The sequence below is a fragment of the Hesperophylax consimilis genome, chromosome 16 (assembly GCF_061612785.1).
Source record: "Hesperophylax consimilis isolate HC1 chromosome 16, BYU_Hcon_1.0, whole genome shotgun sequence".
NCBI lineage: Eukaryota > Metazoa > Arthropoda > Insecta > Trichoptera > Limnephilidae > Hesperophylax > Hesperophylax consimilis.
Window position 1 is genome coordinate 10,888,703 of NC_142851.1, and position 72,089 is coordinate 10,960,791.

The following is a 72,089-nucleotide window of genomic DNA, read 5'->3' on the forward strand; positions in this document are numbered from 1 at the left end:
TAAAAGATAAAAATAAAAGATTCAGTCGCATATAGGAAAGGAACCCATCACCTCTTCTTTTGAAATCAACTGACGTATTTTGTTTTACTCAACCATACCCTAGACTGAGAACTACCAACATTATTTTCATTTTATTAACGCATATTTTTTATCCGCTATCTTTGTGTGTGATTGCGAGAGTCAACCCAAACTTTGCAATCTAGGTAGCGTCTTGGATAAATATTTTTTTACTTTAGATTGCGACATGTATTGACTTTTCTACTTGTCTAGGATGAATGCTTTTGGTTTAAAGATTATTTTCTTAGCTCTCAGTCGAAGTATGTTTAAGTTAAAAACGACGTGAATTAATATGGTCTTATTAGCTCAGTGGTCACAGCACTTCGCCGGCAAGGAAGTGGTCCCGGGATCGATTCCTAAATGCGACTGAATTTTGTCATCATCAGTCGCTTAAGAGTTATTAAAATTGTCTTCAATAATGAAATATTAAAATTTGAAGTTTCCAGTATAAAAACATATATATGAGTTTGGCATATTTTAATATACAATAGTGTATTTTCGGGAGTCTAACGTTGCAGTTCGATAGCAACAAACAACAAAACTAATCATCTGTTTTGTTTAAAACCAGATATTTTATAAGGTACATATATTAATGTTGAATTTCAAAACCGGTATTGCACATAATAATGTATGCATTTGTATTAATAAGTTGGACACTGAACAGACAATGCCTAGTAAGATCTGTACTGATTTGAAAGTAATCTGATGTCGTCAAGTTACATTCGTTCAAGTAATAAACTGTATCATGAATCTGAAGTTGGATATGAACTGTATTGTGAATCAAGTCCAAGCAAGAAAATTTCGATAGGTAAGTAGCTAAGGACCACAAACAAGTTTTTTTCTGCAATACAATGTCTTTTAAAACTTTAAAAAAGATGGTTTGATTGAGGATTGAACTTTCCTACCAAGAAACTAGAGTCTAGTAACTATACCAACCGAGCCAAATCCTGATTGGATAAGACCGACATTTATTACATATATTAACCACTGTGGGAACCACACAGGGAAGTGTATATATGACCACGCCTGTGTGCTTAATTGGGTTCATGGTAACTCAACACAGTGACAATTCAACACACTTTTAAAAAGTGATATAAAGTCATTAGAAACGATGAAAAATTTTTTTTTTTAACCTAACCTAACCTACTTAACCCAGTTAATAAAGTTTTTATTTTATCACTTTTCATGACTTTATATAACTTTTTAAAGATGTGATGAATTATAATTATAATTATAATTATTGTGATGATTTATCTATAACGAGTCTACCTGCAAAGTTTCAGCTCGATTGGAGGTCGGGAAGTGTATTAAATTTCCCATTTCAAGATTTGCGTTCATTCATAAAAACAAAAGTGAAATTCAAGTACATGTATTTGAAATCGGACAGATACATCCAACAATCCAACACAACACCTCATCTCTTTGCAGAATTTGGGTAATAAACTATTAGATATAGCAAGTCTATGAAAGAATTTCAATATAATAAAATATTTCACCTTGGAAAAATTGGGCTTACTTTGGCAACAGTAGACAACATACTTCTGTCGGATCAGTTATTCAGTGAAGTTGGGTAATAAAGTGGTTTAGTGTATTCAAGTTCAAGAGAGAATGTCGATATTTCATCACCATAAATACATTGTCATTGAAATTAAATTTAACTGAATTTACCATCAAAATGATTACATTGTGTTGTGTTTATTAAATTAAAGATAAATGGGAAAACCTGCAGATAAGATGCCTTGCGACAGCTTTGCGTCACAAATTTTTTGTTATTTTTAAAATCAGTATTTTAAAATAAAAATAATAAAGAAATGAAATATAATAAGCAACATTGCTCGCTTATAATATGAGTTTTTGAATATTATCAAGTTATTCGGAAGACGGAGATGTTTATTAATCTATCATTGAAGATGAATATAATACTTATAAATCTAAACGAAACATGAAACAGAACAAGACACAGAAAAATGAAAAGATAATGGTCACAAATGGGAATTTTCAGAACCTCTTGTTTTACCGGGACAGGCGTCTTAACCAACTTGACGATTGGGACATTTTTACTAAAAGTCCTATTTGTCGATCTCATATTTCAAATTCGGAATTTACAATATCATCTTTCAACTATTTTTCCCATATTTTTGGTATCTAACTTTTAAAATGAAAACAAAGTTTCGAATGAAATTGGTTTGTAACCTAGATAGTGTTTCAGATAAACATATCCGATTTTTATATATATGGGAAAAATTAGTTTCAAGATGATGTTAATTCTGAATTTGAAATATGAGATCGACGAATGTGACGTAAAAAGCAAAAGTTGTTTATTAATTTATTTTTAAAAATAAAATGAAATCGAAGAAGTGAGGATTTTTTCCTTTTTTCAACAAACGGTCAAGTCCATACCACACTTATCTCGGTTTACATCTACAGTGAAGTTGGTCTAATAAACAGTTTCTGAATCAAGTCACAAGAGTTGGTTTTGAAGAGGACTCCAGAAACGTGCTGGCCTCAAGTTTACCGAGAAGATATTCAGTAACTTTATAATAACAGAATACGAGTAAATCTCGCTGACCTTTCGTGATAACTTGTGATAAGTTATTAATATTTTTCCTCGTCTGCCAGGGTTGTCACAAGAAGTCAATAGCTTACTTTGATAACCTATAGATTTATGAAACATCTCCCAACCACAAAGTATTTATGTATTGTATTGGCATCTTATGAACTTAATTACAAGAATATTACTGTAATATTATTAAACAATTTTATATTCACAAATTATTATTATTATTATTATTAATTAAAAAATTCAGTTATTTATCTTTTTGTATGTTTTTTATATGGACCTTTTTAACTTATTTCGATTACATTGAGGACACTTTACAATACATCTAAAACTTATTCTTTATCGTATTTAGGCATAACCCACGAAAAGCAGCAAGGCTTTTAGCTTCTTTAAAATCTGTCGGTAATTCATTAAAATCTTAAATCCTTTAAAATAGCGATTATTTTGGGTTCCCGACAAATTTGTTTTTGGAAGTATAAAATCTCCACAGTTTCTCGTAGGGTAACCCGAAATTAAAAATGTATTCCGAAATTAAAATTAACATTCTTAAATTTGTGTTTGGGAAGCATCTGATTTTTTAACTTAAATATAAATATTAGGGTATTGTAAATTATTCCCTGTCTCACACTCTACTTTCCAGACACACAATATTTTTTTAAACGTTTGATTAAAGAATTTAATTTTTTTTTTAAATTACAGTAGCAAACATGTTTTTTTTTAATTCGCAAGACAGAATCCTAATTATTTTTCTAGGAGTAGTTAATATTTAATTTTAAAATGTTAGTTTTTCAATATTGTGTAATCTCTGTGAAATTTAACTTTTATATTTATTAGACCAAAGTCAATTTTTTCAGCCAAATTAAGCATTCAATTTAATTTCTCCTTTGGTTTTGATATTGAGAACAATTAAGTGAGAAAAAACATATTTTCATAAAGCTTTAGAAAAATATTGAATATTAAGAAACGTCAGTAGGTAATTGGGAGAATTTATCTCCATGCATAGAATTATTATTTTTTAATGCCAATTGTATTTTTAAATATATTGATGATAATCAAATAAATTGTTTATCAAAATTTCACGGATAATTAAAAAAATCCCGTGGGCCCTACTTAGGAACCCAAATCGGAAACGAAAGAAGTACTGAAGAATTGTTGAGAAAGTAAAAAAAGGCCCACAGCATACACGGAGAAAATTTTCTGGTATAAAATATTGCTGATTTATTAAAAATATTTAAAACGGGACTGCAGGCCTTTAACGATTAAATTGAGAGATTTCCAAATGAATTTTAAGTGAAAAATTCTAATATTTTCGCATTTCGTCATTATACAATTACAAGATATACGCAGTTGCATGAATACGTGTTCATGTTATCGGAATATATTACGAAAGTACTAATAGTTTTTCAGAAAATGGCATGCTGTCACGTTTTTAACAGAGTTTTAGTAAATCATCAATATTCAAATTTCGCCGTTTATTTTACATTACAAAATATGTATTTACACGTGATTATAAATACACTCTACAAAGCTTTATTTCATATTTAATAGCAATGACATTAAAAACCGTTTACAATAAACTTATCTTTTGTAAGGATTAAGTTTATTTCAAAAGCTTAAATTTTTAAAAGAAGTGAATTTAATAAACATATCTGTTTTAGAGTTGTTTAAATTTTATTTAAAATATTTGTTTTGAATCCCTGCTTTAGATGACCAATTGAATAAACGACAAACTGGTTTTGCTCCTTGGCCAAGTGCAATGACACGATCTTGCAGGGAAGAAGTAGTTCTGCTCCTGTTTTAAAAATAGCCTTGAATTCAGGGTGGCATAACTGGCTTTAATATACAGATCTTATTAAAATATACAGAATTATCGATGGCAAAATTACATTAAAAAACACTTGTTTTATATTTGATATAAGCATACCTGCGTGAGATTGATGTCTTTTAAGATTTTTTTTAATAATATTGGTAACATTTATGATGTTTTCAAATGTATACTAATTTAGTTTCTTGTTATTGGAATAATCCTCAAATAAGAAATATAATATTTTAAGAATTTTTATTTTTTTATTTAACCTTGTGTATTATGTGCCTACGTGACTAGTGTATAATAATTATAACAACATAATTCGTAGCCTAACTCAACTTGCTTCCTCTAAATAATGTATAAAATTTCGTTCCATTGCAACTCATGATAGTGGCAACTCAACATACTTTGGACAAGTGATGTAAAGTAACCTATTAAACCTTTTTTTACCACTTCACTAAAGTGCGTTATAATGTGTTTAAATGCCACGGTCCCAAGTTACTACAAAATGGTTCCACGGTAACTCAGGGCAGTGACAATTCAACACAATTTTGAAAAGTGATATAAAGTCATTAACAGTGATGAAAAAGGGCAAATAAAAATAACATACCAAAACATATTTAACCTTGTTTTTTCATCACTTCACAAGAGTGTGTTAAAATGTGTTCAAATGCCGCTGTCCTGAGTTGCACGCTACTTCAAAATGATTCCATGGCAACTCAGGGCAGTGTGAACACATTTTTGAAAAGTATTATAAAGTCATTAAAAGTGATAAAAAGGCCTGTACACATAACCTAACTAAACCCATTTAACCATGTTTTTTTTCATATTTTCAGAAGAGTGTGTTTAAATGTGTTCTAATGCCAATATCCCGAGTTGCCTGGCTACCACAAAATAGTTCCATGGCAACTCAGGGCAATGAAATTTAACACATTTTTGAAAAGTGATATAAGTCATGAAAGAAAAATGACCTATAAACCTGACAGTTCAAGTGATATAAAGTCATGAAAAGTGATGAAACAATAACTTGGTTAAACAGATTACGTACACGGAGAAAAATAACTGATTAAAAATACTCAAAAAATTTATTAAAAATTTGGTCAAATTATTCGTTTTCCTGTTGAAAACGGGACTGCAGGCCTATAACTAATAAATAAAACAGAATTCCTAACAAAGTATCAGTTAAAAGCGAGTGTTTTATGTGGACGGCGGAAGAGGTGTCACAAACACAAATACTGAATTGAAATACTGAAATTTTTGCATTCTTTAATGAAATTTATTAGGAAAAGAAAACGTGCTGTCGATATATTTTGATTAAAATGTTATCAGAAAATGGGAAAGCTATCACTTTTTAACACGATTACTTTTTCTTCGTGTAGATGAGGTTAATTAATTTTTTTCATAAATTTTAATGACTTTATATCACCTTTGAAAGGTGTGTTGAATTGTCGCTGTGTTGATTTATCATGGAACCGATTAATTCACATCATATTCAAACGTTCTCAGTCAGGGTGTTATCATGTTGATCGCACTATTTTATTTTATCGATAATAGTAGCATTAATGATATTTATATTTTGTAAATAATTAATTAAATTTTTAGACGAAAAACCAGCCCTACTAATAAAACGAGTTTTGCAGGCAACAGACGAACGAGAAATTATTAATTTGTCAGTCTGCCACGCAACCCGTTCCCAGTAGCATTTCGGTGTATTAAAAATCGGTGTGTCAAACATTGATAGCTGATGTTTTTATAAATATTAGTGTTATTACGATAAGGTTATTACTGTTGATATCAAAATATCGTCTGCGGCCGGATGGCATATGTGCAATAACTGACTACGGATAGTTTAAAGATCAGTAAAAATGGTTTTAAATTGGGTTTTATTTGCGATTTTAGTGTGTACTGCACTAACATCTGTTTTATCGCGTGAGTTGCTTTATTTTGTAATTTAAAATTTTTTATATTCACTTTCAAACTTTTTTAAATCTCCATGAGGAAACAATATACACATAACACATAACATATGTAAATATTATGCGCATTTTGGATTATGAATGTTGTGATTTGTGAACAGGATTTTTTAATGTGAATATTTATTATTTTGACCGGTCGGTGGCCGAGTTGACATCGCGCTTGGGTCCCACTCGGGCGTAGTGTGTTCAATTCCTCGGCTGGCTATGTCCTCCATCAAAACACACAACCGAATGTTTACTTTTGTATAAACGCATAGCCTGGCATTTTTTTAATATTTAACTGAAGCTTATTACTGGAACAGCTTGTGAAAATTGCAAGGTTATGCAATCGTACACATACCCACCTTAAACAGCTTCATATCGTAGACAATTAAAATATTGAATAATAATAATAATAAATCTAAACGAAACATGTTCTTATCGTGGGTAGATCCCAGTTGAGAATGTTCTTATCATGTGTAGATTCCCAGTTGAGAATGTTCTTATCATGTGTAGATTCCCAGTTGAGAATGTTCTTATCATGTGTAGATTCCCAGTTGAGAATGTTCTTATCGTGGGTAGATCCCAGTTGAGAATGTTCTTATCATGTGTAGATTCCCAGTTGAGAATGTTCTTATCATGTGTAGATTCCCAGTTGAGAATGTTCTTATCGTGTGTAGATTCCCAGTTTAGAATATTCTTATCGTGTGTAGATTCCCAGTTGAGAATGTTGTTATCATGTGTAGATTCCCAGATGAGAATTTTCTTATCATGTGTAGATTCCCAGTTGAGAATGTTTTTTTTTGTTACTTTTCTGTTTCTTTAATGTGAATGTTTATTATTTGGACCGGTCGGTGGCCGAGTTGACATCGCGCTTGGGTCCCACTCGGGCGTAGTGTGTTCAATTCCTCGGCTGGCTATGTCCTCCATCACAACACAAGCAACATTTTCAGCTTACTGTGGTGGTAGTAGGAGATTTTCAAATATTGTCAGGTTCTTCGTAACCCGGGAATGTTTGTCTTTCTTTAAAAAAAAAATCACACAAGAATTCCAGCGCTTTCCACTATCTGGAGCCAGTGGGACTATGTCATCCCCAATAATTGCGGTGTGTTGTGGGGCTAAAGAAAATGGGTAATGGAAGAGGATGGGGCAAAGAAACATTGGTAAGTACCTGGCTATTCAGATCTGCTCACCAAACACTGCTAAAATCATTTCTATCAACGTTTTAAAACGTCTTTTGTGGCTTAACGGTTACTATTCTTGACTATGGTAGATACTGCGGTAAATAATTCTTGCTGTGGTAGATACTGTCAGTATGGCCCTGGTGAAAGACTACCTTTCAAAATCGAAACGGTGCTTAAAATTATGCGTGTTTTGTGACCAGATCTGAATAGCCAGGTACTTCCCCACCTTCCTCTTCTATCTATCTCCTAGCTCCTTCCCCTCCCATCTACCGTCAGCGTACCAATATATTTCAATTTGGGATGTCATACTCTCAGTGACTCCAAGCGTTGGGAGCAGTTGGGATTCTCGTGCGATATTCAATCGATTCTGCATTGTAGTCTTTAAGCAAGGACTATTTTATGATAGGAATAACTTATTTTAACAACCATTCTTTAAATCTAAAAATTATTCAAAATATTCATGTATATCTGCTAAAATTTAAAAATGACCCGTAACCACTATAAGGGTCCATTGATGTTATTATCATTATTTTGTTAAATTTATTGTTTTCGATAAATCTTGAGTTTTTCTTATTATTTTCATCTTATTATGATCAATATATTATTACTTTCTTACCTGATTTTATCATTAAAACTTGAATCTTCTCCAAACAGAACAGCCTTGTCTCTTTATGTTGAGGAAACGCCATTATAATTTGTATTTATAATACTCTGTGAACACGTAAAAGAACACTGAAAATTTATTGCAAAACATACGTTTGTTAAATGATTAAGTTTTAAAATTAAAAAAACTATATATATTTAAATATTAATCTGTGAGGACAAAGGATTAAGGGAAAAACACAATTAACTTCTAACAATATCTTCAATCAACATAGTTTTTTATTCACGGAAATTTCACAAGTTCAAGTAAAAGTTCATGATGGCATTGGGTTGGTTTTATTTATTTACTATTAACATCACAAGTGCCATTTACATACGCGATAGTTATTGACAGTCTTAGTATAATACAGAAAGAAAAGTTGTATGATTTTTTTTAAACTATCTTAGTAAACAATAAGCCAAAAAAGAATACAAGTTTGTACAAAGTTGATGAAAGAAATGAAGAAGAAATAATAATAAAATCAAAAAGCCCAAGACGTCGTTAAAATATTATATCCATTGCTAAAATGTTTGTTTGGTGTATCTTTAAACATTAATAGAGTCATATTAAAAACATCAGCTAACTTAGCATATGAGTGACCAATGATGTCTAATCTATAACAGAATTGTAGCCTGAACCGTAGTATAATTGTCACAATAATACATACTAGGGAACCTTATTGATAAAGATTTTAAATATAAGATCACAATTTTTTCTTCAGAAACGATCATAAAATATTAATTCTAAAGGAATTCCAAGTCTAAGACGAATGCACCTCAAAAATTTGCGTTTGACTCAATAAATGAAGTGATTATTAAAGACAGATGACCAAATTGTAGAGTTATATTCTAGAATGCTTCTGATGAGGGATGTGAACAGTATTTTTTAATGTGTGAATATTTTTTAAATCGTTTGTAATTCTTATCATGAAACCACACGTTTATAATCCTGTTAGCTATACAAAGTAGAGTTTCTGGTCAAAAATGATGCATATGTCAAATACTTCGACCACAGAGAATAGGTCAATATTTTGAGTGAATAATTGTATATTACCGGATAATTTTTGAGATTTTGTATAAACGCATAGGATGGAACACTTTTTGAAAATTGCAAGGTGTTGCAATCTTACACATACCCACCTTTAACAGCTTCATATCGTAGACAATTAAAATATTAAATAATAATAATATTTTATTTATTTATTCATTTTTTGGGAAATCGACAGTTTACATTTAATCAGTTTGTACATAAGTGTTATTTAGTAAAATAAAACCAATTATGGATTTTCTCCTTGTGACTTTAACTGAGACAGCATAATTTAAATTTGTGAGAAAGGACTATTAATTAAAAAAAATATACAAAACAAAAGATTATATGAAACGAAAAATTTACAAAATAATACATTTATAGCCATGGAGAGAGGTTGTAGATATAAATCAAATCATAATAGAGATATAAACAATAGAGACATAAACATTATTCACAAACCATCAGAGAAATATTCTTTTATGGTCCTCTTGTATTTGGTAAGTTCGCAACTGAAAACATCAACCTTAGATAATACGCTTTTGTAATTATTGCATAGTCTGTTCAGGCAAGAATTCTGCTTAGAGTTCGTTTTACGTTCGTTTTTGATCAACCCTGAACAGTACACAAGAGCGTGTTGAACGCGCAGGTACATTGTATGGAATCTTGTTTAGCAACTTTGGGCATTGAATATTATTGTTAACTACTTTATATAGGAATAGTGCATCCTTATGATGCCTCCGTACACTCAGTGAATCAATTTTAAAGTTTGAAGCTGCCTCTGCATAATTACTAAATCTTACAAATGACTTGTAACAAAGATATTTTAGGAATTTGTTTCGAATTGCTTCGATTTTGTTTGTGGATTTTGTAAAATGGAGACCAAACAACTGATGCAAACTCCAAATGACTTCGTACATAGGCAAAATAGAGTTGCTTAATTAAAAAGTTTTGTGTTTCTTATGATGAAGCCTAACATTTTAGCAGTTTTATTTGTGATTTGATGTATATGAAGGTTATATTGTGGTTTACTATCAAGGGTTATTCAGAGATCACGAATATCTGAGACTGCTGCAATGCTGTTGTTGTTTAAAGAATAATTAAATAAATAAAAAAATATTTATCGAAAAGACAATGTGATGACATTTTGAAACATTGAGATATAGTTGATTTTGTTGGCAATAGGTGGATATATTGTTTTAATCATGTTGTAAATTGACTCAATCGTTTAGACTTTTTATTGGCTTGTATGGCTTAGCATCATCAGCAAATAATTCTATTTCAGAGTATTTTACAGCATTGATCAAATCATTAACATACAAAATGAAAGAAGAAGATAATATTAATAAATCTAAACGAAACATGTTCTTATCATGGCTATATCCCAGATGAGAATATTCTTATCATATGTAGATTCCCAGTAGCTATTAAAGTATATAACAACCTTCCACGTAGCATCAAACAAATAACCGACATACATAAATTTAAACCATCACTAAAAACATTTATTAAACAAATGTCACTATACCTTAAATGATTACCTTACATAAATTAAACACCTCGGTTTTTTATTTTTTTATTTACATACATTTGTTAACATGTAATTGTTGGGTTATGTAATATAATGTGTATTTGTTGGGTTAGCTGGAAGAAATAGGATGTAACCTATAAGCTATACTCTTTTTACTCTGTATTTTTGTGCAGTAAATATTTTTTGAATTTTGAATTTCGAATTTTATGTAAGTATAGATTACTTACACAAATGCATTGATTGCATGCAGCCATAGAGCTGTACAATTAGAGGCGCTACTGAGTACTAACATCTCGTCGAAATGTGTTACACTATCAGAACGCGATAATCTTCGGCGTAGACCGGATTCGGTGGTTTTAGTTAGAGCTTTGGAGGTCAATTCAAGGTAAAAAAGTGGAACTTGTTATTTTCTAAGTATAATACATCAATGCCTAATGCTAGTTTCAAACCTGTTATTTCACTTCAAAAAAGATTATACCGGTGTAAATGAAATAAAGTTCATTTTTAAAATAATGAAATGAATATCTAAGTGATCAACTCTATCAGATTTTTGAATAATCATGATGATAATAATAACTTGGCTGATTTTTAGAGCGTGAAAAAATCACCTCAACCGGATGTTAGATATGATTACGTTTCTATGACACAGAGTTCCAAACTGTTTATCGTAATATTTATATCAATAATAATATCACAGAATAATCTCATATTAAACAGGGTGTATAAGAAGACGACATGCTTTAACCTGCAATTCTTGAGCTTCTTTTGAGAAAAAATGAATATACAAAAAGCGTCCAAACCATAAGATTTTTTTAATTTATTTTTCACAGTAAATACATAAATTTTAGATGGTATGCAATGGATTATAAATTAAATATTAATTGCTTTTCTTCACGATGATGCATCAAGGCTCTTGTATTTGGTGAGGGAATTAAAGCGAAATAACCAAAAAAATAATAATGTTTGAAACTGTCCTAACTACTCCCAACTCTGGAGCTAGTGGCATCTCAAACTGGGGTATGTTGAGAAGCTGAAGGTAGTGGAAAGGATATGGGGAAGAGTAGGTACCTGGTTGTTCAGATCTGGTCACCAACATCCCAAAGCCATTTCAAGGAACGTTTCAATTCTGAATGGTGGTAAGATAAATACTGAGAGTATCTTCCACTCTCAATAAGTAAGAAATAAAATATTATAAGTGAAAACGTTAGATGTATCGATAACAGAAAAGAGAAATATAAATAATTGATTTAATTGAAAATAATAACAAATATCGATTCTAATGGTAGTTTTAGGTGTTTTTTCAATTCATACTGAAATTCGTGAATATTTTCTGTGATTTTTATTTAAAGGAATATTTTTAAAATAAGATATTCCTAGATAGGGGTAGGTAGGTATTTTGAATAAGCTACTCGAGACTAAACTGAAAAAAGACGTTTAAAAATTTGTCTATGCAAAAGCATATTACGGTCCTTCTAAAGCGAATGTCAGTATTTTTTTATAACGAGTATTTGTAGAAGTAGATAATTTATCATCTATCAATTGAATGCTTTCTACAAAATGTTGAAATGTCAAAGAGTATCTACTAATTCGTTCCAAGTGGGTTGGATTTTTTCTGCGAAGTGATAGGCTAGAATTTTTTTTTATTCCACGTCCTTGGGGAGGTATTCTAAGCCTTAAAATACCTACGAATCACCATAGAATCTAAGGACAACTTTTTTCAATCTATGTGGGTTAAACGTATCAAACTATAGGATATATTATGTGTATATGTACATATAAACTTTTATATCACCTGGACGTTTTAAATGTTAATTTAAGTTAGACACATGAAATGTGGGTGAGTATAAAATAGAATTACCAAGAAACAGTTTTTTTCTTTCTTTTTGTGTTGGATTAATTTTGCAAATTTCAGGAAAATATGTAAAAATCGATTTTGGCACATTGTGGTTGGACGCTTTATGCATAACTTTGTACAATTGTAGCTGACCTCCAGTGATTTTTATTATTTTCTTTTCTTTAAAACTTATAAAGTCAGTAGGTAGGTATTGGACAGTAAGAATATGGGTAGGGTTGGACGGTTATCGGAGTGACATTAATGATGTTAAAAATATCAAAGTAGATCAAATGGAATTTACAATTTTTACTCCAAATAATCTCAGGAATTATTGGTTAAAGTATATTGGATACGTCCTGATACACCCTGTATACAATCAGCTGTTTAATTCAATGTAGGTTTTCATTACGCATTATTGGCTATATTAAGTAAATTACACTGAGTTGCACATCAAGATAAAAATCATTGTCAAGGACAGTGATTTTATCTAATGGATAGCTATTTCAACAATTACGTTAAGGCAACATTTTTATAGCGGGGATAACAGATCGATGATCACATTTTCATAATTTCTGATGACTGTAATACTAAAATATTTTCTAGAAGGGTCACTGTGGTTGTAAGTTATTTATATTTTAGATTAATTAAAACAGGACCCTACCATTAAAATATTTTATCTGAAATGGTTTGAAAATTTTATAAAACGTTTATCATCTTTAAAATTAGTCGTAAACATCTGAATTTAATTTTCTAGACGGTGAACCAGCAACTTCCCGAGGAATACCTCTAGAAACATCTAAGATTTTAGTAATGCATTCAAAAGAAATAATTCAAATTAACACCACGAAAAGGTCGATTTTCTAGGCCTGGTAGGGCAAAGTCGACCGTAGGTCTATCCATTTCGCCTGGCCTCACGCCGAATTTTATTTTACACGACTTCATCACTGATGTCGTTGTGATTCCCACTTTATTTTAGAGAATTGATAAGGCATATTCAACCACAGATCTGCCCGATACACCAGGGCCGCACGTCGCATATTTTAATGCACGGCTGCTTCACTTACGTCGTTAAAATTATGGCATTATTTTAGAATATTGTCTCGTCTTAAGGTTATTGGACGAATAATCATTCTGAATTTGAGTATGGAACAAATTAATATGTAATATATGAAATTTCGGCAATTGGGTACTGAGTATTTTTCGAATCATCCCAAAGCTCCTTAAAAATTGTCTTTTTTATATATATATTAAAAAGCATGATGTCATAAGATTTTTTTAGTATAATATTTAATAATTATTACTTGACTATCTGCACTTCAGATCAATATGTGTCGATAGATTGTTCTAACTCACATGTAAAAACCCAGTAAAATAATTAAATAATAATATAATGTGCACATCAAAAAAATAAATAAAACTATGATGATTTAAATCAACGACCTCCGTGGTTGAAGGCTAACGCTCTCTTCTAGTAATCCGGAGATTGCGGGTTCAATTCCAAAATAATTAACAAAATTTTTGCGGCTCATTTAATAGCGGAAGACACAATTCAGAATTGAAACGTAACTTAAAATGACTTTAGCCGTGTTTGGTGAACAGATCTGAATTTTAGATCCAACTTTTCTCTTCCCAACTCCTTCCCTTCCCAACTACATTAAGCTTCATAACATACCCCAATTGAGGACGCCATAGTATCACGGGCTCCAGACGATTGGGAGTAATTGGGACTGAAAATATCTCGTGCCATCGTGTGTTTTATCTTGTCTTGCTCTTCATTTTATTATCTGTTGAACTTTACCCAAGAGCGAGATGCATAAATTATTAATGTTTCGTCTTCTAACTACATAATTCAATGCTTTTATCAATAATATATAAACATATATATAAGAAAATATATATAAGAAAAATATTATATATATTTATATAATATTTTTCTTATCTCACTGTTACGTTAGGTTCCTACTTATTAAAATAAAATCTTAAAAATTATTCCATGTTACAGTGCATTGTAATTTTATTCATTTATCTCAAAGCGAAGCTTAATGCCAAATCACTATTTTGATTAATGTTTATAACGAATTGGTGTATTTTTATTTTTTAATATATTTTTTTTATTCTAGATAAAAGAAAATTACATTTTTCACTTATTTAACTAGAAATAACATATATTACACATAAATATATTACACATGGATATTATTCTTTTTCATTGTTTTGTTGATGGAGCATAAAACTGATTTTTTTTTTTTAAATGTACCTATACTTTTTTCATTTTTAATTTCGTCTGGGAGGCAATTATATATGTTGCTCCTCTTGTAACCAATGGATTGCTTTCCATAATTAGTATGTATGGTGTTTAAATGTATTTTATCGTGTTGCCGTGTAAAGTGTGTGTGTACTTGGGACGTTTTAATGAGTTCTGTATTTGTACGTATGAATTTATTATTTATTTTGTAAATAAGGAGACATGTATTATATTCATATAATTTTCTTTATTTAAATAGTTTTGTTTCCATATATAATTTTTTTGTTGATGTTCTAGGTTTGAAATGAAATAGCTTTTTGATTACTTTATTTTGTGTTACCTGTAGTTCATTTATATATGTTTCACATGTATTTCCCCAGATTTCAATCAAGCAGTTTAAATGTGAGTGTACGAGGCTATAATATAGACCTTTTTTAATTTTATTTGGTAACAAATATGATATCCGACTGAATACGCTAATTAAGGGGGTGATTGTATCTTTAATACTTGAATATGCTGTTTAAAAGTTAGGTGTTTATCAATGCACAGTCCAAGATATTTCTCCTGTATCAGGATTTGCAGGTTGTTATTTTCAATTTTTAAGGGTACATGAGGAGGAATTATTTTACGATTGGAGCTTAAAATCATGTATCCTGTTTTTTTAATATTCATTGTTAGGATATTTGATTGGAGCCAACTGTTAATTTTGTCTAAGTCACTCTGTGCATTTTCTATTAAGATGTTTAAATCTTTACCCCAGTAGAAAATTGCAGTATCATCTGCATATAAAAAAATATCAACGTTTAAATCTAATTGGGAGATATCATTTATATAAATTTGGAACAGAAGTGGTCCTAGTATGGATCCTTGCGGAACTCCGTAGTTTATTGGTAGGTGGTTGCTATTTTGATTATTAATGCTAACGAATTGCTTTCTGTTGCTAAGATATGATTTGAATAGATTAAGAGCAGGACCAACTACACAAATTTTCTCGAGTTTCTTGAGAAGTATGTCATGGCTTACTGTATCGAAGGCTTTTTGAAGGTCAATTTGTATGGATAAAATATGATTTCCACCATCAATGCTGCTTTTAAGTTTACTGATTAAGTCATTTACTGCCGCAAGTGTGTTTGATTTTTTCCTAAAGCCATATTGTTTTTTATATAAGAACGATTTTTTGATAGAAAGTTGTTTAATCTATCGTAGATTACACGTTAAAAGATTTTAGGTAAGATTGGTAAGATAGAAATGGGTCTGTAATTTGAGGTATCCTATGAATAATTTTGAATATCCTATGAATAATGTCTGTAATTTGAGGTATATTATGAATACCAAAAAATATGCTTTAGATAAATTGAAGGTTTTCCTATCGCTTCGCTTGAGTAGAATACAAATAAAAAAATAAATTACTCAATAAAAATATAAATGCAAACTACTAAAAAAATTTTTTTTCAATAGAAATGTATGAACGCAAAAAAGGAAACAACTTTTAAAAAATACAGTATTATACCTAAAATTAAATGTAACAGTTTCACTTGATTAAATTTTTTGCCTTCTTATAAAATTATTAACAAAATAAAATTAAAAAAAACAGTTTTTTGCTTGAAATGGAACGTTTCTAGACTCCGTTTGTCAAGACTCAATTGTAATGCCTATTACCTACAATTTATACCAAGAATATACACATTTTTAGCTTGTAGCTTCCTCTTTAGAGGAACAGCTGTGCGGCCTTCTTCATTCAAAAATTAAATTTGGATTTGAGGCCAAAATACTTGACCAAACTGAATATATAAATAGATACAGCATAATAATATGTGCTGTTTTATTTATTTGTTTGTTTTAAATTATAAAATGTATTCCATAAAATAATTAAGAATTTTTTGTGATATAATGGTAATTATTAAAAAAAAATATATCTTCACAACCTACTGCGTAAATATGATGAAATTTAAATCGGGTTTTTGGGTCCTAATTTTAAATTTATATAAGAAAAGTTAGTGTTCCAATGTAAATCATTAGTTTGTAGTTTAAATTTAAGCCAATTAAGTGTTATTTTTTTTATAATTCTTATTTTTAATTTTATATTTCACTTAATTTACATCGTAGGTAAGGTTAGATTAGTTTTTTATAATTACCATTAATTCACAAATAATTGCCAAACTCGTCCCTAAATTCATATCAATTACCTTAACAGCCCATATTTTATCATTTTAAATAAAAATAAATAATGATTCAGTTTGGTGGAGTATTTTGGCCTCAAATCCAAATATAAATTTTCTAAAGAGGCCGCGCAACCGTTCCCTTTAAAATTGAAGAGTTTTTAAAATGAATTATTTGACTCTCCGTTTTGAGGCTATCGGAAAGGAGATTGTTGATGTGTATACCCTCATGGCCTATGCTTCTTTTACTACTTTCAGAGTTTAACTTATGTTGTCTTGTATTATATTACAGTCTTCTTGTATATTTTATATATGTTTTAATTTGTTGTTGTCTTTTCCTCTCCAAACTTTTTAACTAAATGCACTAAAAGACTTAAATATATTTATTACTGAAACATGATCATTTGTCATTACAGAAGAAACTTGTACCTCTCCAAACTACATTGAAGGAACATGTATCGACGTCAGACAATGCAAATTCATGTCGGATCTTGTTAGAAAAAAGAACAGAACGGAGACCGAATCCAAGTTCTTGAGAAACTCAGAGTGCGGCAGGGATGGACCAACTACAATCAAAGTATGCTGCGAACCAGAAGTACCGTCTGTAAGTCAAACAATAGAGCATTTCCACAGTTGTTTTCAATTTATTCATATTGCGACGGTTGTCGACCACTAACAATCAGTAGCGGAACCTACGTCTTGGCTCTAACAGCCAAATACAAACCTCTTTGGAATTTGCGGTTTTGGATCAAATAAGAATTTTAAGAAATATATACTATAAATTTTTCACACTTTTTAAATAGTACGTATTAATAATATCCCATTATTTTGTTGTATATAATATAATTAACAATGTTGAATCAAGTGATACCTGATGACATTGACTAAATGAACAACTTTTCGTTGATGACCTCAACAAGTCACCTATAATATTCGAAGAAAGAATGTAAAAAATATATTTATTGCTTGGATAATATTTTTTCATAGCCATTTTTATGTAAAATCACCCCAAAGACGCTGTGTATTCAAGATTTCAGAATATATGCTATAATTTTGATTTTCATATAGTACTAACTGTCTTTGTTTTGGGTTTGTGTGTAACCAGATTTGGGTCCGATAGTGACAATATTTAGGTGGCAAAGTTATTAGTAAGGCAGTTTGAGAAAAAATTATGACATTTCGTCAAATGTCCTTTCAAAATCAGTTTTTAATTTTTGGATACGTTCATAAATATTCAACTTATTTGGATTTTATTCCAAAGCGGAAATACTCCGACCTTCTGTCAAAACACGGCTGAGTCTGATTAGCTCCTAACTCGAACTTAAACTACATTTTATTTATAAAATAAATCAAATTTAACAATTTTATTTTTAAGCAATTTTTTTAAGAAGAAAGGCGATAAACCAATGCCTTCTATGATTATGACTGGTCATAAATATTATAATAATATTTTTTTCAAAGCATACTCGTAGGTCATTGATTTTAAATGAGTACCTTATCAGAAATTATGTATAATTAGATTTTGTATTACACATGTCTTGGTAAAGAAAATTTATGTGATATATTTTCTCTTTGGGTATTTAGTATCTGCAAATTGAAAAAATTGAATTAATGAAAATTTATGTGCTACATTTTCTCTTTGGGTATTTAGTATCTGCAAATTGAATAAAAGAAAACTTTTGTGCTAAATTTTCTCTTTGGGTTTTAAGTATGTGCAAATCGAATAAAAGAATATTTCTGTTCTTTATCTTCTCTTTGGGTATTTAGTATCTGAAAATTGAATAAAAGAAAACTTCTGTTATGTATTTTCTCTTTGGGTATTTTGTATCTGCAAATTGAATAAAATAAAATTTCTGTACTATATTTTCTCTTTGAGTATTTAGTATTTGCAAATTAAATAAAATAAAATGGATCAACAAAAGTCTATACGCTGTCGTACAAAATAAATAACGTACTTAAGTAAAAAAAAAATACACAAAAAGGAGTTTATATGTATTACGTAAATATTTAAATCATTTCATTTATTTATACTGTTCTCAATTAAGGTGTCAACAATCGAGTGAATTAAAAAAGCTAAGAAACGTAATAAGTAAAATTACAAAAACTAAGTCAAAGCATACATAACATCTGCAAAAAAAATCGCTCATAGTTATTAATAACATCACTGTAAAAATGTATCATATATTTGTACAGCGCTCTTGAGGTGATTTTGCACAAAAACGGCACTATATAAATCATCTGATAGTACTATTACGCTAGCTTCTGGACGGTCTAGGCCAGCGATTCTTAACCTCGGGTCGCGACCCAAATTTGGGTCGCGAGAGGTTTTGGGTTGGGTCGCGGAAATCGCGTATTGATATCCCGATCGATGTCACTAAACTAGTATAGTCACAATTATTACTACTCTCAGAACAAGGACATCTATTGTTCACAATCGCGACATGTTAGTTCTGTTTTAATGGGCGGAAGGGCGCGGGGCGCAAAGCGAGGAGTGCGCGCCATCGCCACCGCTCGGCTCACGCAGTCGGCATCGCTCGGTTCGGCTCGGTCACCACCCGCGCCGCACGCCGCACCGCGCTGGTCGGTCGGTCTCGTCTCATCTCGGTCAGTTTGCTAGCGAGTTTGTTTACGATTGCACGCTCGTTCTCATACTGTTTTACGTGAATAACGTTTATACTTGACTACAATACACTCTTTGTTGACAACTACAAAGTGCTACAAAATTGTGATAATCAATTGTGGAAGATTAAAAGTGCAACTCGCGATTGCTGTTATCGAAAGAAGGTAAAATATTTTTTTTCCAATAAATGACATTGTTAGCCTACAATTCGCTGATGAACGAATAGAATAGTATATTTCTATAATTTGTCGTTTTGTTTCAGTAAGTCTTTCGAATTGTGGACAGTCATGGCGAAACGGATGTTAACATACAAGCAAGAATTTTTAGCCTTAGGATTTATTGAAATAAAAGATCGCTCTGGTGTGCCACGTCCACAATGCGTGGTTTGTACGCAACTTCTTTCAAATGAATCGCTAAAAATAAACAAATTGAAGAGACATCTCGAAAAAGTCCATCCAACGTACGCAAATAAACCGCTTGCTTTTTGGAAAGAAAAAGAAACACAAACAAAGCGCATGAGACTTGATGCACCATCAAGTTCAGCAACAGTTTCGTTAGAAAAAACTACCTACGCTTCTTTCGAAGTAGCTTTAAAAGTAGCTCAATGTAAAAAACCCCATAGTATTGCTGAGCAGTTGATTAAACCAGCTGCAATAGCCATGGCAAGAACTGTCTGTGGAGATGAAATTGCAAAGAAGCTGGAAATGGTGCCAATTTCAAACGATACTGTGAAAAAGAGAATAGATTTAATGTCATCAGATATTTTAGAACAATTAATAACGGATCTCAAAAAAGCCATCAAATTTTCAATTCAAATCGACGAATCAGTTGATATTGAAGATTTCCCACAGCTGTTGGTGTACGTAAGATACAGAACTCCACAAAATTTCAATGAAGAGTTCCTGCTTTGTGAAAAGCTCTCTGAAACTACAACTGGGGCTGATATATTTCTTTTAATAGACAAGTTCTTTGTGGAACACCAATTACTGTGGGACAATTGTCTCGCAGTCTGTACAGATGGAGCACCGGCAATGATAGGGAGTCGCATCGGGTTTTGTGCCAAAGTCAAGGAACGAAATCCAGAGGTTGTTTTAATACACTGCTTTTTACATCGAGAAAACTTAGCTACACGTGATATGCAGCCAGATCTACATCAGGTGTTACAGGACGTAATACAAATTATAAATTTCATAAAGGCACGCGCTATGAACTCTCGGATATTTCGACTGATGTGCGAAGAAATGGGTTCAGAACACCAGAATTTATTATACCATTCTGATATTCGCTGGCTATCCCGCGGAAAGATTCTAGCTAGAGTTCTTTCTCTTAAAACAGAAATAGAAATATTTTTGACAGATAAAAGACACGAATGTGCTGATCGCTTCAGTGACAACAAATGGATGGCTAAATTGGCATATTTGGGTGATATTTTCCACCACTTGAATCAGTTGAACACAGAAATGCAAGGTCAAAATCGCACTGTAGTAGACATTTATGAAAAAATTACTGTTTTTAAAAACAAAACAAAACTTTGGCAAAATAAAATTGCTCAATGTCAATTGGCAGCGTTTCCAACATTAAACTTGTTTTTGGAAGATCTTAATCTTAATGGCAACCGTATTTTCGTGGAGACCATGCCTATTTTTTTAGAACATTTGAGAAGACTTGAAAATGAAATGGAAAGATATATTCCACAAAATGTCCATATCGTGAAATACAGTTGGGTAAGAAATCCATTTGAAGTAGATGTAATGGGCGTTGAAAACGATTCAGCTGGATTACAAGAAGAATTGCTCGAAATGCAAGGTGATGCACTTTTAAAAGAGAGATTTGCCAGAACGAGTCTCACAAAATTTTGGGCACAATTATCTGGGAAGCCTGTTCTGAGCAATGAAGCTGAAAAAGCCCTGCTACCTTTCCCAACTACTTATTTATGTGAAGCAGGATTTTCATGCCTTGCTGTTATGAAGAATAAGTACAGGAATAGGTTGGATCCTCAGCATGACATGCGGTGTGCACTTTCTATAAACATAACTCCACGTATACATGATCTTTGTTCAAAAATACAACACCAGGGTAGTCACTGATTATTTTGCTGTAAATTTTTTAACTGTTTTAATGCTGGTCTGATTTTAATACAGAACATTTAAATAAATTTGTTTATTTCTAATTTTACCAATACATCGTATAAATTTTATAGTATAAAATTACATAAACTGTCAATGGAAAAAAAATAAAAAATTAGATTAGGGTCGCGTACTTCAAATATATTCGTACCTTGGGTCGCCAGCCAAAAAGGTTAAGAACCACAGGTCTAGGCCCTCTGATTGGTCGAATTCAAATCGTATGTTTCGGTTAAATCCCGCATTAAGGGTCTGCACGCAAAAAACGACCACTATGCCCCTCAATTTTAACTAACCGTAAGGTTCATTTCAGTTTGCACGCGACCGGATCTAAAAAAATAAGACTTTAAAATTAAGACCCGATTTCAAACTGAAATAGAATCGCCTCATGTAATACGAAATTTCTTAATTTTTTAAGGATTAATCCATTGGATTAATTACATCACAATGAAAATTGTCCACAATTCACGCTTTCTGAGGTCCTTGAAAATGGCCGATACGCACGGCAGATATAGTTTCCCTGATGGCCGACAGAGCGCACTTCTGGCGGAATAAGAACGAACCAAATGACTGGCGCGAAATGCAGCTAACAATACACACGGGTATTCATAATTACCATTAAGCGTTTTATAGGAAGATTTCTTATAGAAGCTTATCACTTTGTGATGGCATTATTTATTTTATTAAAACACAAATAACTTTAAAATAGAAAATAAAACATTTTTTAACTTATTTCCACTTTTTTATTTTACCACTACCGGTTTCATCCTATTATGGACATCTTCAGGCTGGCAATTGAAATTCTTTTGTTACAGAATTTATACAAAATTATTTACACAATGTCAAGGTAGGTAATGTAATGTAATGTCAGCCTGAAGATGTCCATAATAGGATGAAACCGGTAGTGGTAAAATAAAAAAGTGGAAATAAGTTAAAAAATGTTTTATTTTCTATTTTAATAATATATAATTCCACCAAGTATAAAAGTATAATAAATAAAAAAAAAAAAAAAAAAAAACAAATAACTTTGTTTACATCGCTTTACTATTTACAACCTCTACATGTTTCATGAACGAAGTTCACCTCATCAGGAGTATGTATACACTGAAGTAAAAAATTAAGTATAGATTACAATTGGAAAGAAGAAGAGGTAGGAGGGGGGAGGGGTAAGAGTGGGCGGAGTTTCATTATCAGAATAAGTAATTACAATATCGTTAGACGGGAAAGACCAGTTAAGAGGGAAAATATTTAGGAGAGAGTTTATAAAAAAAAATCTTGTCAATTATATCTGCTATTATATTAACATTTTTTCTAATTTCTAAAATTTTAAAATTATTTATTTGCTATGTTTTATATCTTTTGTGAAGTATTTTAAGACCTTAAAAAAACAAATAGCATATAACGATAAAACAATATGTTCATAAAACAAATTAAACAATAAAACAAGCACTTCCACTTCTTATTTCCAATTGTTATCTATATTTAATTTTTTACTTCGGTGTATACTTACTCCTAACAAGGTGAACTTCGTTCATCGCAAATAAGTAAAATTTAATTTATTCAAACAACTGTCATTCTTATTATGCCTAAATTGAGCATTTTACTATCCATTAACTCCTTCTTATTAAAAATCAAATCTTTTAACAATATATACTCACCCTCTCTCTGTGAATGATCTAATATCTACACATTAAATGTAACTGTTGTTAGGATCATTTAAACTGGGCGAAATCCAACCAAGTGCCGCCTGCAGGGCCTAGCAGCAAAAAAACCCGCGGTCAATGCTAGTCTAAATATTATTATTATATCTTGCCATACACAATAACGGTAAATAGCAACCAAATATTTGCCTTGAATAAAAATATAAATGTGTTTGTTTAAAAACACTTTTGAGCTATAAAAATAATTGCAAAAATAATCTTTAATTCCATATCACTGACCTTAGTTCACTCTGTTATGATGTTCTCAGTCAGTAAGGAAATCATTCCTAAATATATATGTAGGTACTGATAGGACTGAAAAAATAAAATGTTGAAACATTAATAATAATAATAATTAGAATTAGTTCGCATATTAATTCGGTATTTTGAAAAATACGTAAGGGCATATTTGTTTATTTTTCGTTGCTGTGATCGGTTACTGTTTCGATGGTTATATTAAATAATAATAATAATATCTTTATTTAATAAATTTGCAACTATAAACATGTAAATAGATAGAATACATCACAATTACATAAAGTGGAGTATTCTCATAACCTGCCTCACAAGGCTAGCGGCTAGCCCGTGTTGAGTCAGTCATTTTAATAGTTAGTTTAAATACTTGTGAGTAAACCTATACTTATATTATGATATAAAAACTCAATATTTTTGTTGAATCAATAGTTTCGAATCTGGGTGTGGGCACCGGTAAAGGCCCTATTATTACTTTTAATCCAAATGAAAATTTGTTTAAATTTTTTATGTTCTCTGGAAGAGTATTAGTATTCAGCTTGATGCTCATTAATAAATAACAATACACAGTCAATGAAAACAATTGTATGATATATATAGGATAATTATGTATGATCATCATCAAGAAAATGCGTTGTACTGCGAATAAATAAGAGAAAAAAAACCGCGAGCCGAACCACAAATTACGGGAAAGTAACAGTAAGCGGTGTTTCGCGCCTTTTGCGGGTGCTTCGTTCCATTTTCCGGCTAGTGTTTTTTCTCCTGTTTATACCCAGCCTTAGAAACGACCATATAATAGTTATTTTTTTGATATTATAGTTAATTTATTAATTTTTTATTATAAGTTTAAGGGTCTGGTGAGGAGGCACGAAATGAAAGATGTTGTGAAGGTCACAGCGTTTTATTTGAGTCAGGTTACCGTATATGAGATGTGTCTTCAGGACCGATGATGAAGACTCCGGATGCAGGCGGTGAGGTGTTGGTCAATGTGCGGATCAGTGAGTCGACGCCACTGCTGGTGATCGGACTCGCTGTCGTATCAGGTCTATGGGCCTTCCGGGTGCTCCAGTGCTGAACAGGAATGCCGAAGGTGCGGTGGACCTGGTCGGCGGTTGCGCGGGAGATGCATAGACCAGCGAGGATGCCGCGTGGTCTAGGTACGTGGATGTAACGGTGGTCAGATTTGCTGGAACCAGGGCTCTGTGATCCGATGTAGCGCTGGCCAGGAACGATGGCCGGGACCAGGGCACTGTGATGATCCCAATGGAGTCCATGAATGAACCGTGCAAAGCCGGGTATATTGTCCTGCGCGCAGCGGAGGTGCGCGTTTTGTCACTCGTTGAGACTTGCTTTTTGTTGGCTGACTGATGACTGACTGACTGCTCGCTGCGTCGGGCCTATTTATATAGCCCGGCCGATGGCATCAGTAGCTGCGCGAGATCGCTGGTAAACTACGGTTCACTCGCTCAGTCTGGGTACTTCTGGTACTTTTGTTTCCGCTGGAATTATGTCTAGGCAATAGGCCAGAACCTTTTAGCGAATGCGCGTAATGTACTAGTCCAACTCGCAACGTATTGTCGTAGGTAGCTCTAGACGTCGGTAGCCCGTAGACAGGTAGGTACGTAGGAACGCTTTGCATTATGTCTGGCGTTTTCCGGTTACGATGCTTTTTGTATTGACGAGTCATTCTAGATGAATCTTGTAGCATTGCTACATAAGTACTATTAACAATTATATATCAATTTTAAAACAAGCCGTTTAGGTAAAAAATTAAATCGACTATTCTCCAGTAAGCACTTTTTGAAAAAGCTTGTAATAAAGCGTTTTTGCTGGACTTTCAACATTGTAATGTTTCGTTTAAAAAGGTTTAACAAGGAACTCGGAAGGAAGTTTTACTATAATATAACATTTATTCATAAAATTAAAATTAATAAATCGACTTCAAAAAAGTTTAAGTTGTGGAGAAATTGACAGCTATTATAGTGACGTCTGTGTTTCGAAATCACTTCAAAACGAGCCCGTTTTCATGAGATGAAAAAATCTTGTAAGTCTACTGTTTTTAAGCCTGAAACACATATAAATTGAAAAAATCTCCCGAGAAAAAATAAATGCCGTCGACGGTAATTGAACCCGCACCTTCTGATTGCCGGTCAGGTGCACGGAACCTAAACCACCGAAACCACCATTTATTTATTTATCCTTCATCTTGATGCTCACCACTCTTCTAGACACAAGCGTCAGCTTCTATAGAAGAGGAACATTAAAAAATCAAAAGCAGTGAAAAATAATTGTATGAATTATTTTAGGTAACATTATTGATTATACTCTGTAAATTATTACATATTTAATAAAAAATAAATAATAAAAAAATTATTTTAAATTATTTATCTTTTCAGAACAAATAAACCACATTTTTCTTATTAAATATACATACACTTGAGGTTTGGCGTAGGATAAGTAAACATTGCTTATTTTTCAAAATTATAAATTCAGAGTTGCGAAAACTGTTGCGAACTTCCGAGTCTGGTTAATTGAAGAGTACTTACTTAACATACTTATGAACCTATTTCAATGTCACTAAATTAGGTATCACAAACAAATTATGTACCAAACTCGCCAATTCCTCGCCAAAATAGTTTAACAATGAGTATACCAATGATATCGATATTTTTAACGTAACAAAATTCAATGTTTAAAACGTTCTAAAACAATTTTTTTTACTCAATTTATCATTTGTGATAATTTCAGCTTTGTAAATATACGTCCATATTTTTTAATCCAATTGTAAGGCACTTTAATGTAAACATGTATTTTTTTCAACCATTATATAATTATATCTCAATTCAATTCCATTCTAAATCAATTCTAAATTTGTAGACCGTGTTATTTTAAATGACTATATAAAAACAGAATGGATTATAAAATTTCAGATATCATTAAGCACTCGTTTAAACAACGACCTGTTACCAGAGAACGAATGCGGTATGGAAGAAATGGGTCTGGGTAACAGGATCAACTTCGGAGAAGAAGCAAATATAGACCAGTTTCCGTGGGCGGGTCTAGTGGAGTACAATACTGCCACCAACGATACTGTGCGCGTGTGCGGAGCCGCGCTCATCAGCAAGCGCTACGTCATCACTGCTGGCCACTGCGTGAGAGGGATTGTCCTTAAGGTCATTGGGACGCCGTAAGTATGCTAAATATACTTAACAGGGTGGTAAAAGGTTAAAAAATTATATTTCATTATTTTAAATGCAATATTTTGGGTATTTCCCTCTGTTGTTTCCTATGGAATCCTTAGAATCCTTGTCCTTCTTTCTGGAATGCTAGGAGTATGAGATCTAGACCAGAGTTCGTCAATTAGTTTTAGCAGTGGGCCTTATGAATATTTTCATATTTTAGGGGGTCCACGCGACGCTTTGTGTCTTGCCTAGCAGTATTGTATAGCGCAGAGAATTCTACCCTTAGTTAAAAAGTGTGACCGCACATAAGGAAAATGCGCCGTAGGCAAAAAAAAATTAAATGAAAATTACATGTTTTGAAATATAACGACAAACTGATTGGCAGCGTGGTAGTTCATGGTTAAGGGTTTGATCCTAGTTTTGTCCTCCGTCATTGAACAAGCATCATTTTACACCTATAATTATGTAAATGAGTGGTATTTGTAAATTGGATATATTACCGGAATAACCTGACAATATTTGAACATCTCCCACTACAACTACAGTAAGCGGAAAATATTGCTTGTATTTTGATGGAGGACTTAGCCAGCCGAGGAATTGAATACACGATGCCTGGGTGGGACCCAAACGCAATTTCAACTCAGCCACCGGTCATGAACATGACTTTGTGGAGAATGACTACTCTATTAAACCACATTTGTTCTAAGGTAGACAATGTGTAGTTAAACTTCAGTGACTTCAAGATTGCAAAATTTTTAACGCAAGGTTGTGTCTCAATCAATGTAATTAATTCATGTATGTATGTTATTAATTGTAAATTTTGTGAAATTTAATAATTAGATTCACTGTTATTGACAATATGATAATATGATAGGTGAAAGACCATCTTTAGAATCGAAATGTTGCTCGCAAAGATTTTAGTCGTTACCACGAAATAATAATAAATAAATTATATAAATTTCCAAAAAGTTTGTCAAGAACCTACTCAATGTCTTTGAATTCTTCTTCTTCTTCTTCTTCTTCTAATCTTCTGAGATGAATCTTCTGAGATGAATCTTCTGAGACGAATCTTCTGAGATAAATCACCTGAGATGAATCTTCTGAGATGAATCACCCGAGATGAATCTTCTGAGATGAATCTTCCGAAATGAATCTCCAGAGATGAACCTTCCGAGATGTATCTTTTGAGATGAATCTTCTTAGATGAATCTTCTGAGATGAATCTTCCGAGATAAACCTTGTGAGAGAAATCTTCCGAGATGAATCACTCGAGATGAATCTCTGGGATGAACCCCTAAAGATGAATCTTCTGAGATGAATCTCCAGAGATGAATCTTCTGAGATTAAACTGAGATGAATCTTCCGAGATGAATCTTCTGAGATTAATCTTCTGAGATAAATCTTCTGAGATAAATCTTCTGAGAAGAATCTTCTGAGATGAATCTTGTGAGAGAAATCTCCCGACATGAATCTCCAGAGATAAATCTCCTGAGATGAATCTTCTGAGATGAATCTTCCGAAATGAATCTTCTGAGATGAATCTTTCGAGATGAATCTTCTGAGATGAATCTCCCGAGATGAATCTCTGAGATGAATCTCCAGAGATGAATCTCCCGAGATGAATCTTCGGAGATAAATCTTCTGAGATGAATGTTGTTCTCTTAAAACTTTAAGATTCCTAGTAGTAATACCTAATGAAAAGAAAAGCTTTTCATTGGTTAAAAATTTTAAGACGAGGGTTCTGGTTGTTACTACTGTCAGTTTATTACTCCGGAGTCCTTCCGAAGCTCTGATTGGTTTATTTATGCTCTGTACAATTTTTAGCGTCAAATGAGACAGTCGTGAAGATGGCCGCTCTCGTGTTTTTGGTGTAAAATATTATCTTAAAGTCTGTTTTTTAAATCGAACCAAAGTTGGTATGGTTGTAAGTAATCAACCTAGTGATTTTCGACGGCTCCTGCCCGTGCTTTGCATCTTCTGCGTAGATACGCTGGAGATTCGATCGCATTACAATTCTGCGTATCTCCTCAAGATGGTCACCTGCGGCCGAATACGTCTACAAAGAGATTGTAAGGGACGCCAGGGTGAGGGGCCGCAATTCCGCACGGGGCCCGTCGTAGAAAGGGTGCCTTGGAACAAATCGGCGTTAGCTCAGGTGGTAGAGATTGAGTTCCGTGACATCAGGGGTTAGGTCAGCCAATTGGGCTTTTACACGAGGGACTGAAGGCCAAACAACCACTCCATATTCGTCAAAGGAAACGCAATGAATGGGATATGAAAGTATATTCACAAAGCACATTTACATAACAGATACACACATGAAAAGAGTAATAAACATCCTAACATTTCTAGCTTTTCGTTGGGTCAATCTCTATCGGTATTTTAGGTTCTGGCTGGCAAGCTTTGTAGGTGAGCATGATTCAACATAAAAGGCACATAAAGGGGAATTATAGTTATCAGCTTACATGGGTTTTGCAGGATGAATCTCGTACTTGTTGAACCACAATTAGCGGTCATCGGCTGTACTGTACGCGCTATTGCGCGCACGGTTCTTCATCGTGAATTGGCACAGAATTGATATAGCTTTTATAAAGTACTTGTGCGAAAAAACAGTCGTTAATTTAGGCGCGCTTATGGTTGCGTCTCTGTTGGCGGTAACGCTCACATGTTGTCAAGGCCGAGGCCAGATTGCGAGTCGGGGGCCGTTGGTGATTGTGCCCGCGTGTGGAGCGTTGTGCAGTTTACCAACCTCACGGTGCACGCATGCGCACAGCGAACAATGGTTACAACTGATAGGTACTAATTTGAATTCGCGGGAGTTTTAAACGTGTCAATTCGTTACGTGACAAGATATAAGCATTATACAAGCAACATATAAAATTCATTTATGTCTTCTTTTGAGCAAAGAGAAATAGTTTAATTTTTAATGATCCCTGTTTTTGTGCATTTGTCCCTTCATGTCTTGTAAACGAAAATGATGGTTTAACAAGTTAAACATAAATGAACTGTGAAACACGAACACGAGAAACGTCTTATAAATTGGATCAGTAACAGTAACATAAAATCAGTAACAATTAGATACTGGCTTAGTGCGTAATACTGTCCTTAGACCCTTTTTAAACATTTTCATCCCCATATCATTCTCCTCTCTATCCTCACAGCAACAGCACACCCAGATTGTTTCAAAAATTTATTACCAAACTTCTCAAATAGAGGATCATACTATCGTCCTTGAAACTCCGTGTCACATCTGGCATTTACCCATCCAGTCATGTACGTTCGTAACAAAATTAAAATGATAACTGTATTCAGAAAATAAAGTAACTAATCAAAAGTTTCGTAGGTACTCCACTACGTCAATAAAACTATGAATGCTTATAAACTAATCAAGAACTTGAAAATCTTTTGTTTTCTTAGTCGTTGTTCAGAGAGGGAACCAAATAAGATCGTGATATTATTTTATTAACTTTTTTTGTTTTCAACATGAAAACAAAAAAGTTCTAAGTCTTTGTGCGGCAAAAAAATAACTAAGATTTTTTATTATAATTTACACTCTTATCAAATATTAAACATCAGTTGTTCAGAAACCTTTACAACCTGAAAAAGATAACTTTGAAGGTGGCTAAAAGATGAACTTAAGGTGTGACCCTTTTTTGTTAATCGGCTGTCAAATATTTTCAATTATGTTCTTGGAACTTTTTTTTAATAAATAATAAATTACAAAACTTGATTTAATTTTATTTTAAAATAAGCAGGTGAATAATAATAATCATATATTTTTAAAAATAATTTAAAAAAATAACAGATACAACACTTTTTATTAGCAATGATATTCTTAGTGAAAAAAATGTGGTAAATACTGAAATTTTCCCACAAAAAAAACTGTTTTATCATTATAAATAAATTTTTCATATGTTTTGTGAAAATGATGTTATAATTATACACATTTTTATGGCTTTGTTTAAACGGTCTAATAACATGTTTTGTTTGTTTATTTAATTTCAATACATCTATCCTAAAAAAGATTCTACTATCCTAAAATTAACAAATTATATGGGTAAAATAAAATTCATAATGTTTTCTAGTTCTCCGCACTGGGGGTTCATGTGATGATATCAAACTTCAATGAACGACAGCGACCTCTAAAACAATCAAATAAAAAAAATCTCGTTTCGTACAACATTGTTAAGAAATTCTCCCTTTGAAATTTTTGAAAAGTATTAATCTTACACTTAATATGAAGCCACTTAAAGGAAATCAACTACAGTTCAATCTCATTGTGAACATTTTGTTTTCTTGTCAGGGTGGGAATTCGTCTCGGCGAGCATGATCTCAGCACGGAAGTAGACTGCGTGACGTCTCAGGGGAAGGAGATGTGCAATGTACCACCCTTGGTGGTGCCCATAGAGACCATCATCCCTCACCCCGAATATAAACCAGCCCTCACCAGCCAGATACACGATATCGCCCTGATTCGATTGGAATCCGAAGTCACCTTTTCAAGTGAGTATTACAATTTGTTGTGCGATTGCAGTGAAGCTAGCAGTCCACAATGAAGTGCTGGTACCTACCCTGATATATGACAGTGAGGCATGGAGCTGGCAGAGGAAATATGAAAGTAGACTGAATGCTTTAGAAATTAAATCCCTGAGGCGTATGTATGTTAAACCATGTTTGATCGTGTGAGAAATATGGAGATCCGCAAAGAATGCAAGGCTGATGTAAACGCAATGCTTAAGATTAAGAAAGGGATGCTTAGATGGTTTGGGCATGTAGAGCAAATTGTAAGGAGAATATATGACCCAAATATAAATAAAGTTGACTTGGCACGATCAAGTGAATCAGATACTTGAGTCGTGCCATGTGAAGAAGCAGAATAATAAAAGAATATGTATGAATGAATGAGGCAACGAGTGTGTGCCAAGACCGAGTTGTTTAGCGGTCCGTGCTCTCTGCCTGTTATTTAGTATTACTATTTTTTTTCTGGTCAGGGTGAGAATTCATCTCGGCGAGCACGATCTCAGCATGGCCGTAGACAGCGTGACGTCCATACTAAAGTACCTAACCATATTTAACTAAAAGTAAAGTTGATAAAATTAAGACCGAAGTTGATAGGGTTAAATCAGCTTAGCAAATCAGCCTCGGCAAACTGAAGTCCTGGGTTAAATTCCTAGACGCGGCTGAATCATTTTCTATTTCACATTTTTATTTTATGAGTTGTTATTGTTATTTTCAATAACTATTTTTTTATTTCAAAATCGACAGTAGCGATAACAAAAAAGATTAATCTTATTAAATTTATATACATTATTGCCAAATTTCACTCCGTCTGTTGAGGCGGATAAAGAAAAATAAATTATGTTAAAATACAGTTATAAACACCCGGACTGCCGACAATAATATCTGATAACCTAGATTCTAGAATATTCAGACAATTTCTTCAGGAAAAAATATCTGACATCATTACATCATTATCCTCGCATACAAGTTTATACTCTTACAACTATTTATTGCTGCTTAACTTCAATCACTTTCCAATATATAAATACACGAAGAGTTGGTAAAGATAGAGATAAGCTGTGTTTTTACCCATATTAAAGGATATTGCACTGGGAATGTTTTGGCGTATGTGCACTTTTTATGGGGCAGTAAAATTCATAATCCACTTCGAGTGTCCGCGAAGCCAACTACACATTAGTGGTACGAAAACGAGCACTTTTTCTAACCCATTTTATGTGTTAAATAGCTTCGCTGTTTAAACTGTAATACTTGTTCTCGCTCCACTATATTTAAAAGAAACCTTGACCTAGTTGTTTTTTTTTCTAATCACTTTAATTAAAACGACAATTTATTAAATATTTATCTTTTACGTGAATAATTAAACAAGTAATTATTTTTGAAATAATATCAAGTTGAGAAATACTTGAGATTTACTTTTGATTGAGTATTTAATTTAAATATTGAAGACAATATTAGTGATTTCTATACGAAAATCTGAAACAGAAAAATCAGAAAAGGATACGGTTACATCTAGGTCCTAATATTTAAATATTACAATTTGAGGTTTTACTCAATAAATTTATTCAGAAAAATAAATGAGTATTTAATTTCTGAAAGTAGGTAATAATATCAGTAATGATCATTCTGATGAAACAATAAACGTCCTAATTTAGTAGATTTTTATGGCTCATGTTTTAGAGATGTCTTAAAATGTTAAGTCCTTCTAGAAATTTCAGACAGAAAAGCTGTGCAAATTGCACCATTGCGGAACTTCTCTGTCTCAGATGTTTTTTTCCATCTTCTCATGTATATAATTTCCCATTTATGGTTAATAAACGTAAACGTTTAATAAATCCAAAAAGTCCACGGGCAAAGATTTCACAATTTTATTTGTTTTTAACTTTTATAAATTTGTTTTAATCATTTAAACCGTTATTACAGCTTTCATCCGTCCAATCTGTCTTCCGAAGAGTGACATCACCAAAGTAAAGGGCGTAGAACTGGTGGCTGCTGGATGGGGCCAAACAGAAACAGGACGTAACAGCGAAACCAAGCGCTTTGTCTACCTCCCAATAGTGGCCTTACCAAGATGCCGAGCCTCTTATATCGTTCCTAAGATCAACATCCCTATTGAGGATAAGCAGCTCTGCGCTGGAGGAGTGGGGAACAAGGACTCTTGCAAGGGAGATTCAGGGGGACCACTAATGGGACTAAGAGAAAGCCAGTGGAACTTGGATGGTATTGTCAGCTTTGGACCGCAGCCTTGCGGTAGGACCGTTCCAGGAGTTTACACAAAAGTCTTCAGTTATGTTGACTGGATTTCGAATGAAATGAAACCATAGAGAGAAGCATCATGGAAACTTATGTTCATGTCGAAATTATTTAGTGATTAAAATTGAAGATTTAAGTTTTCGATCCCTAAAATTCAAAACCTATGCATGATTCAGCTCCACTACTCCGAGGTATTTTAGAAAACTTTTGATTCAAGATCTGGGTTACATCAAAAAAATTGACAATTTTATTTGAAATGTTTCTGAAATCACCATTTCATTTGACATACGTTATTAAGTTTCATTTGAAATTAAATCTGCATTAGATAGCGAGTAAGATTTTATGTTAGACTGTTTAAAACTTAACGAAATGTGCCAGCGTTATGGGATTGTTGGCTAATTAAAAATGTATACTTATCTGATAAATCTTCTGCTTTATTGCATGCTTGCAGCTTATTTACAATTATAAAAATATTTTTATACGTTTTTATCAATTATGTAAAACCTTTAGGAACAAAAATATAGACATAATTAAAGTAAATGTTTTTTTTAGGGTTAAGTGGTATTTAAAGCATACTTAACACTTTTATTTAAAAGAGAAAATTAATATTTTACAAAGACAGGCTCTTGATGTTTTGTTTCAAACGATACTTAACTATTTGGTTTTATCAAAAATAGTATCTTATCATGGTAACGTTCAAGGCAAATCAAATACAGATTCAGAAGGTCCCAAGGTAAGATTACCCAATATTCAGAAAGAAATTCATTGTAAAAAAAATGAGTTGCCATGTTTATGATGTACTAGCTTTTACCCGCCACGTGTTTCTGTGGCTCGATCTGTTTGTGCAGATAGAGAAACAATATCGCGTGTTGCTTTTACGTTCAGGTCACAGGTGACATTTTTATAATATAGTTATATAAAAACACACGCGTATTCAAATGCAAAGTTGTGTTAAAATTTAAAAACAATTGGTGAAGAACTTTCACAGATTTAAGATTTTGAACATTTTACATTTTTAATTATATAGATTGTTCAAAGAGAACAAAGTTAAACCAGTAAAAAAAAAATATTTTACTCCATCTTTTTTTATTGATAGATGTATTTGGAAGTAAACCATATATTTTTTTGGTTTATCCGAGTATTGAAGCGTCCTCCCCAAGAACTGGAGGCAACCGCGCTAACAACTAAGCCAAAGCTCAATTGGGTAGGACCGACATTTATTTCGTATATTAACTGCTTTAATATCCAATTTCAGAAAAATGCATATACTGACGTATATGCTTGATTGCCACCAAAAGTGGATAGAATGCATTGTCATGGAGAGCGAGTCTATCTGGCGAGTTTCAGCTCTACTTCATTTGAGAAAACAAAGGTGGAATTCAATTAGAATGAGTTGTTTCATAGAATTTGAACAATTCATAAAATTTCAGAGTATATTTTCAAGTTCTGTGAAGGTTGTGTTATTACGTCGTTTATATTGGCCAGTTGTTCCACATAACTGAAATGGTGATAGAACTTGAATAAAACCTTCACATTTCTTTTTTACTTTATGTTACTCTTACGTTTTACTAATATTGCTTCATATTTTTTAATATTTTCTCATTATACTTGTAATCACAATTTTACAAGTGTGTATTTTTTACCTTCTTTAAAATGGATTACATCTATTTACTGTCAATATCTCCTGTATAATACATATTCTCTTATTGTACTGCATCATGTATCACTTCTATGTGAAAGCCTTTTTAGGCGTATATATAAATAAATAAATAACTTGAAAATCAACTTTTAAATCTGATGAATTGTTCAAATTCTGTGAAACAACCCATCCTAAGATGTTTATTTATTAAAACGAGTGAAAATCAACCGAGAGACTTAATTAATGAGTAGGTCAAATGAAGAGTTTAAATAACATGTATAAATACAAAAATCACGGACCAGCTAGAAGTTCATTACTGAGCTAAACCCATTTCCATTAGTGAATGATGAGTTCGAGATTCGAGTGATGTGGAACGTCACATGGAGTGTTGTGTAAAATGAATGCCGTTAGTATTTGTTCATTTCCCGTCTGGGTCCCGTGCGGCCACTCATTGGCGTCCCATGCTCCCTTTAATTTGTGTAGTCTTTGTGTAAATTCGCTCGCAAAACGCTCTTTTTCCTTATTAAACGTGGCTTTCTAATTAAAAAGGGGGGCGTGGGCGGAGCTGAGGGTACCGGGGGAAGGCTGAGTTATGTAATATTTCCTCGAGAAGACGTAAGGGGGATCATTACACCCTGAGCCGTGGCACCTTTGGCTTTCTCCGGTGAAAGTGGTGGCTGGGGAAGTCAAACTGTGTTCACGGTTATTTTAAAGATATAATCTTCAAGGTGTCTGCATTTTGTTGTGTATTTAAACCGTTGAACAAATAATCCCTGCACGGAGAAAAATGATAACGGCTTTTTTAAAAAATGTGACTGCATGCCTATTTCCTGATAAAATATTAGTAATTCAGAATATATCTGAGCACGTGTTCACGCAGTTGGTCTAGTCCAAATAAATATAATGGACGAAATGCGAAAATATTACAAGTTTTTAGAACATATTCTTCCGACTTCCTCTTAACATATTCATACTTTACTGGTAGTTTGTTATGAAATTTCTCAATTCATTCACAACAGGTCTGCAGTCCCATTTTTAACAAGAAAACGAATAGTTTGATATTTAAGATATATATAGATATTTAATTAAATAACAATATTTCATGTCAGTAAGTTTTCTCCGCGTGGAATTTAAAACTGACAGAACATTGAAATTCATTATCCATTCTGTTCAAGAAATAATTTCGGTTAGCATTTGAAAATGTTTCATTGCTGCAATGATTGCATAGCGATTTTCCGTTCTCATAGTGAAAACACGGAATGCCGTATATTTCGACAATGATATTTTCCATAAAAGTAAGGAACTGCAGTGAAAAATAGTATGACTTCCACTGGAATGATTGGTGTCACGTACATACATTTTCATTATTATTTAATTAATACCATTCCTGAAAATAATAATATTGAAAGATATGAAACTGCTTACTGTGATTTAAAGCCAATAAATCCAAATAGATTTCGCATTTGATCCCATATTTTTAGGTTCTCTAAATATGGCACATTATGACAAGAAATCTGTCAAAACCTTTTTCCGAAATGGCAAAATATGCCAAAAAAAACTCCAGTGATTAAAAAAATGTATTCAAATTAATCACGTGAAAACATAAATCATAATTTAAAAATAAAAACAATACCATCCCATTAACACACACTGTTTGGTTGGCATGACTGCAGTTGCATCACAACCAGCCTACGTGAGTAATATATCTATGACACACAAATTATCTACAATATCCACATCAGGGTTGCCAATTCGTGGAAAACGAAAGAGAAAATCCGAAAATGATAATATAATAAAAAATAAATACAAATTGTAATAGAATTTAGATGGAAAAGAAACTTTTCGGGATTTTGTGAGGAATTTGAAAATATCTTCACCTATTGTGCGGATTTTAGAATGTATGCATTGGCAAGCTCCGGTCCACATCCACATTTGTACCAATGAAAATATTAAATGCATGTTGTTAAACACCGGTAAACAATACAATAACATTAGTTGACAACCTTTTACCTAGTGTTTTTTTATGCACAAAGAGGGTAAACATAAGAATAAAAAACGTCTCGACTCACATAAAATACAGCGCCAGTTGAAAACAACAGTTGACTTTTTTTGGACTGGTCATAGGTGGCGTCACAGCTAACGACCATAGATTCCATGTGTTTTTTTGGATTGGTAAACTTGGAACAGTTATCCTTTTTTTTAGTTTTTACTGGAATTCAGATGTTAATAGAACACCATCAGAGTATATAACACATAAATACAATTGCTCAAAGTGACGTGTTTGGATTTGAGAGATAAATGATCCTTTCACGGTCATTTTATGTCGCAACACACCCAATTCACTGGCAAATTAAAATGTATCATTAAAAATTGTATCTTTGGTTAATTTTACGAAAAAATGTTAAACTGGGAAAACACGTTGGTGAAGTCTATAAGACATCTTGAAAAATAAATAAAGGTGATATAGTGTAAGCTGAAACCGATGATTGATTTGTATGTTTTTGTACAAGGTGGGGCAAAATTAATGTCGTAATGCGTATGTGAGATTTTTTTTTTGTAAACGACGTTAAATGTCACTGTGCTTTGTTTTAACGCAGCGTGAATATCGTTGTCCTTTTCTTAGTCATCCTGCACCATGTGCGCGAACAATAAATCGTTCAGCTGAGCGTCTCGTGCGAGCCTTTAAATAAACTTTCCGTGAAAACACATCCCATTTTTTCTTATTTCTAATTAAATGGCAGGCAATTCTCATAATGACATTACTTTTGTCCCGACTGCGTTAAAATAACATACCGGAAATTTTTCAAATAAGGATTAACAATAATTCTGCGTTCTTCAGGTGTGTATCGCTCCATTGGTTATTGTCATACAACATGAACGTCAAAGTACAATTTGCAAAAATTATGGCAGATTCACATTAAAAGATAGAAGCCTCAATATGTACATTTGATATACTTATTCTAACAAGATAACAAGACCTATCACAAAAGGTTCAAAATTAGCCTAATAATAAAGTTTAATATTTCAAGAATAATATCTACAACGTGAGACGTTCACTCAATGAAATTCAAAATTTTGAACAAATATGATTGATTGTAAAAAATCTTCCTGTATACGAAAACTTCCTTCCCACTAAAATATAACACATATCGCTGTAAAAGTGTTTTGAAATTAAGATTTTTAAAGAATATCTTTTTCATCTGAAACAGATTTTTTGAGGATTACAATTTATTTGAGGTATCTCAACTATTATAATTAGCTTTAGCCCATATCATGGTAGTGGTAAAACAACATGGACAAAAATGAATGTTTTTTGTTTGTCTTGAACGCGATCCTACCATCCATCGGCTTGCGATGAAACTTTCAAATTTTGTTATTATTAGCGCCAGGAGTGTTAAGAGAGTAGCTTGAATGATAAAAGAAGTCGGGGACGCCCGTATAAGACTTAATTCAGTATACCATTTACAGCTGTTACATTTATTAAAAAGTTGAAAGGTCGAAAATTACTACAGTGGTATTCAAGAATGACAACTTCCTCCGGGAAGCTGGGAGAGCTGCGATAAAACCGGATCTATCTTGCAAATTCATCTAGAGTGGAGTCTCGCGATAAAATAAATTACACCCAACACTGTTCGAGCTGGATTATATATTGTATTTACCAATTCTTATCTCCCGGCATTGACACTGTAGGCTAAACACTTTTTGTTCGGTTTTATTGGGCCATAACCAAATGTTCATGGGGTGATCTCGACTTCTCAGCGAACAAAATATCATGATAATTTATTTCAGATATTTTTACAGCAAACATTTCCGTCGCAGCTCTTTTTATGTGGCGTTTTACGTTTTTCACAGAATTGCGAGGTAATTTATTGATGGGTTTAGTTAAAACACTTTGAACATGATGAGTTTTATAACTAACGACGGCCTCCGTGGTTGAGGGGTAAAGCTCTCGACTAGCAAGCCGAAGGTCGCGAGTTCAAATCCCGGCGTGCGTAAGAAAATTTTGTTTGATAAATTTGTTTTATTTGACAACTTGTTAATTTAAAATAACATATGGTACAATTGAGGCACGTTCCAGGGTAAATGACGATTCCCATTTGAGACCGTTACCTTTTTATTTGTCCTATTCTGTTTCATGTTTCCTTTTTCGACCACCGAGGCGGTTGTTTGTTTTAAGAGTGCGGTTTCAGATAGAAGAGATTTTCAGTGCGCCGCCCCAGACAAGTTGAGAAAACTACTCCAGAGGCTTTTTTTTACAATACGTTTTTTTTATTAAAAGCTGTTTTTACAACACTCCAGGCCCTAAAAAGAATAAATTTCTTCAGGGCCTGTGTCATCTTTGGGGATACTATGTGGAAGGTAGTTTTGGTTGGGGAGAGCAAACTTGCTGTTGAACAGAATCAATTCAGTTATCGACGATTTTGTAATATTTTTAAACTTAATAAATGTAGGAATCTAGGGATCAGTTTGTCCAGGAGTCATAGACTTGAATATATTCCTCCCACTTCGACCCAACGCGATAGGTCGAGAGTCGAGAGACCTGTTGGAGAGGTCAAAGGGTCTCCCCAAACCAGCCTCTCCCGATCCCGAGCAGGTGTGCAGGCGCATCCTGAACACACCTCACCCGACGAACCCGGGCACTCCTGCTAAACCACCAAACGTGGCGAAGCACTTGTGGCGACCTACGACAGAGGAGTTGGTTATCCAATAAATGGTCTCCGGGGCGGCGGTACCCAAACCCGCCCCCCAAATGGCTGTGCGAGTAAAAGATATAAGACAAGGACAAGGACAAGATGAGTTGAAACGTTTATTTTATTCGTTATTTATTTTTTTATAAATGCAAGAATTTTTTGCCGATTTCTAACATTTAAAAAAAAAAAAAAATTATTTCATGTAGTACATATTGCAGCTGTGTAATATATTATCTAGTTAAACAGTCCAATTATTTCCACAATACCACCACTATCAACTTAAGAGTTCTTGTTTCGTCATTAAAATTTTAAGTGGGGTCATTAAAACGATGGCATAAACCATAAAATATTTTGCAGGATCATCAAACCTGACTATACCAGAAGCTATTTTAATGTTTTGTGGGTCTCCGGGTACATTTAACTATTGTGATAGTGTAGTTTTAGTAAAAATGATGCTGGGCTATCACACTTCCGTCATATCATTACATTTTTATAATAAGTAAAAAAATGTCTTATTGCTTTTCTCTTGTTCTTAAAACAAACTTAGCATTGCTTTCAAAATGACCACCAATGAACTGAGTGATCGCTATTTTAAAATATAGCTGAAACAAAATACCAAAGCACATCATTTTTTCTGGCTATAGACGCCACATTCTAATTTTGTAATACTAGCACTACAACGTACGATTTATCTGTAAATTCTAAAGAGTTCAGAAAGTATCTGCAGCTTCCAGTGAATAATGCTAAAATGTCATTAATGGGTGCAGTTTAAAAAAGAGCAAATTTATTTTTTTGAACTTTCACCTATAATAATAATAAATAATTTTCAAGAAGAAAATTTACGATAACATTTTAAGAATTTTACCTTTGACACTTTCCTACGCCGCCCGTTAAAATTTATAGATCATACTTTTGAAGATTGCTTGTTTTACAAATTTAAAAAGTGTGTATTATTGTATAGTGGTGACCTCTAAATTCAAAATTAACCTTATCTGAACTAGGCGCTAATGAAATGTCTATGGTCCTTTTGTGTTTTCGTTGAACCAAATTAGAACATTGTTCACAAACTTGTTTTAAAAATATCTTTGTTTTCCAATTCAATTATCGTAAATTAAGCATTTCCAAACAGACTAAATTGCCGGTTCATCTGATCACAAAAAAATAAGTATTTTGCACCTTCTCTAAGTTCCTAATTTCAAACATATTTTTATGTTGTTTACAAATTTAAGATGCACAAAGCTTTATTTTTAATGATTTTTCTCTTTTCAGAAATAAGTTTGCTAAACTTAAAGCCTTTGAAGATATTTTTAACGCATACTACCACAGAAACTGACAAATAATACCCTTTTAAAATGTGTAGTTAATTGCACAGTGGTTTAAAGTCGTCGCTCGTTGCAAACGGCGCCTCTGAAGATTGAAATAAAATGTTTTTTTAGCAACACAACCTCGGCGAGTTGAAACAAAACTCTTTGCAAACACGCCAACTGCGAGCAGCAAGCACGGACCATGGATGCGTTGGTAGATAGTTGGACAGTATGGAGGCGTTAACATAGGTACTTCAGCGGTTCGCGCAAAGGATATTTTTAAACTGTTAAACGACTGTTACAAAACGTACATAAAATGTCTGGTGGAATCGTAAATAGAAAATAATAGAAACAAAGAAGATTGGACATGAACTATTATAAGTGTGAAAAAGTGTTGCTACCTCCGTTTACTCGCGAATCTCCTTCGTTTACTTCCCCATTTCTAATAATTGTGTTTTAAACTTTATGCAATCAAAAAACAACCATTTACCATTTAAAATTTAAAACACGTTTTTTTCTACATTACCCTACGCAGGAGGCCCTAAGGAAAATAATTTCCCTAGGTAATCTTTGGAGATGCTGTTTGGATGGTCTTTTTAGGAAAGGATGGATAGGAAAGTAAAAAGGAAGGAAGTAAAAAAGTGTGAAGGGTGGGTAGGAATCTGGGGATCAGTGTGTCCAGGAGTGACGGACGTCTGAATCCACCCCTCCCACTGTGATGTAGTGATGTTCCGATAGAGTTCTTCTGGAGAGAACAAGAGGTCTCCCTCAACCAGTCACTCCCGATCCGGCCTGACAGGCACTTAGTGGACAAATGCAACCCGGGCACCCCTTCCAAATCACTAAACGTAGCGAACCATTTGAGGTTACCTATGGCAGAGGTGTTGGTTATCCAATAAACGGTTCCCAAGGCGGCGGTGCCTACACCCGTCACCCAAATTGTTTAATAGCAAGGCCCCAAATACATATATTTCACTGGTTTTACTGCGGCCTCTTTGATAGTGCGTCCAGTTTGGTCCAGTCGGCAAGTATGTATGAAATGCAAGTTTCCATTGAAGTTTATTTGCAATTTTAAATTATATAGGTTTATATTTTATTATTTATATGCTATTAGTTAGCTGTTATCATTGAACATACGTTTAATTTTATGTGGGGCTAGATCAACCAACATAACAAATATAGAACTTTAAAGCCAAAAAAAAGTTCTTCCCAATTATAATGATCTTAGAATAATTAATTGGCTAATCTCATTTTCAACCTGACCCTTTTATAGTTTTTATCATTTTATACTTATTAACAGTGAGCAATTATCCTCATAAGGTGTGCGGATGTGCGGCCGCACATCTGTTAAGAATAGTTCGCACACATGTTTTCGTCTTCCGCATACGTTTCAAAGAACCTCCAATATGAAGTAACATTGTATCATAAGAAAAGAGTTTTTGTAACCTTAATATTTTAAAAATGTAATTTATTGTTTTGTGGTAGGTAGGTAGGTTCTAGCCTTTTCTTTCCTTTCAATACTCGCACAGATTGGTAAATAGACACAAAGAAAAAATAAAGGGAACGTTGGCAATGAGGCATGAAACTGGCGTAGAAAGGATAAAGAGACTGATAAGAAGAGCATTATGATCAAGTGATTCAAATCTTGAATCTGGCCATGTCAAGAGTCAGTATAACAGAAGAGTAACAACAATAGAGTTGGTTGGTGTTATATTCTATCTGCTTACCCCTACGGCGAAATGGCGAGATGGTTAGTTGTTGGTCAGTTACATAAAAAGTATTCAGAAAAACCTTTCAATGGCGTGTGAATGTCATAAAACGTTAACTAAAAATGGGTTTGCCGACCGTTTATCTTTCAACATTTAATTTCGTTCTATGGAAAAGACCAGGGAAAATACTTCGTACCATTTATCTGGGTAAAGTAGGATAGAATTTAGTGCTATACATCTGCCAAAAACCGTTTGACTAACATTTGCTTTGTTTGCTGTTGCCAATTTCCTGTAAATAGCTACTTATATTTTCACTTCAATAAGCCATTTGTCATTTGTTGTATTTGTAAAAACAACACATTGTTCGATAACTTCCACGACCGAGTGGTTACCGAGTGGGCATTTGCATCTTTCAATATTATTTATTTTACGTTACATATCTTTTCACTATTCAAATACGTCAAATATGAATCATCCCGATAATTCATATAAAAAAATATTTTTACTTGTGACCTTGATAATAATAATAATCCGAATCCTTCAAAATGCTAAGCTGCTAAAAACATTAATCTTTACTATTTCAACTGATATCCCCCATCACAAATCTTACAAAATTACTTCCTGTTAATGAAGTAACATTAAAATATAATGTGACCTAAATAGATAAACTAGAACATACCATCCAAAGGCGTACGGTACAAATTCATTCAATTTTGAAATATTTTTTAATCATTGAAAAAAGTCTTAATATTCCTACTCTTTCTTCTGGTGCCCTATATAAAATCGAATAACAAGTCTACTGGACTGCACTCCTATCAGTCACGTATATTACGCCATGAACTCATATGAAGTGCGGGATCTTACCACGCTTCGTATTCTATAAATCTTCCATTGGATTCCAATAATGACTCTAATTTTAATTAACTTTTAATTTCGGGGATCCATAGAAGCCCGAGTAAATCAGGCCTCCAAAAAGTTGGGAATCTTGTACAGGGCTAGGAGATTCTTCAACAGTGACCAGCTGCTGACCCTGTACAAGTCTCAAGTCCGCCCAAGTATTGAATTTGGGAGCCATCTTTAGGCCTTTGCCCCAAAATACTTGATAAACCTGCTTGAATCTTGCAAAGGAGAGCGATCCGTCTGATTGACAATCCGTTGTTAACAGACCGATTGCCTTCTCTAATGCATAGACGTAATGTAGGCATGCTGTGTCTGTTCTACAGGTACTTCAATGGAGCCTGCTCCAAGGAACTAGCAGCATTGATTCCTGATGCACCGGTGCACGTGCGCGAAACTCGACGGACACGAACTGAACACCCGTTCACGGTTGACGTTGGCTTCATGAGAACGGGCCGTTTTTACGACTCGTTTTTGTGTAAGTCGGCTCGTATGTGAAAAGAGCTACCGGCATCTGTTTTTCCTCCCTCCTATAATCCGAGCCTCTTCAAGGCCCGCATTAACAAATCCCTTCATACAGCCCCTACCTTATTCCGCCTCACAACGCCGCCCAACCGGGTGGTGACATAGTTCCCCTGTCTGTACACTGCACAGGCAGGGACACTCTTGTGAGGTGTCACATAAAAAAAAAAGTAATGTTGTATTTTTTGTTCCACATAACATTACCGAAATATAAGTGAATATGAGTTTTCTGTTTTTAGCTCACAGTTCTTGGTTATTCGGAGAAGAACTTTTAAACTGGTTACCCTATCGAGTAACTATCATTCAAGGAGGAGCCCAAATTTTAATTAAATTTCCGTGCTAATGGTATGTTTAGCGATTTTCATTTCGTTAAGTTTTTCATATCGTTCAGAAGAACAAATCAAAGTAGTAATTTTGATTCAACCCACTTAAAAATTAAAAAAACTCTCTTCAAGTCGAATTAAATGTCTTCGTACGCCACTGGACCTATCTTAGTTTGCTGAAATAGGCTAAAGTAACTTTTGCCATAAATATTTACTTCCCCTGAGTAACACAAGTGTCAGTTAATAAAACTTTTACACTTCTTCCGTCAACAGCATCTCTCTTTCCTTCCAAAGAAAAAGAACAATAAATACTCCATTGATCATTTAAAAAAAGTTAATTTTAATTTTCACAAAAAAATTGCAAATAATATTTCATATTGTAAGCAAACTAAATTTTATGTGTGAAAATTTTCATTTTGTTTTCAATAAAATAGAATGAAAACGGCTCAAATTTCACATATAATATCCAGTACTGTAGGTATCCACCTATCTGTCAAACGACAAAACTGTCTCTATATATAACTTACTAACAGAGCGGTGAGTACAATACTCTGTATGCCATATAAAAGTATGCATATACATGAATTACATTATATAAATTTGGAAATTCTCCTTCTATGGTGTAGGGGCGCGCTCTGCCACTGGGCGACGGCCTGGAAGAGAGTGTTTTCCGATTTCCGGTAGCGCAATAATACACATTTACCAATTTGCACATCCGACGTTGTTCGTAACTTATTTCTCGAAGTCTAACTTTCAGATTTAAAGTACGTTACAGCAGAAACGTGGAAAGGCACTTTTTCGTTTTTTGTGCTAATTCCGTTTTCCCTTACAACAAAATACAAATAATCCTGATGAAAACGTGAATCAAAACAATATCCACCTAAACCTTATTTCATCACGTATTTTGTATTCGAAAGATAATATTTTTTATTTGATATCTTCGTCAACAGAGTATCTTTGATATAAACATGAATATCTTCAAAATATTATTAGAACAAAATCAAACCCTTGGTAATTCAATAAAATAAACTTTGTTCTTTCAATTCCTTCATTCTGATAATATGGAGAGGCTAATAAAAATACGATTGTTTTGGGTCAAAGTCATAAATCAATCAGGACACAGCAAGAGTATTCTATTTATCTGGCCGTCTGGTATTTTCTCGACATTGGTGGAAGAAATGTAGAGGACGTGTAGCCGTCATTAGAAACACAACTGCGTTTTTCAAATATTTATTTCATGAAGAAATATATAGTATGCCATTTAGGAGCCATAAATTCACCTATTTGAATTTCGATCATGTTTTCGTGAATGAATGAATATAAATCTTATAAGTGGAAATTAACCCGCTTCCCGTCATCAGATCGAGCTGAAACTCGGCATTTAGACTTGTTGTCGATCACAATGCATTATATGATATCTTTTGATAGCTATCATGCATACACATGCGGACATATACCTAAGCATTTCTCTGAAATTGGATGAGATTGCAGCAGTTAATATACGAAATAAATTTCGGTTCTATGTAATCAGGATTTGGTTAAGTTGACCCCAGTCCCAGGGTAGGAAGGTTCAATCCCCCGTCAAACAAAAAAAATATTATTTTACATTATATTTTTTTGGAATGACTTAAAAAGTAAAACCTCAAATTGTAATATTTAATTATGAAATACAATATTAGCAATTCCTAAACAAATATTTGAAATAGAAAAATCAGAAAAGATACGGTCACATCTAGTACTCAAACCCAGGACCCTTGCCTTGCCGGGGCATCGCTATACCAACTAAGCTAATGGGACACTATCTCCTTCGGTCATATTTAACTGTATCATACTTCAAATATGCTCTTATTTGAAGTATGATACAGTTAAATGACCAAAGGAGATAGGATCCTATTAGCTCAGTCAATAACAAAAATACACAAAATATCACAGAATCAATTCGCTGTGTAATTTTTTTTTTCCATAATTACTCATGTTTTCTAATTTTATGACTTTGATCTAGGTATTGTGATTGTCATACACATTAACTAATCTAATGACCGTAAACCTTGCTAAATTAATAACGGTAGACACATCTTTAAATAAGTAACTCGGTATGCTTTCATCCTTCAGTGGTTAAATAAAGACTAATACAAAACAAGGAGGGCTTAGAACCAGAATGATGTATCAAACAAATTCAAACTTAACAGGATAACAAATTATGGGATAATTCTTCACTACTGTGTTTTTCCAGGACTTAATTCAAAATTTAAGTTGCTTACATCCCTGGAATAACACAACAGAAAAATCTCTTTTAAAATTTTAAGGCTCTAGGAAGCATTCGGTCATTACATCATTCTGATTCTAAAATAAATCTGCACTTTCTAAATATCATAATATTAAACATCAAGAATTATTGAAACTCGACATAATGTATTCACAAATTAACGATATTCAAAAAAGAAGTTTTTTTATAATTTTGATAATGGTGCAAATCTTTTCCGATTGACTGGCGAAGGATTTGGTTAATTATTGTTTTTGTTCTTCTTTTAAATTAAATTATTTTCCAAAATTATTCAACAAACATTAACAATTAAATTCATCTGAAGTGAAAAAAACTCAACAGTCTGAAATGCCCTACCTACTCGTGGTACTTGAATTATATTCCGATTCGAATCTCACCACTGGCCAGTGGCTCCACTTCTATTAGAACTTTGATTTTAATGCCCCCACAGCGCTGGCAAAAAGTGCACTCCGGGTTCATAAGAAATTCATTACTGCGAAGTGATGTCAGAAGTACGGGGCTAAGATATTTTGATATATCACAGAGGAATGGTATAAGCTTGACCTATGAAAGCATTTTTAGCTGAGTAGTCATCTAGCAGGATTTGAAACCCGGTTGGTGCAAAACATTTATAATGTCGCTTGAATGGTTATTGGTTAATAAATGTGTAGAGAAAAAGAAACATTTTGTGGTCCTGCCGCAGAGAGCTCCAGTGGAGCGTAATTTTCTATATATGTGTCGTTTATGAGAAAGGCAGAGGTTACGTATTTACAACAAAATACTATCAATATCGTACTGATAAGAGACAACCATTCAGAGTCGAATCGTCATTTTAAATGGATTTAGCTACATTTTATCACCAGATATGAAGAGACAAGTACTTCCAACCTCCAATTTTTTTACTCCCCCTTTTCCCTTAGTCTCACAAAATTCCCAAAAATAGGTCCACTGCATCAGACTATTATATATAATATTCTATAGTATTATTCTTATTCGTATGGATTTATACAGTACTGCCAACTTATCTATCTAAGACGGCTACTAAAATATACATTATAATTTTTTGGTTTGCTATCACATTTTCTGCCAAATTTGTTTATTTCTTGTCTATTTCTTCTTTCCAGCCATGTCGTTTCACTTTGGAGCCACGATTTACGAGATTTGTCCTTCGGCTATCCATCTTCTTAGCGATGTATCCTGCCCATCGCTGTTTGCCTGTTTTGACATATTCTTCCGATTGCTTTCTTATCCATTCGTTTCTCCGTCTATTCGAACGTTATTCAATTTTTCATTCGTTTTTTTTCTGTATTAGTACTCCTTTTTATGATGTTTTCATGGTCAAGGGTTTATCAAATATCTACCCCAATATTTTTTCATAAGTTAAGCATTACAAAAATATATACATGGCATCTACTAAGTTCAGCATATAGCACAAGACTAATTTACGAAATAAAGTCAGTTTATAGTTTGTGTACAAGAAGAATAAAAAACTTGTCTCCAATTTCACTTGCAAACTATTCGAAAAAATAGCTGTAAAATATACTAAACTCCGGTGAGCTACTTCCAAAATAAATCTGCTTCTCTAGGAGTTTTATCCATATAATTATATGTTTTCCTAGTAAGGTTTTATGTTTTATAATACTTAAAAAGAAGGATTGGGTTCCTTTACGGGAACTGCTCGTGCCTCCGTCGTTCAGAATCGTGATTCAATTGACGCAGCATCCCGGCGCTATTAGTGATCACGTGGATCGGATTGGAGACAATTTTGCCTAAAACTACAGTAACAATAAAAATAAAAACATTATTTTAAAAAGGCCATGACAAGAACGCATTAGAAAAAGCCAATCTAATTTTATATTCGAGTGATAAAAACGCTTCACAGTTTCACAATGTTACGACAAAGACACACCATAACGTATTTACACATTAGAGACACAACACAAGAGAAGTTGCGGTATTTCCTCAAAGAATCCTTTCAAATTGTTTTTTTTGTTTTGTCTTGTTTGGCAAATGATTGTATATGTGTAGGCTATGATTTTGAAAGTATTAACCGTACACGACTCACCACTTTTAATATAACCTTTAAACTTAACTATTAGCATCAGCGCAAATTTTATTTAGCAGATCACCTCAACGCTACGTGCTGGTGGTGGTGCACCGTGGTTTCACAATACTTAAAATTATATATTTATTCAGTGCTTATATTTATTTAGTTGTAGACTTACCTTGTTTTTAAAATTATGTTCCTTTTGTGCGTAATTTTGTTGCTTTACTGTGACAATCCCTAACAATGTTATTTTATACATACGGTTTCCATGAATACGTGCGAATCAAAATCATACAAAGCTCACTGCGAATTTTGTCGAGTAAGTTTGTCCCCACACAAAGGATATTTAAACCTATGTCTTTCATATGAAAAAAAATCGGAATTTCAGAAATTTTTCTTTTTTAATCCTAACATCATGTAGAATAACCTCCCGAAGTTAGTGTACTTTACCCCCGGACACCCTGTATAAGCAGTATTTTTTCAAAACGTTTATGGTAGTATGGGCCACACCAGGTGGTTTATATTGTTGAATAGCCTTGTATTCATGGTGTCTTTGTCCAAAACTTTAATAACTATAATAACTAAAATGGAAAGCCCTTGATTCGCTCCTGTGTGATGGGTGGCCAGCTCATCTCTTACTGCCTAACATGACTGAATAATTTGCTGGAAGTTGGTGGAGTGAAAAGTTATACCGGGTTTTTTTTCCCCTTTTTGTATAAATGCGGCTGTTTTAATTAGATAAACATGATGATGATACGTGTTACGTGCGTGCGGGTTGGTTTTGGGTTCTGGTCTCTGGGCCCTGGGTCCAGGGTAAGCACATAGCATAATAAATGATTCAATTTAAATTTAAATAAACAAGCAGGTAGTGCTGAAAGTGAAAAGGAATATTATTATGTTAATTATGGCATTCAAACCTGCCTTTGCCCGCGGTACTCATACTCTATTAAATGGTAATTCTTATTTTTTTAAGTGATTATCGCACACCAGTGGGACTGACATCCCGAGATTGAGAGGCTGAAGGAAGTGTGCAAGGGGATAGAGTGGGGGAGAGGTATATTTGGAAGATTCTAGCTATGTTATAGTACGATGTGGCAACTAAACACGGCCAAAGACATTTCCAGTCATTCTTCTTTATGAACAAAAATGACACTATTTATTTACATATTGATTTTCTTATTTAACAATCCCATAAATTAAATAATTTATTATGTTAGAATTTGCATTATTATCACCATTTACTCGTAACTCAATTCCTATTTCATCTTCCAGTTATTATCAAATTCACTGTACGCATTTGAGTCAAACACGGAGAAAAATTACCATTTTTAAAAAGTGACAGCATGCCAGCTTCCTGATAAAATATTGGTAATTTAGAATATATCTAAAACACGTGTCCTTTTCCTAATGCATATCATGACGAAATGCGACAATATTAGTATGTTAATATAAGTATTAGATTATTTGTACGTACACGTGTTCCGCCGTCCTCATAAAACATTTTAACTGATTTGTTAGGAACTCTTTAAATTCATTCGTTATAGGCCAGCAGTCCCAATTTTAACAGGACAATAAATAATTTGATCAGATTATAAATAAACTAACACTATTTCATATTTATGTTTTCTCCGTGTAGTTCTATGAACATATGTATATGAATTATTGACAGCTAATAACGCTCTCGCGTCAGTTTGCACTCTGGTGGAGTAAAAATGTACTATTCACCACGGCTAATAATGTCTCTAAGGGCCAATGCAGTCTTTAAGGAAACTGTGGGTTATATTGGGTTAGCTGGAAGAAATAGGATGTAACCTATAAGCTATACCCTTTGTACTCTTTTTGTGCAGTAAATATTTTTTTGAATTTTGAATTTTGTGTGGGGGGTCTTTTTGAGAAAAGAAAGGAAAGGAAGTTCTGGGAGGAAAAAAGGTATGAGGAATCTGGAGTGCAGTGTATCTAGTAGTCGCGGGCGTATGCATCCATCCCTCTCACTGAGAGGCAAGGCAATGGTCAAGAGAGTCCTGCTGGAGAGGTCAATAGGTCTCCCTCAACAAGTCTCTTGCCGCCAAGACCTAGACAAACTTCACTATATTTGATGACGGGCAAGTCACCAAACGTGACGAACCACCTGTGTTAGATGTGTTGGTTATCCAATAAATGGTTCCCAGGGCGGCGGTACTCATAATTGAGATTCTCCAACCTTAAAAATCTTGATATGATTGACCGGACACGTAACACACAATTAAAATTACAGACAGACGAAATGCGAAACGCTCGAGTTAAAACATGACTTCGCCATGCCCTGTCAACCATTGGTTCCATATACACGATGATGGGAATTGATGGGAACGCCCGTACACTTTATTTTGTACTTTTGTTAGTTGGGAACTGCTCGACGCATTGTACGGGCTTTGTGTGGATGTAACCTCTAGAGAAGATAATATCCACAACTCTAAATTAAAACCTGTCAAAGGGTACGGATCTCGACTAGCAATCCTAGCGTGTGCAGTTGAATTTTAATTATTTTTTGTTATTTAACAATTTGATCTTTTAAAATAATATTTACGTCATGTTCCAGAGTGGATAAGATACTTTCGATATCACCCTGGTATAAGTTCACCATCCAGAATTGAAAAGATGTTTAAAATGGCTTTAGCCGTATTTTTTAACCAAATCAGAATAGCCCCATCTTCCTCTATCCCATCTCCTTCCCCTACCCACTACCTAAAAATATTCTGACTCACAACATTCCCCAATATTGGGTTTGCCATAGTCTCAGTGGATCCAGACAGTGGGGAGTAGTTTCAACTCTTGTGCGGAATTCCATAAAAAAATTAATAAAACTAGTGGTCCCGGGCTGGCGTTGATCATCTTCTATGGAGACCGCCTTTTAATTTATCGATGTTGTCGGAGATTGGCGTGTACGAACACAGTGCCACGTAATTTTTATGTACAAAAAAAAATTACAAGAAATAAAATTATCTTTTTCAAGTCTATATATTAATTAATTATTACAAGCAATAATTATTCGCCTGTAATATCAATAGGTACAAATTTAAAATATCTCCCGAGTAAATATAAATGCCGCCGACGGGAATTGAACCCGCGCCTTCTGATGTCCGGTCAGACGCTCTGGACCACTGAGCCACCTCAGCGGGTTGGAAATCCAACCCGCCAAATAATTCAAAATGTACTAGTTCTTCAATCAACAATCATCGCTTATTATAGTGGAAAAATATTAATATTTATGGAATCTCCGCATAAATGGATTATACTTCAAATATTCTACAAAAATCCAGCAATTTCTGATTATTTCCCCACATATTGTAACAAATGTATGAATAAAAAAGCAACTCTTCTTGTTCAACGCTTAGAAACGTCGTAAATCGTCGTTCCTACCCTTTACAGCCAAGCAATCTCACTACGTATCACCTAAAAGTGCGATAAAACGGATAAAATACGATAGTATTCGTCATATTTTGAATAGCAGTTTTAGCAATTTGTACCTAGTTTTCTTGTTTACCTACATCTGTTAGAAAAAAGTGGGAATTTAGAGAAAATAACCACCTTGTGACAAACTTTGACAAAATATTCTTTGCTTATTTATCTTTCCCGAGAACTTTTCCAAGTTCTCATTTATAAATTATTTTAGTTTTCGTGTTTTTCACCGAGGAAGCTATATTAATTATGGAAAAAAACTTTCTACTTGATGTTGGAAATGTTTATTTGTTATGTTTATAAAAGACTCTTTATTATGTTGGCCTACTTTAATAAACAAACATTCTACATTGAGTGAAGAAAATAAAATAAAGAAATAAATATGTTATTTTCAATATTTTTATATTAAACGAATCATAGAAAGGACCAGATAACATTTTTTTAAATTTTTTTTTTTAATAATTTTCTTTTGTTACATGCATAAAAATATAATAACATAAATCAAGTATTACAAAAACAAGTATTACATTATTAAAATTATTATCTTATTACAAAAAGCATTTCATTCACAGGTAAAGAAGGTACTATAAAAAATAAAAAAAGGTAGCTTTAAGATAAGAGAAATAGAGTAATACAATTAAATAAAAAATATAATAGAATAGTATGCATATATATACCAAAAAAAATCCCATATAGGCATCGCCAGTTCGTGGGTATACTTATTTTGTTTAGTGCAGTTTATAAAACATATAATTCCGTTTTTACAAAATTATAACTAAGAAAAAAAGGTTAAAAAATAGAAAAATTAAGTATTTGTAAATTTACAAAAGGATGTTATAGCAGGTGAGTATTTGTGTCAATGGTAGTGATCCAAGTCTTTATTACATTTCTGTATATGCTGTGAGACGATATATTTTTAGATCTAATTTCTATAGTCTGATAGAGTGCATTGTAGATTTTTGGGGCAATAAAAAAAGCATTATTTACTCTACTGCTAGAACGATTTTCGTTTTTTGTAAAATGTACATTTCGTGAAAATATATATTTCAGACATTGCAAAAAGTAAATTTTTCTTATATCTAAGAGTTTATCTTCTTGAAATAATTGCAAGGAGGGGTAGGTAACATCTTTTTGCAACATTATTTTTAGTATTAATTTTTGAGCTATTTCTAGCGGCTTAGTGTGGTTATTATAGATACCCCCCATCCAATTATTCCATAAGATATTGATGATTGTACCAATGCATGATAAACCAGTTTCATTCTTTTGATATCAACTATGTTATTTAATCGTTTAAAAATGTAAGTTAAATACCTAAGTTTATTTACAAGCTTTTCTACGTGATTTGTCCATTTTAGTTGGCTGTCTATAGTAATTCCTAGGTATTTAACTGTGTTCCCCGAATTCATTTCTACACAGTTAGAACACGAAACAGGGTTGCAAGTATTGTTATGAAACCTTATATCTAGGTGAGTTAAGGGTACCGTCCTTTTGGTATTATAAAATGGAATATAAATAGTTTTTTCACAGTTCAGAGTTAGAAGGTTTTGGTTTAGCCATTCTTTGACAATGGATGTGCACTTATTTGCATTTTCAGAGACTTCTTTCCAAGATTTACCATCGACTGTGATTGCAGTATCATCAGAATACGAGAATAGTTTTCCCGGAATACTGATATTACACAGATCATTGATATAGATTAGGAACAATATCGGACCGATAACTGTTCCTTGTGGAACCCCATGTCTCACAGATTCTGGTTTACTAATAATATCACCAATTTTTGTACATTGTCTGCGATCAAGTAAATAATTTGTTAAAAGTGACGACAATTATTTTTAATTCCTATATTATTGAGTTTTCTAATCAGTTTATTATGATTAACTGTATCAAACGCTTTTTTCAGGTCTAAAAAGATTGTTAAACTTTTCATATTTAAGTCAAGATTGGTGTATATATTTTTTGTTAGATAAAATAAAGCATCATCTGTACTAAGACCTGTTCTGAAACCATATTGATTTGTGGACAAAAGTGCATTTGATTCTAAAAACTCTAGTACTTGTATTTTAATTTTTTTTCTAATATCTTTGCTAGTTGGGATATTAGCGATATTGGTCTGTAATTTTCTAGTTTAGAGATTGATCCAGATTTATGTATTGGTACAATATTGGAGAGTTTAAATGCGTCTGGGAAAACGTTTTTTTCAAAGCAGGAATTAAAAATGTGTTGCAAGGGCTTCGAAATGTATTATTTAGTAGACTTGATAGCGATGGCGCTCAATTCATCTGGACCATTGGCTGTATTTGTGTTAAGATTGTCAATGTGTTTTATTATTTCAGATTCGGTAACACGTTTAAATTGAGATAATTTAGGACAATTTTCAGAGTGTTTGTCCATTTGAGTGGGTTGATGTATATGGTTTTGAAATGCGGGGTTGTTATTTATTATATCTGAGGCGACATTTGTAAAAAAATCATTGAATTTATTTGCAATATTTCTTATATCCGTTATGACTATTTTATAATCTGTAACAATTTTTTCAGGGAATGTTTTTACTTTATGTTTTCTATTTGTTATTTCATTTATGACTTGCCAGGTTTTTTTAGAATCATTATCAGCTTTTTGTAATTGTTTAATATAGTACTCATTGTTGACACTTTTTGTTACTGTACAAGATTTTACGATACTAGATACTATCTCCTCACTAATAAAGGTGTTTTAAATTTTAAATAACTGATAAATAACCATTTAACATACATTAATGGTTGTATATCTGTCCCAAGGATCCTATCTGGGACCATTGCTGTTTACAATTTTCTTCAACGGCATTATAAAATGCTTTAACTATGCAAATATGCAATGATTTGAAAATACTCCTTCCTATTAATACTATTATTGACTGCTATAAATTCCAAGAAAATATGTATGGACTTAATGACTGCTGTGTAATCAATAATCTCAACATGAATACCTCTAAATGATATGTGATTTTCTTCAGCATATAGCCAGCCAATTACTTAAAAAGGTTACACAAACCGTGACCTAGGTGTTCTTCTTGATAGTAAACTTACATTTGAGGCTGATATTGATGTAATTGTGAAGAAAGTTCTTAGAATGTTAGGTTTCTTATTCCGTGTTGGAAAAGAATTCAATAATATTCAAACTTATTTTCAAAGTCAACCCGTATTTGCTTATCCCATACGGAATCCTTAATATAATATTTACATAAAGCGCATTGAATCCATCCAAAGAAAACATGTCCATCAAATAAATTTTAAAATAAATATCGGTAATCATGACAAAAACAACTCAATGGACTTCTATGGACTAAAGCTATTAAAAACTAGAAGAGTCTCCGCAGGTATAATATATCTCCATAAAATTATCAATAACTTTATTGATTGTTCGCTCTTTTGCCTGAGATAAATTTTAGAGTCTCAAGCTCAAGAACTAGATATAAATCATTTTTTCATCTTTACAAATGATCTACTAATAACAGACAAAACGCTTTTATGATCAGTGTGTAACTTATTTAATAAGAATTTTAATAATATTGACATATTTTCATGTAATTCCAGAACATTTTAAAAATATATCCTGGCTAACATTGAATAATTTATATATTTTTTTAAATGTTCTTGCTATGAATCCTGTTCAGTTGCAAACATTTTATAAACATGCGTTCAGTTTAGTTTTAGCTACCTATATATTAATGATTATTGCTGTTTTTAGTGTAGTTAGGATATTTTTTTTTCATATATTGTCATTTATTTGTGTTTTTATATCTTATTTTATTATTTATAATATTATAATTTTTTGTAAATATTTGAGCCCACGGGTACTGGACCCTTAAATTTTTGTTATAATTTGATGTTATTGTAAAAAATCTGTCATTAGATTATATTTGTACTGTTTAAAGTTAATTATATATGTATATAAATATATATATGTATGTAATAATTAACGTTCCTTATTCACTGAGTTGGTAGGTATATATGAAAATATGGTCAAGGTTTTCTCCATCGGTTTAATGTTTTAATTCAAAAATTTTAAGATGGAAGTGACTGCTTTTTTTTGCTGAAATATCATCTTTGACATAACCCGACATTACTATTTACAAGGATGGATGTTTTTTTTTTTTTTTTTTATTAAGGAGAAAAAACAGATACAGATATCAATTGACAAAAATATATACGAAACATGAACTAGACAATTCACCTGCATCCAAACTATTTCTCACGAATTAACTTAAACAGCAGTTAAAAACATTTACAAATATTTTCACTTATAAATATGGGAAAAATATATACATAAGAATATTATTTTACAAATAGAGATATGAAAGAAATGTGCAATATCCTTTGAAGAATTTACAAATTATTTTTAAAAAAATTTAGAGGGTAAAACAAAAAAAATATATATATAAAAAGATAAACAATGTTAAACAGAAATTAAAAAAAAATATAAATATATTTAAACGAAGTATGTCTAAGTTGTATACTTTGAACTTTGTAGGAAAACAGTCTTCATTTTTCTACTAAAAGTAGTGCGTGTATCAAAAAATAAGTCAGAGTCCTTGAGGTTTTGATTCTGATTAAGTGATTCGCACATTCTTCTGATTGGATCCCTGACACCAGCATTTGTACGCGTCCTGCTAATGTGGAATAAGTCGTTAAGCCTTGTTACTCTGGGTGGTACTTTGAAGTTTATCAATTTCAGTAAGTCGGGACAGTCAATAATGTTGTTACAGATTTTATACAGAGTCATGAGATCAAGGTATGTTCGCCGGTTAGATAGAGTGGAGACGTTATAACTCGAGAGCATATTTATGTACCCGTGTTTGGGTGCGCTCATTCTGTAATTGAGGCATCGCAGAAATTTCTTTTGAATACTTTCAATATTTTCTTTATAGATATCGTAAAGTGGATTCCATATGGAGGTGCAGTATTCAAGTTGAGAACGGACCAGAGTGTGGTAAAGAAGAAGATATGTTTCAGGTTTTCGAAATTCACGACTGTTTCTGATGATAAATCCTAGCATGCTGTAAGCTTTATTCACAATATTATCTATGTGCGCATCGAAGTGGAGTTTGGAATCAAAAAGTACGCCTAGATCTCTTATACAGTAAACGCGCTCGAGTAAATAATTACCAATACAATAATTGTGTTTGATAGCGTTTTGATTTTTAGTAAAACTTATTTGCTTACATTTATTTTAACTTAGGTAAATTTTGTTTTCATTGCAAAACGTTTCGAACCTTACTAAGTCGCTTTGTATTAGAAGACAATCGTTTAAATTCCGAACAATGGCAAATATTTTTATGTCGTCAGCGTACAAAAGATATAAACAATGCACGAAACATTTAGTAACAGTGTTAATAAAAAGAATAAACAACAGCGGACCCAGGATTGACCCCTGTGGCACGCCAGAAGTAACTGGTTCCCATGTAGAAGTCTGTCCTCGTAATGATACGGCTTGTTGTCTTTTTGTTAAATATGAGATAAACCAACGTAATAAATTTCCTCTAATTCCGTTGTACATAATTTTTTTAATAAGAATAAGGTGGTCAACCTTGTCGAAAGCTTTTTTGAAATCGCAATATATTGCATCTACCTGGTGGCCTCGATCCATGCTAGTAAATAAGAAATTTGAGTTAATAAGTAAATTACTCGTGGTAGATTTGCCTTTTACAAACCCGTGTTGTTGTTCAGTAATTTTGGCAGCAAGCTGGGGATATATATTGTCATGGACAAGTCTTTCCAATAGTTTAGGGATCGCCGAGAGAATGGATATTGGCCTATAGTTTTCCACTCTTTGACGCGAGTCACCCTTGTGGACCGGTATAATATAGGCACACTTCCACCTATCAGGGAAAACCCCATCACTCAGGCATTTATTAAATATTATGGTAAGCGGCACACACAGTGACGACGCAGCAGATCTAAGGAAAAACGCCGGTATTCCATCGTGACCCGCACCCTTGTTTATGTCTATCGATTTTAAACTCGATTGCACTTCTTTTTCCGTTAGTTTAATTGTGTGAATGTGCGCAAGTCCAGAGTCCTGAACTTCCTCAAGTTGGTCAATGTTAATAATTGGGTCATTGATAGAGGAAGGTTCAAATGTTGACTTAAAGAATTCAGAGAACATATCACAAATTTCCTGGGCATCGTTAGATTTGCGCCCTTCGAAGGACATTGCAGCAGGGTATCCATCAGACGATTTTAATGAGGATATGTATGACCAAAAGCTTTTGATATTATTTTGCAATGAACTTTCGATGTTGTCAAAAAATAACCTTCGGGTTTCATAAGTCAATTTTTTGTATGTAGCACGTAAGAAGGAAAATTCACGATAGTCAGAAAGACCTTTATATGTCTTCCATTTGAGCCAGACTTTATCTTTTTTCCTTGATAACCTAATAAGTTCTGGAGTAAACCATATGGGGAATTTGTCATTTCTTCGTGCCAATACTGGAATAAGCTTATCAATTACATTGTTTATTTGTAAATAGAATCGATCTACTGCTTTTTCGGCTGATAAATTTGCGATTTCAGATAACCAATCAATACAATTAATGTCCTCATTAATCTGAGCATAATTAGCTTTCCTGAAATTGCACCTACGCTGTATTTTGTTTTTGATTTTTGGTTGAATTACGAAGGATATATCAAATTCAAGGGCTGGGTGGTGTCTATCCTCTGAGAGGAGAGGGTTGTTGCTACGTTTAACATTTGTTTCGCGACTGCAGAATACGAGGTCTAAGTATTTTTCATTATGGTTAGGTATACAGTTATATTGGAGTAAGTCCATCAATGACATTGCTTGAAGCAAAGTTTTCGATGCAACCGTATTTGAGGAGGCGAGACCTTGACTGCTGTCTTCGGAAAATGACCAAGTCAGAGTTGGTAGATTCATATCTCCTAGTACACAAAAAGTATTATTTGGTTGTGATGAATATACAGATTCCAGGTTTTCGGAGAACGTATCATAGACCGTAGGTTGTGAGGCATGAGGTATGTATACTGCCCATATGATGAGATTGAAAGACCTTACCGGAATAGAAATGAAGATTTGTTTAATTTGACCATTTTCCCAGTCATCGTGCCGGGAAGATGCAAGCTCCTTGCGCACTGCTACCAACACACCGCCTCCGTCCATTTTACCAGTGAGTGTACGGTCCCTATCACGTCGGAACACCGTGTAACGCGAATCTATGAATTCAACCGTATTTATACTTGCTACAAGCCATGTTTCAACTAGAACTATAACGTCGTAGTTATTTGATAATACATTAATTAGTAGCTCCTGGGTTTTGGTCCTAATACCACCACAGTTCTGGTAATAAAACGGATATAGATGATTATGAGAACATTTTACCAGAGTAGGAGTGCTGTTTGACATATTCCACAATCGCACGAGTGATACATTATGCAGGGCATATGAGGCTTCGAAATTACATAAAAAACATAGACTACTTTTTAGATCAAGGAATGTGAAATATGTTGACATTTTAGAATGTGAATGAATATGTGAGAAACATGGTATTGGTTTAAAGTTATAGGGATATTGCGCGGTAAACAAAAATATAAAGTAGCTTTGAAAGAAACAAATTACAGGATACAGAATACTGTGAGAAAGCGGATACCGAAGACAGCAGTAACATGTTGGTAGTCACATGTTTTGCTGATCATGTGTGATTATCTTTTGAAGGTCTCCCTCATGGCGAATGGTGAAAACCCGAGAGAGATCGTTCCTCTTCGCCAGAATACTGCCGTTCCGCACCCATATGTATTTAAAGCCGTTAGCTTTTCCGGCGGCTCGTGTTTTGGCAAATAGGATTTTATTTTTCAAAGTAAGGTGCTCGTTTATATAAAAATTGGTAGTGGGAGCACCAAATCCTAATTGTTCCGTGGTAAGGCCGCGGCGAGTCCTTGCTGCAGCGATGACATCATCACGAAGTCGCTTTGTGGAGAGCTGGACGACTATATTGCGTGGACGGTTGGAGGGTGAGGAGTGGCCGCGAGCGACGCGATGCGCAGAAACCACACAGCTACTTGGAAGCGGGACGTTAATGTTGGATCCTATTTTTTCTATTAATGTCATCAAATTTTCGCCCTTTGCTTCGGGAATCCCATGGATGTCTACATTGCATATTCTGCTGCGCTGCTCCATCTCATCTTGTGCATCTTGGAGTCACTGGACTTCTTGCCGGAGGTTTGAGTTTTCTTCTTGGAGAACGCTCACACATCCCAGAATTTTTGTGTATTGATCCTTCCACTCGTTAGACAGCGCATCTAATTTTAACTGAACAGCGTCAATTGCTTTCTTGTTTTCAGTGCGCATGATTTCAAGTTTCGACTCAAAAAAATTGATTAATGAGTCAGTGTCAATGTTAATCATTGACTGATGCGCCGACGGTGAATCAATAGGGCCAGACGTGGTTGCTAAAGGTGAAGATGTATCTTTCTTTGCACTGCAAACCTTGCGAGTTTTAGACATTTTGGTTGATTTATTTCTTAGTTTGTGGGTAGGTTTCTTACAGTTGTTCAGAAATACCCCTTATTGAGTTAAAAATAATTTAACTTATTTGTCTATGACAAAAAAAAAAACCTCTTCACAAATTCAAAAAGATTTCAAAAATTCGAAAACATAAATTGTCTGTGGAATTCGTTATGCGTAATTTTTCAGGGCAATATGTAAAGTTGTTTCGCACTGTCACCACGAAATACACTATTATTTTGATTAATTTTTCACTAGTTTATATGTTTCAACTTTGATTATTTGCTAAATTTGCTTTAATTTTACTACTTTTGTCATTAAATATGGATCTGTCAGAATCAGCTGTTGTTTTCACTTGTCCATAGATGAATGAGGATGAGGAATGAGGAATGCTGGGAGGAAGATCTTTTTGAGGAGAAGAATGGGTTTTGTAGGATGGAGGAAACACAAAGGCCGGCAAATCATTATACAGCCGAGCTGTTGAACTCAAGAACAAATTGTAGAAGTGGCCCGCTCTCATGTGACAAATGTGTACATGCGTTTGAAGCACGTTTGGCGGGTCTGGTGCACCGGATCCGAAGGAATCAATAATGCTAGTTCTTTGGAACATTTTCCTTTATAATACCGGTAGAGACACAAAAACAGCATACCTGTTTGACGCCTGTGCTTTAAAGATTGCAATCCGTTTGTTAGGATAAGGGAATCTATACACAGAGTCAACGGTATTTTTCAGGTATCGGGTCTTCAATTTTCCCTGTTCGAATTCCAGTTCCATGAGAGTTCTATTCTAGTTGTGCTATTATTTCATAATTGTCTGGTTATTTCACGGTATTTTGTAAACAACAAAACTTGAATATTAGCTTTTAAATTTGATCAATTATTGTGTAAACTCTATGAAACAACCCATCTTTATTGTTAGTAATCTATTTTACATATTACTTCCTATTTCCAGACCTCGAATGAAAACACTCCTTCCTTACAAGTACATACGACTATGCTAAAGATAATAATAATTTCCCAAAACAATTAACAGACACCTTAATTAACTCGTTTTCGGAACCTCCAACAAATTGTTTTACTTTTTCCATATATTAGTTCCGAAGAGATTTCGAGACTGTAATTTAATTTTTCAACAAAAGCACCAAAGCTCCTGGGGCGATTTCATAATTTAACAACAGAAATGATGAAAATCAGAGTAACTTCTGTAATTAGTGTTTCGGGTTACTTGTTTTTTACGACTAGAAAAAACCCTCCAGGAACGTGAAGATGAAAAAATTTGCAACGGACCCGTGAAGAGACGATTTATTTCACGGGTGGCTTAATGAAGTTTGCGGAAATTGGTACCAAATAACATCGCGACGTTTTTTTTTCTTGTAGAATGGTACCTACTGTAAGTGCTTGAAACCAACGGAATGGATGCATCTTTATGTGGGAAATATTGTGAAGCAGGACGGGGAGTCGTTTAAAATTAAAAATTCAGTAATCCGTTATTATCTTATTTCAATGTATTTGAGTAGGTTCCTGTATTTTTTTTCTGATTCCTTACCACATGTTTTGCCTAGGTATTAAATCTCCAATGTACATATAACAGGGCATTCGGGTCTGAGTCTGGGTCCGAGTTCTCTTGGAGTGGTTAATTTTTAAAATAATTAGTAGTGGGATTCCCCTTACCGCAAAGGACTAGGGTTCAAGAACTCATTATAGCTGAACCTGCACTCAAATTTTACAGGGGTATTTGGGAATGAAGAAGCTATTTTTATTTTTTGTAAACATGGTTGAAACAATGATGAATATACCAGAAACCAAGCTATGTCACATAGATAAATGTCTCACCTTTTACCTGTGATACATATAATGAGAGCATAAAGCATATTAAACTCAGAATTCGTGGATCAAGCCGATATTTAGAGGGGCGAGGATTTCATCTCCTTGATTAAGAGCGTCCAAACAAATCATCATCATCATCAATATAACATTCACATCAAATATAACAAACACAACAAAATGCCATCATATTTACCACTGTCGAAAACTATGTAAAACCTTCCATAAAAACTAATGTTGATAAACCTGCCCTACAGATAGGAAACTCATGTTTGAAAACCTGCCCAGTCGGTTAACGGTACATTTTATTCGATTAAAATGAAATACCTCAAGTGCTTTATTTGGACGATTACAAAGGACAAAGGTAAATGTGTGCCAGTGCTTATATTTTACAGTTTTTTCTTGTGTTAGCAAACACGTCCCGTACATATTAAGCATATAAAACCAGGGAGACATAAAAATAAACACTGCTTTCTTATCTACCATTTACGTCTAAGCTTAAAGAATTTTTTTGGTAAAAATCAGTCACTTTGTGGTTTGACATATTATTAAAGAAAAATACTTGATTTAATATAATTTTTTTTTATTTCTTTGCGTACTCCGGAATTCGAACCCCCGACATCTGAATTCATAGTCGAGGTGCTTAACCTCCACTAACTTTCCTCCATCATACGAATACATCAATAAAAAGTCAGCAGTGCGACCGGAGGAAAAATTCGTAATTTTTGTATAAAAGAGGACAATCCAAAGCAGTCTATATCAGCGAGTCGCATTATTCAAAGCTCCCGATAAATAATAATTCGAGAATAATTTGACAGATGGCACTTCGGGCTCTGTCAAACCCAAGGCAGTTTATAGTCCCGTCGGACTCCGCAGTAATCTTGAGCTCGTACGATCCATTTAGCTAATTGGTCGCATCTGTTCCCCGAGTTGACAAGTCGGTTGTAATCAAACGGAACAATGTTATATCAGCAGGGTAGCGGTGCGGGAAGCGGGAGCGGGAGCGGGTAGCGGTAGCGGGCAGCGGGGAGCGGAGAACTAAATGCTATGTTTAGGAGATTTGTATTACAGTATTGTTTGTTTGAGATCTTGGAATAACACTACCGGGAGTTTCAGAGAAATATCTTTAAAAATATTTTATTGTTTTATTTTTTTCAGAAACTCTTGTCCAATAATAACAAACACATAGACTGGAGATATTTTTACCTCCACAGCAGGACTCTCTCGGCCCATTACCTTGTACCGCATTGGGAGGATTGAACTCAAACGTCCGTCACTCCTGGACACACTGACCCCCAAATTCGTATCCACCCATCATACTATTTGTCTTCCCAGATCTTCCTCTACTTTATTTCCAAAAAATACTCTCCACCAGAGGCGGTCCCTGCCTAAGTGCATTTGTGCACTGCACTGCCAAACATCGATATAAGTCAGAAATGTAAATTCGTATATCCACTCACGAAGAATTCCCGCCAGATCATTATAATATTCTTACCAGTCAAAGTTCGTACTAGACTCCCGCGCATACGAAAACCAATGTAATATATCAACCCGTGCATATTTCGCTTTGCCGAGACATGCCATGTACCTTCTATAGGCACTGTCTCTAGAAACTGGAACCGTGAAATGAGCGAGACAGGTAGAGACCCATAACGGCTGTTGATGTGTTAGAGCAGTGGAGATAGAAGATGGTCGGTGCATTATCGGCGCATGCACCGAAACATCCTGATCCATATCAAATACCTTAAACATGCGTAAAACGTTTGGAATGCATTAGTTAGGATTGACAGATTTCGAACTAATTAACAATGTTATAATATTCTAGCGTGACCGGCGCGATCTACATATCTGCAAACTTGACAATATTCAGTATTGGCAATTGAAGCGACGTTTTAACGGTTTTTGCGAGTTTTGCTCTGCAAAAACCTTTTTAAAAATGAGTGCTAATGAAAACATTGCGGTTAACATTGATTTTATCAAAAGTAACCGAAGTTCATTTGAAAATAAATTGTTTTTGAAAAATAATGGCCCTCCCAAACCATTGCTGAACATAATACAAGTTTGTAAGGATAAAGTGAAACTTCGAAACGAATTACGTGTCCTTTACTCTAGAGATGATTTTGCGAATGCTGACGGAGCAATATCAATTTTACAATTATTTTACAAGTGTAACTTGGTGGAGTGTTTTAGTGAAATAGTGAAACTGTTAAAAATAATTTGTACTATTCCGATGACAACTGTGAGTGCGAAAGGTGTTTTTCTATGTTGAAACTTGTAAAAACATTTCTGAGGAATACTATGTCCCAAAATCGTCTCAATGCTTTTTCAATGATGAGCATCGAAAAAAGTTTGATCTCGTCTATACCAGACTTTAATAATCTTGTAATTGAAGAATTTTCTCAAATGAAAGAGCGACGAATGGATTTTCTCTACAAATGAATTATTTGTACTGGGTATGTAGTTCCCTTTAAATCACTTTATTTTCCTATTTTACATGTTACCATTATTTGTGAAATGCACTGCAGGCAAATTCTGTCACAAGCCGCCTGTGCTCTCCACACAGCATCTCCAAAGATGATATAGGTCCTGAGGGAATTTTTTTCTCAGGGCCTCCTGTGTGGAGCCAGTGTAAAAAAAAATATATATATATACGTTGAACAGATAATTTCCTAGTGCGATCCATACTCAATGGCACGATTTGAAAGAAAATTGATTGCGCCAATTTATATAATACCTTTTGACTACTTACTGGCCCAGACAGACAAAAAAATTGTGTGTTGCTCAAGAAATGATAAATTGGTATTTGATGGTGTTCTCGTGTGTATAATATTTGATAATGTTTTATTCAATTTAACAATGTTTATGGTACAAGAAAAACTTTTACTTTTTTACTTCCCTTTAATTGTACAATCGACAAGAAATTCATGCAATCTAATCGGCTTAGAATGTATTCGCAACTTTCAGTTTTTATAACTATTTCAAAATTCAAAGTATTTATTGGTCACTCCAAAAAACTATCCTAAAAGATATAACCCGGTTAAAATACACATGTCTCATAAAACATAGTTAAGTCGGGTCTCTAGCGTCCAAATGTTTTCAAAACATCGAACGAAAACAAAAACATTGGGTCGGAGTCACAACGTTTTTTTTTCCACTGACCACGTAAAACAGAAAAGATTTTGGATCCGCCCCGGTGTTCCATGTTTAAGAAATTGCGCGTACAAAAATTCGCGAACGTTGTTCACTCATACTAATGCAAATCACACAGCGGCGCCCATCCCCCGCGTCTGCTTACAACATCAAACGCATAACTATCATTGGCTCTGCCACGTTGATAATCCGTGCAGTTTGGTCGTAGCTCGGCGATACGCCTCCATGTCTCACTTCGTTTATTTACCAGACAGTTTGAAAATGGGCGGCAGATTAAATTTCACCTCGCAATGACGAGATAAAAAGAAACTTCGTTAAGATAGACAAAAAAAAGTCAGTACATGAAGGGGAGACATCAACCCTGCCCATTTGAAGTGAAGCAATTATTCACCTTTTAATTTATCCCCCCCCCTCCCTCTTAACTCTGACCCGCCCGTACATTATTATTTTTATTATCACTTTTATGAAGACGTCCTCTTTAGCATGAAGGGCGGAGGGCTGGCCATTAAAATTTAAATGATTGTTATTCGGACGAAGCGCCATACCGCTCCTAAAATTAAGCACGCGGAGTGGTGTTTACTGGGAATTTTAAGAAAAGTACACCGTACAAGAGCCCTTGCCTGGAATTATGGCAACACCGATAGGATTGTTTTGTCAGACGTAATAAAATATAAGAAGTAGAAGTAGAAGCGAAGATTTTAGTGTTTTAAATCTATAAAAATATAACTACCATTGGGAAAAATGCCAAACACGCGCCCGACTTTTGTACACGGTTGACATTTATCACATGAAAACGAGTCGATTTTACGACTCGTTGTTGAGTTCAAACGATTCAAACATTCAAGCTGTGAATTATGTATATATCGGACGTGAAGACAATTTTGTTCATCTCACATTTTTACGATGACACTCTTTTGATAAAATCCTTATAAAATCTGTATACTTTATTTACAATTCTATCATATCATATCACACTACCAATCCTTTTCTCGTTTCCTCAAGCTGAGACCAATGCAAATAATTTTAATGAATATTCGACCTTATCTTGCATTTAAAAATTATGTCTTTTGTTCAACTCTGCTATCTCATGCACCCTGTAAGCAGATAAGGATGATCAACAATATCAAAATAATTACCCATATTAAGCATGTGTAGGAAATGAACCTACAAATTATATGAGAAGTCACTGGTACAGCAGTCATTTCTCATCCGACAGTACTCGTGGGAAGTAATACGTCGTTTTATTGACTATTTTCCTACTGGTCATACAAAGCTCCAGCTGCCATTACAAGCTGGACTCCACCTGAACAACTCAGGCATCAGGGTGTCCACGTGTGCCGGTGTTCTGTTGATATATTGAATATCTTATCGCATATACTTACGTCTCTTCAAAACCCTTGTTCACTTCTTCCTCTTCTCTAGTTTTATTTTCTTCAAGATCTTCTGTGTGGTGTTAATGTATAAAACATATTATTGTTACAAATTTTAGAAAGCTATAACAGAGGAATGTCCATATGCCAAAAATTTACAACCTTTTTTAAATTCAGTGAAAATTATTAAGTAAAAAAATTGAGTTATTGAATTTCACTACTGTTCGCGCAATATATATGGGATTGTTAGGTATGCATCCACAGGCTTAAAGGACAAGTGTAATGTCAATACCAAATCCTGCAAATGTCCTACCTACCTTTTTACCCATCCCAAAATGTCACCATATTAAAAATATTGTTGCGACACATGTAAAATCTGACGAGTGGTGTCAGTTGCTTATCAGAGTTCGGAGTGATAATTAATATCAGACAGGGCGAATATACATATATTTTGTGAAGTGAAATCAACTAATACTCCTGGAGACGTGTGATAGTCATCAACGGGTGAGTCCATCTTTCCTGCATTCCAATCTGGGCTTATCTTGTGCTCCAGAAGCCCAGATTTATACCTTTGATTATTGCACTGTCCATCGGGTTTGTCGGATGCATATATCGTCCCATAACCTATCATTCGGAGTAGTTTGGGACTGGTCCTTTGGGCGTGTGGCATATCACACCACCTTTAAAATATATAGTGGAGTCGCAGCATCGCGACACCATTTTTGGTTCTTTCGAGCCGGATTACCAACGGGGTATTTAAAATTAACATATTTAAAGTTATAAATAAATATTATTTCCTCTTTATACTTTGTTAATTTGTATGTACTAGGTTGCATTTGTAATTATTGTTGTGTTTAAATTCCTACATACAATTAATCATGGCGACTAGCGATAGTACTCAGGATATTAAAATCAAGTTAGTAGAATCGAAGATTAATTTGATGCATAATCGTGTTAATGAATTATACGAGAAAGCGAAAAGTATTGCGGACAGGGAGACGAGAAGTTCGGAGGATTTTCTTAAACAAACGGTTAATATAGCTACATATTATGCACAATTTAACACATTTTGTGATGAATTTCATACACTTCAGTTGAAAAAGGATTCAAATTACAATATGAATTTCGATTTATGGAGTAAATTCGAAAATAAGTACTGTTTTGTAGTTTCTATACGCGAAAGCATTATAGCAAAGCAAGATTCATCACGCGATCGACAGAAGTTAAATAATTCACCATTAATTAAGCTCCCACCGATCGAGATGCCATCGTTCGATGGTAATCAAGAGAATTGGTCGATATTTTATGAAGCTTTTAAATTAAACATTCACTCAAATGAAAATTTGAATACGTCGCAAAAGATGCAATATCTGATAGGGAAACTCCAAGGAAAGGCGTTATCAGTTTTTGCGGGAATACTTCCGAACGAACAAAATTATTTTTTAATTTGGGAAGCTCTCGAAAAGAAATATCAGGACAAACGCGTGCTAGGTACCTTTTATCTGAACAATATTTTGAATTTAAAATTATTGGCACCTAGTAACCCAAATGAGTTAAATAATTTTATCGAAAGGTTTGCGTCTTCCATAGCTGCACTCAAGGAATTAGGTATTGATGACCTAACCGATTTTATAATATTACATGTTGCACTGAAAAAATTAGATATACAGTTGGTGCAAAATTTCGAAATGTCTATACGGGAGAAAGCTATACCTACATATACCGATTTAATAGAATACATTCGGTCGCATGTCAAAATCCTAGAACGAACTGGGCAAAATGATAATAAAGTTGTTAATAATAAAAACAAAGTTACGCATTCATTCGCTGTGGTCGAACCGAAGTCAAGTAATAATAATCGTAACAGGTGTCGGAAATGTAATCATTCTGATCATGTTGAATTGTTTAAATGTGAACAATTTAACGAATTAAGACCAAATGCTCGCTTTCAGTTTGTGAAATTAAATAATTTATGTGTAAACTGCTTAAGCGATAAACATAAAACTGTGAAATGTCCATCTAAATCGGATTGTAGAATTTGTAAAAAACGACATCACACCGCTCTGCATTTTGAGAGCACGGTGAATACTGAAAGTCAATCGAAAAACGAAGCCATTACATTAATAGCGCGTAATAATAAACATTATAATAATTTTTCTGCGGGTAATATAGCTACGAATGTACTACTGTCAACCGCGCAGTTATTTGCTTATGACAATAAAAATAATCAAGTAACCGTAAGGTGTTTAATTGATTGCGCCTCGCAACAAAATTTAATCAGTTTAAACACTTGTAATGAATTAAATCTTAAAATAATTCCTTTAAATAATTCAGTAGTTAAAAGTGTTGGTTCAGTAGAGACACCAATATTGGGACACGTTGCGTTAAAAATTAAATCCCGCGTTTCAGAAGATACTTATAAAATTAGTCTATTAGTTGTCGATAAAATAACTGATAAGCTTCCTACACAACATGTTGACACAAAGTCATGTGAGCATTTAGTGGGTTTAAACTTAGCGGATGAATCCTGGAACGTTCCATCCGATGTTGATATCTTATTAGGTGCACAGTTATTTCCATATATTCTGCTGGGGAATAAGGTTTTATCTAAACATAATACGAATGCACCACCGGCTATACAGACAGTATTCGGGTATATTGTAATGGGTGAAATACCTACGTGTACGCCGGAGGTTTCGTGGACGTTCGGCCCCATAACCAATGTAGATTTATATAATGCGTTATCCAAGTTTTGGACGATGGAAGACATGCCTATTAAGTCGTTGATGAGTGCTGAAGATGCAGAATGTGAGAAAATGTACCTCGAGTCAGTCCAACGGGATGAATCGGGAAGGTATATTGTATCTTTACCGTTTAAGATAGATCCTAATAATTTAGGTGATTCGCGCCGTGTCGCGCAGCGTCGATATGAATATTTAGAACGGAAATTTAATACGTCGCCAGAATTGCATTGCAGTTATAATGAAGTAGTTTCTGAATATCTGGAAAAGGGATATATGAGGGTTGAAGTTCCGTCTTCATCTAATATTGATGAGGGATATTTCATTCCCCATCACGCAGTAATTCGTAAAGATAAATCAACAACTAAAACTCGTGTTGTATTAGATGCAAGTACAAAGACCAGTTCAGGGTTATCACTTAATGATATTTTGTATACAGGTCCAAATTTGCAATCTAATTTATTTACACTTTTAATTAAATTTCGCTTATTCGCTGTAGCATTAACCGCAGATGTTAAGCAAATGTATCTACGTATAATGGTAACGGAAAGCCATCGAAAATATCAAAAAATTCTCTATAGATTTCACAAAGATGAACAAATTGGAGTTTATGAATTTAATTCACTCGCGTTTGGGTTGAACTGTTCACCATTTCTAGCAATGCGAACTATACGGCAGCTAGCGAGCGATGAAAGAAATCGTTATCCGAAAGCGGCGGAAGTTGCAATTAATGATTTATATATGGACGATTTTGTATATTCTGTAAATACTATAAGTGAAGGCATCACTTTGGCTACAGATTTAATGGCGATGTTCAAGTGTGGAGGATTTGAATTAGTCAAATGGTCGAGTAATTCTCCTCATTTACTGGCCCAATTACCAGAGTCGCACCGCGCGACAATGGATTTTTCGGATAAATGTAGCATTTTAGGATTAAAATGGGATCCGATATCTGATTGTTTTCAATTTATGATATGTCCGACGGAGGAAAAAACTATATGTAAAAGATCAATTCTTTCCACAATAGCTCGTTTATTCGATGTATTAGGTTTGGTTGCTCCGGTAATTTTATATGCCAAATTACTTTTACAAGAGCTGTGGTTAGAGAAAGTAGGATGGGACGAGGAACTACCCCAAAGTATTGTTAATAGATATGTCAAATTCAAGGAAGAATTACCGATGCTTTCTAATTTATATTTACCTCGATATTTGGGAGTAAAGGAGGACTGCACGATAAATATTATCGCCTTCGCAGATGCGAGTATGAAAGCATACGGTTGTGTAATATATCTTCATGTCACGGATAAGGGTGGCAACACTACAATGAATTTGATATGTTCTAAATCCAAGGTGGCCCCTCTGAAAACAGTATCGCTCGCTCGATTGGAATTATGCGCTGCGCTTATTTTATCTAGACTCGTTAGATCTATTATAGATACTTATAGAAATCGCGTTTCGATAAACGATATATTTGCTTTTTCAGATTCAAAAATAGCACTTTCTTGGATTCACTCGTCCCCGCACCGGTGGCAAACTTTTGTAGCTAATCGAGTTAGTGAAATTCAGGAAAATTTACCCGCGAAACATTTTTATCACATAGATGGCGTTACCAATCCTAGTGATTGTTTATCACGAGGACTACTGCCTGCTCAGCTGGTCGATCATTCTCTTTGGTGGCACGGTCCGCCCTGGGCTGCGAACCCAGTATCCGAGTGGCCTGTCGAAAGATTTTCCCCCTCACGAGAGGAGGAGAATACTTTGGAATTGAAAAAATCGCATACATTTACGATAACGTCAATAGAGGAAAATTCTCCGATATATAATCTCGCTTTAAAAATTTCCTCATGGCCAAAACTGCTGAGAATTGTGGTATATATTTTACGATTTATGCGAAAGTTATCACGCTCAACAGTTATAAGTTCCACGGAATTAAACATTGCTGAAATGAATGTATTAAAAGCTTTACAGAATAGGTATTTTAGTGCCGATATACAATTAATACAGAGGGATAAATTATGCT

At 33.7% G+C, this 72,089-nt stretch overlaps 1 protein-coding gene across 1 annotated transcript; it reads left to right on the forward strand.

Moving 5' to 3' along the window:
- The first annotated feature begins 6,109 nt into the window (after positions 1 to 6,109).
- LOC149416689 (serine protease ea-like) lies at positions 6,110 to 35,407 on the forward strand. Its single transcript, XM_089640872.1, has 5 exons — positions 6,110 to 6,353; positions 17,418 to 17,605; positions 26,627 to 26,883; positions 31,182 to 31,381; positions 33,320 to 35,407. The coding sequence occupies exons 1-5, from the start codon at positions 6,290 to 6,292 to the stop codon at positions 33,718 to 33,720; spliced, it is 1,110 nt and encodes a 369-aa protein (XP_089496998.1). The 5' UTR covers positions 6,110 to 6,289; the 3' UTR covers positions 33,721 to 35,407.
- Positions 35,408 to 72,089: the final 36,682 nt, after the last annotated feature.

What these genes read in the sequence shown, in the direction of transcription:
- LOC149416689 (XM_089640872.1), top strand. Translation starts at nt 6,290, where the DNA reads ATGGTTTTAAATTGGGTTTTATTTGCGATTTTAGTGTGTACTGCACTA. An exon ending in ACTAACATCTGTTTTATCGC is followed by an intron (nt 6,354 to 17,417) that starts GTGAGTTGCTTT and finishes TTGTCATTACAG; the next exon opens with AAGAAACTTGTACCTCTCCA. An exon ending in CTTAAGGTCATTGGGACGCC is followed by an intron (nt 26,884 to 31,181) that starts GTAAGTATGCTA and finishes TTTTCTTGTCAG; the next exon opens with GGTGGGAATTCGTCTCGGCG.